At 43.5% G+C, this 72,089-nt stretch overlaps 1 protein-coding gene across 2 annotated transcripts; it reads right to left on the bottom strand.

Annotated features, from left to right (window-relative positions):
- Positions 1–15,531: 15,531 nt before the first annotated feature.
- LOC129824271 (protein-glutamine gamma-glutamyltransferase K-like) lies at positions 15,532–66,197 on the bottom strand. Of its 2 annotated transcripts, XR_008754730.1 has the most exons (15): positions 65,899–66,197; positions 52,697–52,977; positions 52,302–52,493; positions 39,123–39,374; positions 36,818–36,936; positions 36,514–36,621; positions 36,113–36,290; positions 27,778–27,916; positions 27,325–27,517; positions 26,994–27,147; positions 26,414–26,698; positions 25,959–26,119; positions 25,008–25,144; positions 20,610–23,903; positions 15,532–20,525 (listed from the first exon to the last, which is right to left on the bottom strand). XR_008754730.1 is itself a non-coding variant. In XM_055883798.1 (14 exons), the coding sequence occupies exons 2-14, from the start codon at positions 52,962–52,964 to the stop codon at positions 23,759–23,761; spliced, it is 2,331 nt and encodes a 776-aa protein (XP_055739773.1). In that variant the 5' UTR covers positions 52,965–52,977; positions 65,899–66,197; the 3' UTR covers positions 15,532–23,758. The 2 variants fall into 2 exon arrangements, 1 of the variants encoding a protein (XP_055739773.1); XM_055883798.1 differs by having other exon boundaries at positions 15,532–23,903.
- Between the last annotated feature and the right edge of the window lie 5,892 nt (positions 66,198–72,089).

Here is a 72,089-nt window from a genome sequence, read left to right as displayed (position 1 = left end):
GGTTAGAGCCAGTTTGAGCTGTTCTGTGAAGGGAGTAGTACACAGCGTTGTACGAGATCTTCCGTTTCTTGGCAATTTCTCGCATGGAATAGCCTTAATTTCTCAGAACAAGAATAGACGGATGAGTTTAAGAAGAAGGTACTTCATTTCTAGCCATTTTGAGCCTGGAATTGAACAGACAAATGCTGATGCTCCAGATACTTAACGGAGTCTAAAGAAGGCCAGTTTATTGCTTCTTTAAATCAGAACAACAATTTTCAGCTGTGCTAACATAATAGCAAAAGGGTTTTCTAATGATCAATTAGCCTTTAAAAATGATAAACTTGGATTAGCTATAACAACGTGCCACAGGAGTGGTTTCTGATAATGGGCCTCTGTACGCCTATGTAGATATTCCATTCAAAAATCAGCCGTTTCCAGCTACAATAGTCATTTACAACATTAACAATGTCTACACTGTATTTCTGATCAATTTGTTATTTTAATGGAGAAAAAATGTGCTTTTCTTTCAAAAACAAGGACATTTCTAAGTGACCCCAAACTTTTGAACGGTAGTGTATCAACAACTGTCGTTTTATGTGACACAAAGATATGTGCCTGCTGGGACATACAAGTGTATCTGTAGGCCTACACATAATTTGCACCTACCAACACACACAGATCAGCTCAACAGTATGAGCACCACTAGGCTATTAAAGATTCTTACAGGCTTCATAACTTGAACTAGATTGCTGTCGAATTTGTGACACTATGCAATGAGTGTAAGCAAGGCACAACGTCTCCAAGTGGGAAATATTTTGTGTGTGGGAGAGTTTTACACACACACTATAGCAAAAGAACAGGGAGTGGGCGAAAAAGTAGGCTGTGGTGTTTTATAGTATTCACATCACTTTTACAGTAGCCTATCACTCAACAACTGTGTAATGCAAATGAGTGATTATAGAGTGAATGTTTGCCTACTTCTTTTAGTAGGCTACCCACGGTATTGGTCCTACTACTGCGACATACAAAATGTAGGCCTATCTGAAATACAGCCATATACACAACTGTCATTTTGCACAAACAATGTTGAAGAGAAGCATCGCGAAGACTAGTAGCCTAAGATCCGCTCATTAAGCACACACCGTAACCATCGATTCAGGAGCATGGACAGAAGGTCACCGCCAGTCAACGCGATGAAAGGTTAATGTTAGAGGCCCAATTTCAGCACCACTGGAGGGGATAGCCAGGTGCACTGTGCCAAGCTCACTTTAGAGCACCACCAACTAGGCTACATTGGTAATTATCCCTATACCCATCAAATAATGCAAAGCTGAATATCTATCAATAGCAGTTAAACCTGTAAAAGCAAGCAATGAATCACTGATAAATCAAAAAGATGCATTGAAGTAAATAGCAAAGGCCTAAACTATACATTACATGCAAACAACCAGTAGGCTTACATGAGGGCAAACCAATGAATAAATCATTCTGGCACGGTGGCCAGGGCCAAAAAGGTTGTAGCTTACAATTTAGAAGAGTTGCAGCCTCCTTGACGCAGCCTCATGTGAAGTTTCTGATTCCATTCTCCTTCCTGGCGAAATGTACTTGTCAGGTCCCTCTCAAAATGTCAGCTGGACAAGCTGGGCTTTTCATTGATGTAACAGGCTCTGTGTTCCGAGTCTGTACTCACTGAATACGTTCCCCAGGGTAGATAAATGTTTTGCACATTGCTGTACATTCCACAAAAATGTTCATCATGTTTCAGTGCCAACAGCACAGTGGACAAGCGGCCCGCCGGCGTATCTTTAACACCACTGAGTGGGATCCATCTGTTGTTGCTGACTGTGGTTGCGATTTCACTTTCCAAGAATGTGCGCGCCACAATAAACTCTGCTTCCACTGGTTCAGTTTTGGTTAGATTCAACAGGTTGTCAGGTGCTAGTGGCTGGGTGAACAGAGGTTCAGGTGCTTGTTGTGATGTTACCTTCGTGCTATTGGTGCTACCGTAGGCCCTGGCTCTTCTCGAGCTTGTTGGTCAGCAGGCGGCTGACCGGGGGAATGGAGGAGTGGGCAGGTATTACAATCAAGGGTTGGGCCTGCATGCTGGTCGGAGCTTGGCATCGCTCTCGACATGGTGGTCCTCTAGTTTCTTTGCTTTTCACAGTCCCCAGCCATTTTTGCATATCCATGCTGGTCAAAGTTTAGCCAGCTAGCATTAAGTATTCAGTGTGTTGCTACCAAAACGTAATAAAGCTAGTAGCTATGAGCTATCCTATTATTAGCTGTAGATGTCTGCAAAATTGTGAGAGAAAAAAAACAACATGGGATCCAATCAGCTTCCTAAACAAGGTAATGAAGGTGGTACCTTATGAAATTATATGGCTAGATGACCAATCAGAAGCATTTTATTTTAATGACTCAAGATGATATTACATTACATTCCCCTTCCCCCACCCCTCAGATCATGAGTTAACACCTGTAATATAGCCTCTGTCCTGGTATGCTCTACTGGCAGTCCCGGTAGAGCTACATTGGCAAAACCGGGCAGGGTAATTCATATACCATTGTGTTATGTTTATGGGAAAACAAAACTGTGGGGCATAAATTCTATGTGGGGGGGTCCATGCCTGGCTTTGCCACCCCGTAGAGCCAGCTCTAATTAGACCTACTTCCTGTCAACACTAGAGTGGACGCATTTAATATACACACACCCACACATGCAATGTTGGGAGCTTTACACATGCATGATCCCATATAAATATGTGTACACACACACACCCACCTCTGACATAAGGCAATTGACATAAAATAGATACCAGGTGCCCACTACACACACACACACACTAACGCACATGTATGCATGTGCACACACACTCACCTGAGCAGTAGAGGAAAGGGAGCGTGGTGGGGGGTGACAGTGGCAGATGGGTTATATTGGCGAGGCACTTGACATGGTGAGTTTAATGAGTTTATATGACCCTGTGTACCACAGAGCTCACTCTCTCTCTCCCCTCCCCTCCACACCTGGGTATGTTGTTTGTGTTCTTAAGGGTTTCCTTAACAGCACGTGAATCTCATGATCCCAGACTGCCACTGGATTAGAGAGGATCAAACAGAGGATAGAGAGAGGGAGTAATATGGAGATACAGGAAGGTCAGCAGTAGGAGGGGGGATGGAGGGAGGAAATAATAGGTTGAAGAAGTGAAACATAATCTGCAAAAGTGAGCGGTGAGAGACGGGAGATAAAGGTAGATGTGTGTGTGTGGGGGGGATGCAGGAGGGAATGGGGGAAAGGTAGAAGGGATAGAGAAAGAACAGAGGAGGTTTTCACAGAGGGTAAGATGAAAATAGGAGATGGAGGACTATCCTCTCTCTCAGTAACTGTCAATTAAACTGTTAATATAATGTTTTTATTGAGGTCAGACAGTGAAATATTGTATGTCAGATTCAGACCACTGCCTTCCCAACTAGCACATAACGTTCTGAGAGCAGGAGACAAAGGGCTGTGAGACATGGGTTTGATATGAGACACGTGGGATATATACGGAGGGTACGGGGAAACAGAAGACGAACAGCAGAGGGGCTAATGATCTTGGAGATCGGGAAAGAGACGATAAACCGGGGGAAAGTTTGCGAGGGGCAGATCGCTGGGGTCTGGTGGCGGTCCACTTGTCATAGATAGGAGGTTGTCTTCAGAAGAGCTGACCGGTCTCTCTTCCAGGTATGACAGCGGCGGACAAACATCTGGGCTGACGGTATGCCGACCTCTTGCTCTGGGAAGAGCAGGGGCTGATAACCCAGGGACCACTCAAAGGGTGAGAGATCCATGGCAGAGCAAGGAAGGATGTTGCGGGCATATTCGACCCATACTAGTTGCTGGGTCCAGGTGGTGGGGTTGGCAGAGACCAGGCAGCGAAGAGTCGTCTCCAGGTCTTGGTTGGCTCGCTCTGACTGGCCGTTGGACTGGGGGTTGAACCTGGAGGACAGGCTGACCGACGACCCAATGAGTGTGCAGAACACCTTCCAGAACCGGGACGAGAACTGAGGACCCCGGTCGGAGGCAGAGGTTGGCCAGCTGGAGCTTGCTGGGGAGTCTTGTTCTACCAGGCACGAGGTGGGAAGGATGATCTTGGGTTCTGGGGGTCTAGCCGCGGGGCTATAGCGGCGTGACAGCACATCCAGCTTGACATTCTTGGATCTCGGTCGGTATGAGAGGGAGAAGTTGAACCGGGTGAAAAGCAGGGCCCACCTAGCTTGCCTGGAGTTGAGACGCTTGGCAGTATGGAGATATTCCAGGTTTTTGTGGTCTGTCCACGCAATGAATGGATGTTCCGCCCCCTCCAGCCAGTACATCCACTCCTCTAACGCCATCTTCACCACGAGAAGCTCACGATTCCCCACATCGTAGTTCCTCTCCGTGGTGTTGAGGTGGTAGCAGAAGGCGCAGAGATGTAACTTAAGGTCCAGGGCAGAACGCTGGGTAGCAATGAAACGCTGGGACAGGACAGCCCCCACTCCAACATCCGAAGCATTGGCCTCCACTACGAACCCGCGGGATGGGTCAGGATGAACCAAGATGGGCTCTGTGGTGAAACAGTGTTTCAGATCCCGGGAATGCCTGGTCAGCAGCTGGGGACCATGTATACGGAACCTTGGGAGAGTTGAGTGCAGACGTGGGAAGCCAGGGTGCTGTAACCTTGGATAAAACGACGATAGAAGTTGGCGAATCCCAGGAAATGTTGCAGTTGCACACTCGGCATAGGCTGGGGCCAATCCACCACCGCTCTCACCTTCCCGGGATCCATCTGTACACTCCCTGCAGCACTGATGTAACCCAGGAAGGGAATGGTGGAGCAATGGAATTCGCACTTCTGCTTTCACAAAAAGCCGGTTCTCCAGGAGGCGTTGGAGAACCTGTTGGATGTGGAGCATGTGTTTTTGGACAGAGCGGGAGAAAATTAGGATGTTGTTGAGATAGACTAAGACAAACTGGTTCAATATGTTGCGGAGAACATCATTCACCAGAGCCTGGAACACAGCAGGGGCGTTGGTAAGGTCAAATGGCATGAACAGATACTCATAGTGACCGCTGGCTGTGTTAAAGGCAGTCTTCCACTTGTCCCCTTATCCGCACCAGGTGGTAGGCATTCTGTAGGTCCAGCTTGGAGAAGACAGTGGCCCCCTGGAGTGGCTCGAAGGCCGAGGATATGAGTGGTAGTGGTTTTTCACCGTGATGTTGTTGGGGCCCCGGTAGTCGATGCACTGGCGCAGGGTTTTGTCCTTCTCCACAAAGAAGAACCCACCACCGGCCGGGGAGGCAGAAGGACGGCTGAACCCTGCAGCTAGGAAGTCCTCAATGTAGGTCTCCATAGCCTTGGTTTCCGGACCCGACAGAGAGTACAGTCATCCCTGGGGCGGAGTGGTGCCTGGGAGAAGGTCGATCCTGCAGTCATAGGGTCAGTGAGGCAGAAGCGAAGTGGCCCGGGCCACCTCCCGGAGGTCCTGGTACTCCGCGGGAATGACGGAGAGGGCCGGGGCAACTTCCGAGCACCCAGCACTGACTTCAGGCAATGAGCGTGGCAGAACGAGCTCCAGCCCATGATGACACCAGCAGACCAGTCAATAAGGGGATTATGTCGCTGGAGCCAAGATAATTCCAATACCATGGGAACCTAAGGAGACTTAATTAGCAGGAATTGGATCGTCTTGCTGTGGTTCCCTGATACACGTAGGTGGATGGGGGTGGTATTGTGGGTGACCCGGCCTATAGAGTGCCCGTCCAGCGCTCTAACGTCCATGGAAATGGAGAGGGGCTGAGTGGGGATGCCCAGCTCGGACGCCAGGATAGCGTACAAAAAACTATCATCAGCCCCAGAGTCGATGAGTACCTGGAGAGATTTTGACTGGTTCCCCCACAGCAGGATGGCATGGTAAGGGGAGAGGAAAAGTTATCTGTATGGCCCACCAGAGTACTCACCCCTTCTTGGTAAGCCTGGGTTTTTAATGGGCAGGTAGCAATGAAATGTCCCGTAACTCCACAATATAGGCAGCTCTGGGTGTGGAGTTGGCGTAAGCGCTCAGCTGGAGTCAATTTAGCCCAGGTGCATAGACTCTGAAGGAGGTGAGTAGGCAGCCCTCAATGGAGAATCAATCACCTTCTGAACTTCCTCCACAATCAAGTGCTCTCCCGGATATCAACATAATGATGTACGCTATCCTCGAGTGGTTCGAGGGGAACGAAGAAGGCTGCAGCTCAAATGAGGGAGCACTGGGAGAGAAAATCCCGGCAGGTTCCAGAATCTCCAGCGTAGCGCTCCGAAGGAGGTAAGTGGGGTTCTCGGGACACTGGGGTAGGCTGGGAGATTGCGGGTGTGACCCGCTGCCCCATGGGGAATCCAAGGAATTGATCCAGCAATGTATTGAACGCCTGGTCATGGCATTCTGCCAGGGTATAGAGTCACTCCATAAGACATTGCAGTAACTCCTCGTGTCTTCCAGTGGTGTGTCTCCTTGCAGGGAGACAGCATTGTGACGCTGGTCTAAGTCTGCTGGGTCAGTCAGGGCCAGTTCGTACTATCTGAACAGTTCGTACTATCTGATAAGACCCAGATGCAGACAGCTAGAGTCACAGATATGTATTGACCCAAACATGTGGCAGCCAAGAGACAGGTCAAAGGCAGACACATGTCCGTAATCCAGGGCAGAATCAGTAAGGTACCGAACACCAGGCAGGCTAGGGGTCAGGACAGGCAGAGGTTCGTAAATGGGTCAGAGTCAGGCAGGTACAGAATGACAGGCAGGATCGGATTCAGGGCAGGCAGAATGGTCAGAACCGGGGAAACTAGTAAGCACGCTGGTAAGACCTGACAAGACGAACTGACAACAGACAAACCGAGAACACAGGTATAAATACACTGGGGAAGATGGGTGACACCTGGAAGGGGGTGGAGACAAGCACAAAGACAGGTGAAACAGATCAGGGTGTGACAGTTTTCCTATGATTATTTTGCATACAGCCTTCCCACAAATTTCGGTGAATGGTGCAGGATAGCCACTTTGCTTTGGAACATTCCCTGCACAGATATAGCCCTTGGTTCACTCCAGACCTGACTGCCCTCGACCAGCACAAAAACATCCTGTGGCGAACTGCAATAGCATCGAAGAGCCCCCGTGATATGCAACTGTTCAGGGAAGTCAGGAACCAATACACGCAGTCAGTCAGGAAAGCAAAGGCCAGCTTTTTCAAGCAGAAATTTGCATCCTGTAGCTCTAACTCCAAAAAGTTCTGGGATACTGTAAAGTCCATGGAAAACAAGAGCACCTCCTCCCAGCTGCCCACTGCACTGAGGCTAGATAACACGGTCACCACTGATAAGTCCGTGATAATCGAAAACTTCAACAAACATTTCTCAATGGCTGGCCATGCCTTCCACCTGGCGACTCCAACCTTGGCCAACAGCCCCGCCCCCCCCGCTGCTACTCGCCCAAGCCTCCCCAGCTTCTCCTTTACCCATATCCAGATAGCAGATGTTTTGAAAGAGCTGGAAAACCTGGACCCATACAAATCAGCTGGGCTTGACAATCTAGACCCCCTATTTCTGAAACTGTCCGCCGCCATTGTCGCACCCCCTATTACCAGCCTGTTCAACCTCTCCTTCGTATCATCTGAGATCCCCAAGGATTGGAAAGCTGCCGCTGTCATCTCCCTCTTCAAAGGGGGAGACACCCTGGACCCAAACTGTTACAGACCTATATCCATCCTGCCCTGCCTAGCTAAGGTCTTCGAAAGCCAAGTCAACAAACAGATCACTGACCATCTCGAATCCCACCGTACCTTCTCCGCTGTGCAATCCGGTTTCCGAGCCGGTCACGGGTGCACCTCAGCCACGCTCAAGGTACTAAACGATATCATAACCGCCATCGATAAAAGACATTACTGTGCAGCCGTCTTCATCGACCTGGCCAAGGCTTTCGACTCTGTCAATCACCATATTCTTATCGGCAGACTCAATAGCCTCGGTTTTTCTAATGACTGCCTTGCCTGGTTCACCAACTACTTTGCAGACAGAGTTCAGTGTGTCAAATCGGAGGGCATGTTGTCCGGTCCTCTGGCAGTCTCTATGGGGGTACCACAGGGTTCAATTCTCGGGCCGACTCTTTTCTCTGTATACATCAATGATGTTGCTTTTGCTGCGGGCGATTCCCTGATCCACCTCTACGCAGACGACACCATTCTGTATACTTCCGGCCCTTCCCTGGACACTGTGCTATCTAACCTCCAAACGAGCTTCAATGCCATACAACACTCCTTCCGTGGCCTCCAACTGCTCTTAAATGCTAGTAAAACCAAATGCATGCTTTTCAACCGTTCGCTGCCTGCACCCGCACGCCCGACTAGCATCACCACCCTGGACGGTTCCGACCTAGAATATGTGGACATCTATAAGTACCTAGGTGTCTGGCTAGACTGCAAACTCTCCTTCCAGACTCATATCAAACATCTCCAATCCAAAATCAAATCTAGAGTCGGCTTTCTATTCCGGAACAAAGCCTCCTTCACTCACGCCGCCAAACTTACCCTAGTAAAACTGACTATCCTACCGATCCTCGACTTCGGCGATGTCATCTACAAAATAGCTTCCAATACTCTACTACAATACTCTACCAATACTCAGCAAACTGGATGCAGTTTATCACAGTGCCATCCGTTTTGTTACTAAAGCACCTTGTACGACCCACCACTGCGACCTGTATGCCCTAGTCGGCTGGCCCTCGCTACATGTTCGTCGTCAGACCCACTGGCTCCAGGTCATCTACAAGGCTATGGTAGGTAAAGTGCCGCCTTATCTCAGTTCACTGGTCACGATGGCTACACCCACCCGTAGCACGCGCTCCAGCAGGTGTATCTCACTGATCATCCCTAAAGCCAAAACCTCATTTGGACGCCTTTCCTTCCAGTTCTCTGCTGCCTGCGACTGGAACGAATTGCAAAAATCTCTGAAGTTGGAGACTTTTATCTCCCTAAACAACTTTAAAAATCTGCTATCCGAGCAGCTAACCGATCGCTGCAGCTGTACATAGTCCATCTGTAAACTACCCACCCAATTTACCTACCTCACCCCCATACTGCTTTTATTTATTTACTTTTCTGCTCTTTTGCACACCAGTATCTCTTCTTGCACATGATCATCTGATGATTTATCACTCCAGTGTTAATCTGCTAAATTGTAATTATTCGATTTATTGCCTACCTCATGCCTTTTGCACACATTGTATATAGATTCTCTTTTTCCTACCATGTTATTGACTTGTTTATTGTTTACTCCATGTGTAACTCTGTGTTGTTGTCTGTTCACACTGCTATGCTTTATCTTGGCCAGGTCGCAGTTGCAAATGAGAACTTGTTCTCAACTAGCCTACCTGGTTAAATAAAGGTGAAATAAAAAATAAAAAATAAAAAAATTTAAGGAACTTGACAAAAAATGTTATTAATTTGGTATTACATTACTTTCACAGAACGTTTCCTAAAAGTTCAAACAAGGATCCATTTAATTTACATTTTGTTAATATTTAGGCAGTGGTGTAAAGTCCTTATTTAAAAAATAAAAAAAAGTTGTCAGCCATATCAGCTATGGTTTTTTTAAAAGGCAGTAAATGAGGCTGAATGAACTGCTGTTAGCCAGGTGTAGCAGTGGTAAGGATTCAATCCATGGTGCTGAAAAGAAAGCCCTAACAGTTTGTGGTCACTGTTTGTCACTGTTATAGTGCAATTAATGTACTGTTTAGTGTTTGTGTAGTGGCTTTGCTGGCAGGCATCTACAATTATTATTATTTTTTTTTTGAGTTTACCAAGATTTACGTGCTAAAATCACCACTGATGTTTACAAACGTCAAGTCATTGCTTGCTATACGGTTCTCGAAACATAAGTTACTTATCTTTCATATCTGGCGTGATGTTTTGATAACCATGTAAATCTCTCTCGGACAAGGTGGCTTTTATTAATATATTCGGCTGTATTCTATTTGAAAATAGAAATTAGCATAAAAGTTGACAACATGCAAAACTACAAATCCCTGCAAGCTCATGCACGTCATCTCTAGCTGGCACCTTTGCTAACAGGTATTGCATACATTTAAGCTTGCACAAGACAGTTAACAGAATTGTTAATTCAAAGACATTTTGGCAATTTATTCCTAACTACATATAGCTAACATAAAATAGTTAATCCAGAGATTCTTACCTTTGCCTCGATTCGGCAGTCTCGTCCAGATCATCATGACATTTGGAGTCATAGCTGTGGGAAATAGGGGTGCCAAGGGTGCTGCAGCACCTCCCGAAAAAAAATGCCCCAAAATATTTTTGCACAAAAGTAGTGCACTGAGCCTTTATTATTATTATTCGCGGACCTATAGTGGGTAAATACAGGCAAATATATTGATAAGTCACCTTGTCCAAAACATCACATCAGGGTAAGCCTACATGAAACACAGCCCTTATTTTATGCACACAGTTGTATGCTGGTAACAATGCCTGCTTAGACCTTTACCCTACTCTGTCTCTGTTTTGTAGTAATCATTGTGTTTGTCAAAATACAGTGTTAATGTGTTAATATGGCTGTCAGGAACATAATCTTCTCTCTCTCCCCCCATGCCAAATTTGGGGTGGGGCTGCTGGACCTCCATGTCCCTCCTGAAGAGCACAGAGGCCAAGATCCTCACCTGTAAGACCATGTTAATGGTGAGGAAAAGGGGGAGGCTTGCAAGCCGAAGAACACCATCCCAACAGTGAAGCACGGGGGTGGCAGCATCATGTTGTGGGGGTGCTTTGCTGCAGGAGGGACTGGTGCACTTCACAAAATAGATGGCATCATGAGGAAGAGAAAATATGTGGATATATTCAAGCAACATCTCAAGACATCAGTTAGGAACTTAAAGCTTGGTCGCAAATGGGTCTTCCAAATAGAAAATGACCCCAAGGATACTTCCAAAGTTGTGACAAAATGGCTTAAGGACAATAAAGTCAAGGTATTTGAGTGGCCATCACAAAGCCCTGACCTCAATCCTATAGAAAATTTGTGGGCAGAACTGAAAAAACGTGTGCGAGCAAGGAGGCCTTACAAACCTGACTCAGCTACACCAGCTCTGTCAGGAGGAATGGGCCAAAATTCACCCAACTTATTGTGGGAAGATTGTGGAAGGCTACCCGAAACGTTTGACCCAATATAAACAATCTAAAGGCAATGCTACCAAATACTAATTGAGTGTATGCAAACTTCTGACCGACTGGGTGTCACGTTCCTGACCGGTTTTCTGTTATTTTGTATGTGTTTGACGGTCAGGGCGTGAGTTTGGGTGGGTAGTCTATGTTATGTGTTTCTATGTTTGTTTAAGGGTGACCTGATATGGCTCTCAATTAGAGGCAGGTGGTTGTCATTTCCTCTGATTGAGAGTCATATTAAGGTAGGTGTTTTCACATTGTTTGTTTGTGGGTGGTTGTTTCCTGTGTCAGTGTTTGTTGCACCATACGGGACTGTATCGTGAGTTCGTTTTGTTTGTAGTCAGTACTTGTTCGTTCGTTCTTTGTTACGTGTAAGTTCGTAGTCCAGGTCTGTCTACTTCGTTTGTTGTTTTGGTGTTTGTTCAAGAGTTTTCCGTCTTTGTCTGGTTCCTTGTAATAAATAATATGTATAACTCCAACGCTGCATTTTGGTCTAATCCTTGCTACTCCTCTTCGGATGAAGAGAAAGAGGAGGCCCGTTACACTGGGAATGTGATGAAAGAAATAAAAGCTGAAATAAATCATTATCTCTACTATTATTCTGACATTTTACATTCTTATAATAAAGTTGTGATCCGAACTGACCTAAGACAGGGAATGTTTACACTGATTAAATGTCAGGAATTGTGAAAAACTGAGTTTAAATATATTTGCCTAAGGTGTATGTAAACTTCCGACTTCAACTGTAGGTAGCAGCATCTCTGTGCTAGTGATGACTATTTAACAGTCGGATGGCCTTGAGATAGAAGCTGTTTTTCAGTCTCTCGGTCCCAGCTTTGATTAGCCTGTACTGACCTCGCCTTCTGGATGAACAGGCAGTGGCTCGGGGGGTGGTTGTCATTGATTATCTTTTTGGCCTTCCTGTGACATAGGGTGCTGTAGGTGTCCTGGAGGGCAGGTCGTTTGCCCCCGGTGTTGTTGGGCTCACCCTCTGGAGAGCCCTGCGGTTGTGGCTGGTGCCGTTGCCGTACCAGGCAGTGATACAGCCCAACAGGATGCTCTCAATTGTGCATCTGTAAAATGTTGAGCCAAATTTCTTCAGCTTCCTGAGGTTGAAGTGGTGCTATTGCGCCGCCTTCACCACACTCTGTGTGTGAACCATTTCAGTTTGTCAGTGATGTGTACGCCGAGGAACTTAACATTCCACCTTCTCCATTTAGCATGTCATCATGAAGTGCTTTGAGAGACTAGTCAAGGATCATATTACCTCTACCTTACCTGACACCTTAGACCCACTTCAATTGCTTACCGCCCCAACAGATCCACAGACGATGCAACCGCCATCGCACTGCACACTGCCCTATCCCATCTGGACAACAGGAATACTTATGTAAGAATGCTGTTCATTGACTATAGCTCAGCATTCAACACCATAGTACCCTCCAAGCTCATCATTAAGCTCGACGCCCTGTGCAACTGAGTCCTGGACTTCCTGACGGGCCGCCCCCAGGTGGTGAAGGTTGGAAACAACACCTTCACTTTGCAGATCCTCAACACTGGGGCCCCACAAGGATGTGTGCTCAGTCCCCTCATGTACTTCCTGTTCACCCATGACTGTGTGGTTACGCACGCCTCCAAATCAATCATCAAGCTTGCAGATGACACAACAGTACTAGGCCTGATTACCAACAATGATGAGACAGACTACAGGGAGGTGATGAGGGTCCTAGGAGTGTGGTGCCAGCAAAATAAATAACCTCTCACACAACATCAACAAAACAAAGGAGCTGATCGTGGACTTCAGGAAACAACAGAGGGAGCACCCCCCTATCCGCATCGACGGGACCGCAGTGGAGAAGGTTGAAAGCTTCAAGTTCCTCAGTGTACACATCACTGACAAACTGAAATGGTCCACCCACACAGATAGCGTGGTGAAGAAGGCGTAACAACGCCTCTTCAACCTCAGGAGGCTGAAGAAATGTTGCTTGGCACCTAAAACCCTCACACACTTTTACAGAGGCACAATTGAGAGCATCCTGTCAGGCTGTTTCATCACCTGGTATGGCAACTGCACCACCCGCAACCGCAGGGCTCTCCAGAGGGTGGTGCGGTCAGCCAAACGCATCATCGGGGGCAAACTACCTGCCCTCCAGGACACCTACAGCACCCGAAATCACAGGAAGGTCACAAACATCAAATACCACCTGAGCCACTGCCTGTTCACCCCGCTATCATCCAGAAGGCAAGGTCAGTACAGGTGCATTAAAGCTGGGACCGAGAGACTGAAAAACAGCTTCTATCTCAAGGCCCGTCAGACTGTAAAATAGCCATCACTAGCACATTAGAGGCTGCTGCCATATACATAGACTTGAAATCACTGGCCACTTTAATAACTGGATCACTAGTTACTTTAATAATGTTTACATATTTTGCATTACTCATCTCATATGTGTATATACTGTATTCTGTCCTATTCTACTTGATCTTAGTCTGTGCCGCTCTGACATTGCTCGTCCAAATATTTATGTATTCTTAATGTCATTCCTTTTCTTTAGATTGTGTGTATTGTTAGATATTACTTGTTAGATATTACTGCACTGTTGGAGCTAAAAACACAAGCATTTCGCTACACCCACAATAACATCTGCTAAACACATGTGACAAATAAAAATGTATTTGATTAGATTTGCTGTCAATCCAGCATGACTTATGTCGCGTTTATAAACAACTGGAAACTTGGAATCGGGAAATCTCAGACTTCAGTGAGTTCAAGACAACTGGGAACTAGCTGTTGTTTATAACTGGGAACTAGCTCCGACTGGGAAAATAAGTTATGAATCCAACTCAGAATTCCAAGCCGGGAACAAGGGCCTCTTTCTAGAGCTCCGACCTGAATATCACTGACGTCACGATTCAACCTTAGTTCAACCTTAGTTTTGTTTTTTCAAGTTCCCAGTTGTCTTGAAAGCCCCATAAATCCAGAGAATGTCATAAGTTTGATGACAACATTTGCCCACAAGAAGGACCGCCGCGCCACCTTCCTGCTCAAGTGAGCACAGCACAGAAAGAGTCCAGAAATGCCTTGTATGCTGCTGCATAAATTATGTAACATGCCAGGGAGATATGTATACTGTACCTAAGAAAGTAATACTAAGTGTATGTAGTGTAGTACGCTGTTAGGAGCCCATGTGCCTCACCTTAATAATTTGGTCCCTTTTCCCCTCATAACTTAGCCTACTGTTCTGACTTGGTGGTGCACTTGTAGCCTATAGCCTGTTTTAGAGAAATGTTATCATCAGATATTCGAAGAGCTTTCATTGTCTGATTATATGCCCCTGACACTGACTTGGTGTACAGGGAGAATACTGTAAGAACGGCTCATGTTCTGAATTCTGTCACTGTACATTTCAAAAGTGCTGAACAAATAGTTATGTTGACTACGTACGTCCTAGCTCGCCCATTAATGTCTTAATCAAAATTACGGACAGCCTCTTATCCACTCGTCGTCCCCTTATGCCATAGTTTGTACAACTCAATTGTCAGTAGAAACCAGATTTGTTTAAGCAAGTCAGCCATGTTTTTTATAAGGCAGTAAATGATGCTGAATGAACGGTTTTGCTGCCAGACAACGATCCGCTGATAGCCAGGTGTAGAGGTGGTAAGGATTCATTCCATGGTGCTGAAAAGAAAACTGCTGTTGGGACAGCTATATGTAGGCCCTAACAGTTTGTGGGCACCGTTTGTCACCGTTATAGTGCAATTAATGTATTGTTTAGTGTTGTGTAGTGGCTTTGCTGGCAGGCATAAAAAAATGTTGGGGGGAGTTTGCCCCACCAAGATTTGCATGCTAATATCGCCACTGTTCACAATGTATTTCTTTGATGGCTATAGTGTTGAAATACCCTAAATAATTATTTTTCATTCCTTCTTAGTCTCCCTGTCTGGCTCCTAACCTATTTAGAGTGTTTATATGCTGTTTAATATGACATGTAGTCGATGTGCACTTCTTACACTCACCTTTTCATGTTTATTCACATACTTTCAATTCAAATCCATATGGTTTGGTTTCAATACTTCAAAAGCAAATGGTAGGTCCAGGTAGTCACAAAAGTAGATGGATGTTGGTTAAATTGTGATTTAAATGAATGGACCGAATTTAGAGCTGCAGTTCGCAGAGCGGTTTTTAGTGGAGCTGGGAGGGGTGCGCAAGCACACTCCATGAGCGATGAGCGGGATTTCCAACCTCTCAACTCCGCTCACATGGTCTGGTTGAAATGCACAGTAACTGTCACGACCGTCGTATGAATAATTGGACCAAGGCGCAGCGTGAGTAGAGTTCCACATTTTAATGATAGTGACACTTCCAAAACAACAACGATATAACGATCATGAAATACGTAGTGCACATAGGCACTCATACAAAACAACAAAAAGGACACACTAAGTATGATCCCCAATTAGAGGTAACGATATTCAGCTGCCTCTAATTGGGAACCATACACACACACCAACATAGAAATGTAATACCTAGAAAACCCCCTAGTCACGCCCTGACCTAAAACACCATAGAGAACCCCCTGAGGGCTCTCTATGGCCAGGACAGTAACACAATATACTTAACATGACCACAAGAGATCAGCAAATTGCTATTTAAGTTCCTGTTCCATGCAGTATGTTTGGGGTGTTTCCACTTAGGCCTGGGCACTACCTTTAAGGGACGTGTGGATGAGCCACACAGATCCCATTCATGCCAACTCTACTGTTGAGATCAAATTATATCACAGGAGGTTGGTGGCACCTTAATTGGGGAGGTCGGGCATGTGGTAACGACTGGAGCGGAATAGGTCGAAAGCTATCAACACCATCAAACACATGGTTTCCATGTGTTTTGATGCCATTCCATTCGCTCTGTTACAGCCATTATTATGAGCCGTCCTCCCCTCAGCAGCCTCCACTGAATTATAAGCATGAGATTTCCCATTTCCTCAGGTTAAATTGTGCAAGGCACACCTTTGCCTGAAGCTACACAATTTGAATAGATAATAACAGGTTAATGAGGAAGCCAAGGGTGTATAGAGTTATAATTCTGGATTTTAAAATAAGTGAGCCAGGGAGGGAAAGTTTGGCTACTAGAGGTATGTACTTGCTACTCTGTTACATTGAACGATGTCATCTTTCTGATCTATTCACACCTTTTTGTCCTACAGGGAGTCATCATGCAAATAACTTCACTTCAAAGTAACTTTCCAGTGTTTCCACATTTCTATGAAATATGACCTATAAATAATTACATTAAGAGTGAAATAGTTTTCTTTTCATGAAATAGTAATGAAGTTAAAAAGCAGCTTTTTGTGTTGGAAGGGTGTGGGTGCATATACAGGTCATTACAAATATTTATGCGAGTAGACCACCAGCTCATCCTCCTCAGGATGACATGAGAAAATAGTACAACTTTTTGAAACGCTTTGTTTGAGGTGAGGTTTTTAAAGTGTTTTTTTTTCTCCAATTAATGCTTTGACCACAAATACGAGTATAGGCTGAGTTGGCAACATTCTTTAGGTATGAGTAAACAGAATATGAACTTTAAAAAGGGAGATTTTCACCAGGCAATTTAACAGGGAACATTGTTGATTAACAAATACATTGACAATTTAAAAAATACATGTATATAGATGAATTAATACAATCTAAATGTACTGCGTTAAAACAGTTTCCTCTCTTGTATTTTAAAGTCCAAACTCACAAACTATGAGAGCAGACCAAGGTCAACAAGAGCCATGGATACAACTGTCAACTCTCAGGAGCTGACCGCTGTTTGGAACAGTGATTTCATAAGAGCACTTTATGGCAAGGAAGCACTATTAGCAAAATAAGATAATAATGTCTTCAATTCTTTCATATAAAAATAAGCAAACACATTGAGAAGGACTTCTTTAGGCATAAGCCTCACAAAATCAAACTGAAGCGTTTCACCTTCATATAAAACCATGTTACGCTACATACAGTATATCCAACAATGTACAATGCATACATCTTGAATAATAACATCACTGGATACTCGTATGCTTATACAGTGCATTAATCCAATATTTTGATGACAGAAACTTGACATCGTTTGTTCAGTACATTCTACTGAAAATACAGTAACATTAGATCATGTATATCTAGATAATAAAATATATCACAGGATTTTTCATAAAGCATTTCAATGGCCCTAACAATAATTCTGTTTCTTCTTCATAAGTGTGGACGACCCTAACAGTAATGGAAAGTCCATTTCAGAGCAAGGCACGCTGGTGAATCTAGTGGATATTGATCGTGATGGCGCTGCAGAGATGGATAGATGCCATCATGACCAATTCTGCTATGTGTGTTGTCTTTTTTTGTTGTTGTACATAATATTCACGCCATCATTTCCTATGACCGAAAACAGCTTCTGGATGTCAGAACAGCGATCACTAACCTCGATTCGGATGAAGATTTCTACTTCAACGAGTCGGCAGTTGTGGATGTACTGCTCTCCTCAAGAGAGGCAAACGAGTGGGCTCCCTGACAAGACGTCGCCGAGTAACTAAACCGCCTCTACCCTCCGTTCTATTGGTGAACATACGATCCCTAGAGAACAAACTGGACGAGCTCCGTTCGAGACTATCCTATCAACAGGACCTTGACCTCCCATGTTTCTCGGAGTCGTGGTTGAACAAGGATGTGAATAATATACAGTACCAGTCAAAAGCTTGGACACCTACTCATTCAAGTTCTGTCATACTTTCCAGGTTTATGCCCAAACACTTCTAATTTAAAAAATGAATCTCTCCAGAAATAAGTCTCTCACTGTTGCCGCCTGTTATAGACCCCCCAGCTCTCAGCTGTGCCCTGGACACCATATGTGAATTGATTTCCACCCATCTATCTTCAGAGTTCGTTCTGTTAGGTGACCTAAACTGGGATATGCTTAACACCCCAGCAGTCCTACAATCTAAGCTAGATACCCTCAATCTCACACAAATTATCAAGGAACCCACCAGGTACAACCCTAAATCCATAAACATGGGCACCCTCATAGATATTATCCTGACCAACTTGCCCTCCAAATACACCTCTGCTGTTTTCAATCAGGATCTCAGCGATCACTGCCTCATTGGCTGCATCCGCTATGGGTCCGCGGTCAAACGACCACCCCTCATCACTGTCAAACGCTCCCTAAAACACTTCTTCGAGCAGGCCTTTCTAATCGACCTGGCCCGGGTATCCTGGAAGGATATTGACCTCATCCCGCCAGTCGAGGATGCCTGGTCGTTCTTTAAAAGTAATTTCCTCACCATCTTAAATAAGCATGCCCCTTTCATAAAATGTAGAACTAAGAACAGATATAGCCCTTGGTTCACTCCAGACCTGACTGCCCTTGACCAGCACAAAAACATCCTGTGGCGGACTGCAATAGCATCGAATAGTCCCCACCATATGCAACTGTTCAGGGAAGTCAGGAACCAATACAGGCAGTCAGTCAGGAAAGCAAAGGCTAGCTTTTTCAAACAGAAATTTGCATCCTGTAGCTCTAACTCCAAAACGTTTTGGGACACTGTAAAGTCCATAGAGAACAAGAGCACCTCATCCCAGCTGCCAACTGCACTGAGGCTAGGTAACACGGTCACCACCGATAAATCCATGATAATCTAAAATTTCAATAAGCATTTCTCTATGGCTGGCCATGCTTTCCTCCTGGCTACCCCGACCCAGCTCCGCACCCCCCGCAGCTGCTTGCCTGAGCCTCCCCAGCTTCTCCTTCACCCAAATCCAGATAGCAGATGTTCTGAAAGAGCTGCAAAACCTGGACCCGTACAAATCAGCTGGGCTAGACAATCTGGACCCTCTCGTTCTCAAATTATCCACCGCCATTTTTGCAACTCCTATTACCAGTCTGTTCAACCTCTCTTTCATATCGTCCGAGATCCCTAAAGATTGGAAAGCTGCCGCGGTCATACCCCTCGTCAAAGGGGGTGACACTCTAGACCCAAACTTTTATAGACCTATATCCATCCTGCCCTGCCTTTCTAAAGTCTTTGAAAGCCAAGTTAATAAACAGATCACTGACCATTTTGAATCCCACCGTACCTTTTCCGCTGTGCAATCCGGTTTCCGAGCTGGTCATGGGTGCACCTCAGCCACGCTCAAGATACTAAATGATATCATAACCGCCATTAATAAAAGACTACTGTGCAGCTGTCTTCATCGACCTGGCCAAGGCTTTCAACTCTGTCAATCACCGTATTGTTATCGGCAGACTAAATAGCCTTGGTTTCTCAAATGACTGCCTCGCCTGGTTCACCAACTACTTCGCAGACAGAGTTCAGTGTGTCAAATCGGAGTGCCTGTTTTCCAGACCTCTGGCAGTCTCTATAGGGGTGCCACAGGGTTAAATTCTCGGGCCGACTCTTTCCTCTGTATATACAACGATGTCGCTCTTGCTGCGGGTGATTCCTTGATCCACCTCTACGCAGACGACACCATTCTGTATACATCTGGCCCTTCTTTGGACACTGTGTTAACTAACCTCCAAACAAGCTTCAATGCCATACAACACTCCTTCCGTGGCCTCCAACTGCTCTTAAACGCTAGCAAATCCAAATGCATGCTGTTCAACCTTTCGCTGCCCGCATCCGCCCGCCTGACTAGCATCACTACTCTGGACGGTTCTGACTTATAATATGTGGACAACTACAAATACCTAGGTGTCTGGCTAGACTGTAAACTCTCCTTCCAGACTCATATAAAACATCTCCAATCCAAAATCAAATCTAGAACCGGCTTTCTATTTCACAACAAAGCCTCCTTCACTCACGCCGCCAAACTTACCCTAGTAAAACTGACTGTCCTACCAATCCTCGACTTCGGCGATGTCATCTACAAAATAGCTTCAAATACTCTACTCAGCAAACTGGATGCAGTCTATCACAGTGCCATCCGTTTTGTTACCAAAGCCCCTTATACCACCCACCACTGCGACCTGTATGCTCTAGTCAGCTGGCCCCCGCACATATTCGTCATCAGACCCACTGGCTCCAGGTCAAGTCTATGTTAGGTAAAACTCCACCTTACCTCAGCTCACTGGTCACGATAACAACACCCACCCGTAGCACGTGCTCCAGCAGGTATATCTCACTGGTCATCCCCAAAGACAACACCTCTTCTGGTCATCCCCAAAGACAACACCTCTTCTGGTCATCCCCAAAGACAACACCTCTTCTGGTCATCCCCAAAGACAACACCTCTTCTGGTCATCCCCAAAGACAACACCTCTTCTGGTCATCCCCAAAGACAACACCTCTTCTGGTCATCCCCAAAGACAACACCCCTTCTGGTCATCCCCAAAGACAAAACCTCTTCTGGTCATCCCCAAAGACAACACCTCTTCTGGTCATCCCCAAAGACAACACCTCTTCTGGTCATCCCCAAAGACAACACCTCTTCTGGTCATCCCCAAAGACAACACCTCTTCTGGTCATCCCCAAAGACAACACCTCTTCTGGTCATCCCCAAAGACAACACCTCTTCTGGTCATCCCCAAAGACAACACCTCTTCTGGTCATCCCCAAAGACAACACCTCTTCTGGTCATCCCCAAAGACAACACCTCTTCTGGTCATCCCCAAAGACAACACCTCTTCTGGTCATCCCCAAAGACAACACCTCTTTTGACCACACCTCTTTCTTTCCTTCCAATTCTATGCTGCCAGTGACTGGAACGAATTGCAAAACAATCGCTGGAGACTTACATTTCCCTCACTAACTTAAAACATCAGCTATCTGAGCAGCTAACCGATCGCTGCAGCTACACATAGTCCATCTGTAAATAGCCCACCCAATCTACCTACCTCATCCCCATATTGTTTTTATTTACTTTTATGCTGTTTTGCACACCAGTATCACTACTTGCACATCCTCATCTGCTCATCTATCACTCCAGTGTTAATCTGCTAAATTGTAATTACTTTGCTACTATGGCCTATTTATTGCCTTACCTCCTCACGCCATTTGCACACACTGCATATAGACTTTTTTTTCTATTGTGTTATTGACTGTACGCTTGTTTATTCCATGTGTAACTCTGTGTTGTTGTTTGTGTCGCACTGCTTTACTTTATCTTGGCCAGGTCGCAGTTGTAAATGAGACTAGCTTACCTGGTTAAATAAAGGTGAAATAAAAAATAAATTTAAAAAAGGTTTTCTTCATTTTTACTATTTTCTACATTGTGGAATAATAGTGAAGACATCAAAACTATGAAATAACACGTAGTTACCAAAAAAAGTGTTAAACAAATATATTTTATATTTGAGATTCTTCAAAGTAGACACCTTTTGCCTTTGCACACTCTTGGCATTCTCTCAACCAGCTTCATGAGGTAGTCACCTGAAATACTTGAAGGAGTTCCCACATATGCTGAGCACTTGTTTGCTGTTTTTCCTTCACTCTGCGGTCCGACACATCCCAAACCATCTCAATTGGGTTGACGTTGGGGAATGTGGAGGCCAGGTCATCTGATTCAGCACTCCATCACTCCATCACTCTCCTTCTTGGTAAAATAGCCCTTAGACAGCCTGGAGGTGTGTTTTGGGTCGTTGTCCTGTTGACAAACACATGATAGTCCCACTAAGCGCAATCCAGATAGGATGGTGTATCACTGCAGAATGCTGTGGTAGCTATGCTGCTTAAGTGTACCTTGAATTCTAAATAAATCATAGATGGTGTCACCAGCATAGCACCCCCACACCATCACACTTCCTCCATGCTTCACGGTGGGAACCACACATGCGGAGATCATCCATTCACCTACTCTGCATCACACAAAGACACAGCGGTTGGAACCAAAAATCAAAAATTTGGACTTATCAGACCAAAGGACAGATTTCCACTAGTCTAATGTCCATTGCTTGCGTTTCTTGGATTATCTTCGCATGTGGTTTCCACCGTGAAGCACAGAGGAGGAAATGTGATGTGTGGTGGTGCTTTGCTGGTGACACTGTCTGCCTTGAATTCTAAATAAATTGCACACTTTACCAGCATGGCGATCACATCATTCTGCAGCGACACGCCAGTCCCACTAAGTGCAAACCATTTGTTTTTCAACAGGACAATGACCCAAAACAGACCTCCAGGCTGTGTAAGGAACAACACCGTTGTGCCCTCCACGCTCGTCACTAAGCTCAGGACCCTGGGACTGAACACCTCCCTGTGCAACTGGATCCTGGATTTCCTGATGGGCTGCTCGCAGGTGGTGAGGATAAGCAACAACACATCCGACACGGTGACCGTCAACACGGGCCCCTCGAGTGCGTGCTTAGTCCCCTCTTGTACTCCCTGTTCACCCACGACTGCGTGGCGGTGCATGACTCCAACACCATCATTAAGTTTGTTGATGACATGACGGTGGTTGGCCTGATCACCGGCCATGATGAGACAGCCTATATGGAAGTCAGTGACCTGGCAGTGTGGTGCCAGGACAACAACCTTCGACGTCAATGTCAGCAAGACAAAGAATCAGATCGTGGACTACAGGAAAAGGAGGGCCGAGCACGCCCCCATCCACATCGACAGGGCTGCAGTGGACGGAGCCTAGAGCTTCAAGTTTCTGTGTCCACATCACTAAGGAATTATTATGGTCCACACACACCAACACAGTCCTGAAGAAAGCACGACAATGCCTCTTCCCCTTCAATGGCTGAAAAGATTTGGCATGGGCCCTCAGATCCTCAAAAAGTTATACAGCGGCACCATTGAGAGCATCTTGATTGGCTGCATCACCACTTGGTTTGCCAACTGTTTGGAATTTGACCGGTGGTGCGTATGGCCCAGTACATCACTGGGGCCGAGCTTACCAGGCGGTGTCAGAGAAAGGCCAGCCAGCCTCCCAAATAATTGAATGTTTGTTCTGATACCACAGCAAGTGGTACCGTGGCACCAAGTCTGGGACCAACAGGACTCTGAACAACTTCTACCCCCAAGCCATAAGGGTAACTATTTAACTATGTGCATTGACTCTTTTTATTCATCACTTACGCTACTGCTGTTTATTATCTATCCTGTTGCCTAGTCACTTTATCCCTACCTACTGTATCTACCTCAATTACCTCGTACCCCAGCACATTGACTCGGTACCCCGTGTATATAGCCAGGTTATCGTTACTCATTGTGTATTTATTCCTCAAATTATTATTTTTCTTTTTATCCTTTTTCTCTCTCTGCGTTGTTGGGAAGGGCCCGTCAGAAAGCATTTCACTGTTAAGTCTACACCTGTTGTTTACGAAGCATGTGACAAATAAACTTGATTGATTTGAAAAATATGACGTGAGTATTAAAAACATTAACACTGGTAAAACAATTTAGTGTACAACTTCATCCAAAGATCAGGGTATTTCCTTAATTACATGTCAGCATGAAAAAAAAAAAATATTATACTCAAATCATGGTAAAACTGAATAAAAGGCTTCCCATTTTCTTTTAGGCGACTTGAATGAAACACCAGATAAGTGGACAGGAGAGAGCAGTGGAAGGCTCCCTCTCATTGGTCCTGGACAACGATGTCAGCAACCCCGTGCACCTGTGTCAGCTGTTTACAGTCCAGAGCTGCTACCAGCTTCCTGTGTCCAGCCTGGGTGGGTATGAAGTGTTCTGTCCGAGTCACCGTAGAGTGGCTCCCAACATCACTTGAGAGAGGAGAGAGACAAGAGTTATTACTTAAAGCAGGGATGAGCAACTGATGGAGCCCCACAAAAAATCTGAACTCATCATGAGGGGCCGCAGTGGCTCAAGTGTCTGGGTAACAACACCCATACCCACACATGAAGTCAGCGCTCTAAGTGAAACATTTTAGTGGCTCGCCCTCTCGACAGCGGAGAGAGAAACATTTAGAGTTCATTTCCTGCAATTCTACACATTGTCATGGAGCGTAGAGAAAATGTTGCAGTTTTAAAGTTTGTTGCAATTCTACACATTTTGCCATGAGGCGGATAGAAGATTTAGCAATTTTATAACTAATGTTATGCAATTCTAGTCATTTTGCCTTGGGACGGAGAGAAACATGTGCCGTTTTAAAGCTAATTTCCTGCAATTCTACACATTCTGCCATAGGATAGAGAGAAATGTTTTCAGTTTTTAATATATCTGAGTGAGAGTGACTAACAAAATCAATGGGGGGCCCCCAGTTGTAGTAATCTTATAGTTACCATGATTACTACAAGTTTAGATAGCTGGCGTGACAGAAAATACGTATTTACCTCATTTGTTGGATATATAACAATTATTTACTTAACAAACGGTCAGGTATTTCTGTCCTACCAATGCTGTGTTAAAGAGATGGTTTCCACTCTAGCTTCCTGCAGTTAGTCTGGACGTATGGTCAAGCAAATGGGTTTTGCTAGAGATAGCTTGAGCTGACAATGACTTGGTGATTAAAAACCTAAAAACGGGCTAATTGAGTGACTGTCAGTGACTGACATAACAAGAAACAAACTGCTGATGGACAAACACAAAATTGATTCTAACTCTCAACAGGAAGTTGAGTTCCCAAATATATATTTTTTTAATTATTGAGGGAGGGAAATTGATCTATGTGCATGCGGCTCGTGTGCCGCCCTTTGCCCATCCCTAAGAGTAACTGGGAAAGGGACGGAGAGAAACAGAGGAGTTGATATACATACGGAGAGAGATCGAAAGGAATATCATCACTGTAATTGACAGTTATAAAGTGAAAGAGAGAGGAGAGAGCAGGGTAATAAATAGCAAGCTAATAGAGGTGGTTAGTGTCTTACCCCACAACCACCTCTTTGAGCTCCTGCAGGCCCAGTCCCTCCACCCTGAGCACCACGCCCCTCAGTGTACGTGGCAGAGGGTTGGTGAACGTGATCTTGGCTGTCATCTTCTTACCTACCACCGCCTCCCCTACAGCCTGAGGAAACAAACACAATCATTATTTTCAGCGCTGCTGTTTATCTGTGTAGTGACATCTGTATGCAGTCTGTGCCATGGTCCTGAGTCAAGACATCAGTACTTAATTTCTGTGGCATTACATTTGTTTTGGGATACTATACTGAACAAAAATATAAAAGCAACATGGAAATGGAAAGTGTTGGTTCCATAATTTCATGAGCTGAAATAAAAGATCCAAGAAATGTTCCATATGCACAAAAAGCTTATTTCTCTCAATTGTTGTATTTGGCAGTACGTCCAACCGGCCTCGACTGCAGGCCACGCGTAACCACGCCAGCCCAGGACCTCCACATCCGGCTTCTTCACCTGTGGGATCATCTGAGACAAGCCATCCAGACAGCTGATGAAACTGAGGAGTATTTCTGTCTGTAATAAAGACCTTTTGTGGGGAAAAACTCTCATTCTGATTAGCTGGCCTTGCCCCCCAGTGGGTGGGCCAGTTTACCAAGCGCCCCTGCCCAGTCTAATGAATTTATTTCAATTGACTGATTTCCTTATATGAACTTGAACTCTGTAAAATCGTTGAAATTGTTGCATGTTGCATTTTATATTTTTGTTCAGTATATGTTAATAGAGACTGAGGGAAAAAATTATTCTGATAGAAATTAACATAACCAGCATATTGTATACCATTGATTTAAAAAAAAAAAAAGGTCTACACGGTTTGAAATTTAATTTTAAACAGCTTTATTGACCATCGAATTTACAAAAGATGGAAAAGGTATATCCTGAATCCCAGTAACAGATTGTGTTAATGCTAAACTGTGTCTTACCTCGATGTTGAGGTCGGGTGTGCGTAGCCTGAAGCTGGTCTGAGTGGCCAGGACCTGTTGGGTCTCACTGACCCGTCCAGACAGAGTCAGCATTAGAGCAGCCTGGTCCACCAGCTGGTCCTGGTAGCTATGGTAGGGCAGGACCCACTCCATGGTTTTCACTGAGGAGGAACAGAGAGAGATTACTACACATTCTACAGGGACCATTTGAGAGGATGGAGGATGCACGTTGGAGACTATTTTTGATATTACGGTGACTGAGCTGAAATGGTGGCAGTGGGGCTAGCTGCTGGCTTCTGTTTGCTTGAGATTAAAGTTGCCCTTAACTCCAGATCAAGGATCAGATTACCCTACCCCAATCCTAACCTTAACCATTAGGAGTATGACAAATATCTGACCCTGTAGCAGGGGTTAAGAACACCCTCCACCTCCAGCCACTCCCTTTGCTTACTAACCTTCATTGGGCTTGAGCACCACAGGAATCTTGTCCTTCTTGACGGTGCCCTTCAGCACCCCGGTGTAGTACATGACTGCCACCTGGATGTGTAGCGTGGTCTTGCGGGTCTGGGAGCTCAAATTGGTCATCACGATGGTCAGCTGGGCGTCAGCCCCCATACGAGGTCCCTCTCCCTCCATCTTCACCTCCAAGCTCACGTCCTCCGCCATGGATGTAGAGTACACATCAGGCTTGGTGCCATAACGACTGGCCGTCTCCACGGCGATACGTTCCTCTTCTGATCCTGGTGGGGGGAGAGTGGTGAGAGAGGGAAGGGGGTGAGGAGAGAGTATTCTGCTGGAAACTTTGGTGTGTAAATATCTATCCCCGATGTCTGCACAATTAATACATGTTACACAATTAATACACAATTAATACATGTATGTTTAATAGTATGTTTCCTCAGAGCCTCAGATGTGAACTCTGATATTACTGTCTTTGTACAGGTAACCATCCGAACCTTAGTGTTTTTATGTGTGTGTATGGTTGCCAAGCTACCCTCTGACAGTGTGTTGAAGTGTATGATGACATGACTGTACCTTCGGTGTGTTTGTACAGGTGTGTGATGTCATCGCGTTTGTCAGAGCCCACAGCCTTGGTGCTGATGCAGTGGCCCACGGCCTTCTTTTCACATTGGATCTGAGTGAAGATACCATCCAGGTTCCTCTGCCAGTAGATCTTATCACTGTTCACCTGACCAGACACACACAGAGACAGACAGGAGAAGTAGGGAAAGTGTGCAATCTTTGATCAAACCTAGGTAGTTATCCAAGGTCAGTATTGCCATTTCCTTTCTATTTTGAGATTTGGGATGGTTAAGCTGAAAAACTGATCCTAGATCTTCGACCATCTCCTTCCCATAGTGCTCACCTCAGCAAAGATGAATGGTGTGTCGTATTTGAGGTAGACCTGGCCGGTGCGGATGGCGGTGACAGAAGCAGGGCCACAGCGGAAGGTCCCCTGGCTGGTCTCCTGCGGGGTGGCGTCTAATGCCTGCCAGCCGCCGTTACCAGGAGGAAGGTCTGGCCTGGCCATCCAACAGTCGTTCCATACATGGAAATTCCTACAGAGAGGAGGAGGGGTTGAGATTACATAGTTAGAACCAGGAGTTTGACCATAGACATCTATTTATAGAAATAGAGCCTGGTGTTTTTCTTGATCCAGTCACATGGTCAGGAAAATGGCCTGGGCCTTTTTATAGAGTATGATTTGTGTGGCAAGGCAATGGGTATTTAAAGTGGCACACTTTAAACTTGTGGCAGATTAGATGCATTTGATGTGACCAGGAAAACCGGGCCCTACTTAAAGTGGATGATAACTCACCAAACAGAGTCAGCGTTGAGTTCGTTGAGCGGCTCCATATTCTCATCAAAATACATGTCTGTGGTGAGTGAGACGTCTGTGTCGTGGGCCGACTGGAAGTTTGTCACACTACGGCACGGTATACCCAAGCACCTGAGCACTGAGAGATGGAGAGAAAAGGAAAAGGAGGGGGAGGGAGAGCGAGGAGCAGAAATGAGGCAAGGCATGAACAACATTGACACAGATATGAAAAGCAAGCAAAAGATCGTACAGAGAGCAGGGATGTAAAGTACATATATTAACCCTTGTGCAGTCTTAACATTCTGTGTACTCCCCTTGTCCTAAGAGTCAAAAATGACCCGCCTTCACTAAACCCCTACAATAAAAGCAGCTTAATTGAATTTTAAACCCCAAGTCTATTTTGCATAAAGAAGCAACATGTCATTCATCACAAACTTTGTGAATATCTGGGTTTTCCCTCTGCACAATACAGAAAGACTGCATTTAATCAGTGGACACCACTCATTTTTATTACAACATGTGCCATAATTGTTTTCTCTACTAAAGTAGAGGTTTATTATTATTATTATTGATAAAGGTACTGCAGAGGTGTAAACACATTTTTTTTAGCTAGAGATAGCACTTGTATAGCCTAAGAAAGTTGCAGAAATGTGTAGAAAGTAGTTTTGAATGCATTTTATTGAAGGGAAACAATAACAGTCTTGAACGTTTTTGGCAACATAGTGATATATTCTTATATACTGTACAATGAGGAATTCAACTACAAAATACTAGTCTTCTCCCATTTTTTAACCATTGCCCCCCCCCCCACAAGGTGTATAAACAACAACAATATATAAGAATAAAATAAGATACTCTAATTAGCACATGTAGGATAGTATGCAAGCGTATGTGCATGGACTTTGCAGATGTATTTCTCACATGTACATCACATAGTATTTGTTTTTACAGTACTTCTTTGGGGGGCAGAATTGGCATCTCCTCCTCTTGCCTGCCCCAACTGCAGCCTCAGGTGGATCAGGACAATATTTAGCCCCCTGAACAGCTTTCACAAGCACTGCAGAGGCTGCTGTGAGGGGGAGGCGCTCCCTTCTTTGAATGTGTGGGGTTATATGTGCCTTTCCCAGCTGCTCCAGGAACACCCTCCTCTTGTTCCGCTCATCAGGCATCCAGGTAGGGTTGATTTTGTTCCATATCATGAAGGCATTGCATGAGGACACATCAATGATGTTATGGACAACCTGTCAGGTTTTGGCCAGGACTGTTCAGGTTTTGGTCACTAGATGTTCCCATTGCACCTTTTTTGTACCTTTTGTTTTTCCTTGCTCTAATTATTGTTTGCACCTGTGTGTCGTTCCCTTGTTAGTATTTAAACCCTGTGTGTTCCTCAGTTCCTTGCTCAGTGTTTGTATGTTAGCACCCAGCCCCAGCCTTGTTCTGAACATATGATTCTCTTATTGGATTTTCCAGAGGTTCTCTGGTTTAGTTCTTGTGTATTTTTGAGTAGTCTTTTGAAGGTTTGTTTTTCCCTGCTGTTTTTACCACTTTGGAGTTTCTTTGTATTTTGGAGGATATCCATTTTGTGCTTCTTGGCTTTATGTTTGGACATTGTGGATTTAGATTCTTTGCCTGAAGATTTTGTTCTTTAATTAAACCACCATCTCTAGTACTGCTGTGTCTGCCTCATCTTCTGGGTTCTGACGATTATTAGTGACTGTTTCTCGCACCGGGTCCTGACACAACCTGGACAAGATCATGTTATGGAACATGACCAGGGGCCAGCGGGCAGTCATCCTCCTGCAGCTGTAAGTTCCAATCACCTTGTCCAGGTTGTCCACGCCTCCTTTGTTGTGGTTGTAGTCCAGGATGGCTGGCTTTCTGTCCTCACGATCACTGATCTCAGCCGTTTTGTGCAGTGTGCTTAGGAGGACCACATTCTTGTTCGTCTTTGGGAGGTAAGAAACTAGATTGGTGGTTGGGGTGAAGGCAAACTTTGATAAAGGCCTCGCTCCCCCTTGTTGCGAGGAGTGCAGGGGGGAGCTCAGGCTTGTTCTTTCTAACTGTGCCTACCATGGTGATCTTCCTCTTCAGGAGCTGCTGGCTGAGTTCAATCAGTAGCACACATAATCTAAATTTCTCATTGTGTCTTTGTGTTTTTGTGGTGTGTAAATTATTTTATAACTGCCGGGTCAAAAAGGATCCTAAGACAATCTTTGTACCCTGGTGGTGTACAGCTTTCATGGAAATATGAACAAAGGCGATGTTTCACTTTTTCTAATGTTGTTAAAAAAACATAATTTAGGGGGTTTTCTCCGCTGTTAAACATTTTTTACCCTTAAGACAACATAAGGGTTAAGTAAAATACTTTAAAGTACTACTTAAGTAGATTTTTGGGTATCTGTACTTTACTTAATTTTTTTTTGCCAACTTTTACTTTTATTTCACTACATTGCTAAAGAAAATAATGTACTTTTTACTCTACACATTTTCCCTGACACCCAAAAGTATTCGTTACATTTTGAATGCTTAGCAGGACAGGAAAATTGTCAAATTCCTGCACTTATCAAGAGAACATACTAAACACAAATGCTTCATTTGTAAATATCTCTGAGTGTTGGAGCGTGCCCCTGGCTCTCCGTAAATAAATTTTAAAAAGAAAATGGTGCTGTCTGGTTTGCTTAACATAAAGAATTTGAAACTATTTATTCTTTTACTTTTGATACTTAATAAAAAATGAGCAATTACATTTACATTTGATACTTAAGTATATTTAAAACCAAATACTCAAGTATTATTTTACTGGGTGACTTTCACTTTTACTTGAGTCATTTTCTATTAAGGTATCTTTACTTTTACTCAAGTATGACAATTTGGTACTTTTTCCACCACTGCCAGAGAGTCAGCAGCAAATGTGCCTAAAAAAGTGTTAGGAATGAAAGGAATGTTGTTGGGGGTATTTTGGGTAGATATCAGTTGTGGGATCCTATCAGAGGCACTGCTATGTGCTGCTCTGGGGTCAGCTACCGAGTGAGGGCCACCCTGGCCTGCACTCAGTATGAAGGGTGTTCTGTTACAAAGAGAAACTAATTAGAAAAGCATGACAGACTAGACACATAACAGGATGTGATGGATAATGATATTGTTACTGTGTCTACCTCATTTCTACCAGCATGTCACATGTGCAACCAGAGGAAAAAGGTTGTAGACCACCTTTACTCCACACAAAAAGATGTGTACAAAGCTCTCCTTCGCCCTCCATTTGGCAAATCTGACCATAATTATAGCCTCCTGATTCCTGCTTACAAGCAAAAACTAAAGCAGGAAGTACCAGTGACTCGCTCAATACAGAAGTGGTCAGATGACAGAGATGCTAAGCTACAGGACTGTTTTGCTAGCACAGACTGGAATATGTTCCGGGATTCATCTGATGGCATTGAGGAGTATAACACATCAGTCACCGGCTTCATCAATAAGTGCATCGATGACGTTGTTCACACATTGACCGTACGTACATATCCCAACCAGAAGCCATGGATTACAGGCAACATCATCAATGAGCTAAAGGCTAGAGCTGCTGGATTAATCCAGATGCTTATAAGAAATCCCGATATTCCCTCAGACGAACCATCAAACAGGCAAAGCGTCAGTACAGGACAAAGATTGAATCTTACTAGACCAGCTCTGACACTCGTCGGGTGTGGCAAGGCTTGCAAACTATAACAGATTACAAAGGGAAACCCAGCCACAAGGTTCCCAGTGAAGCAAGCCTACCAGATGACCTAAATGCCTTTTATGCTCGTTTCGAGGCAAGCAACACTGAAGCATGCATGAGAGCACCAGCTGTTCTGGACGACTGTGTGATCACGCTCTCCGTAGGGACCAGACGGGTTACCAGGATGTATACTCAAAGCATGTGCGGACCAAATGGACAGTGTCTTCACTGACATTTTCAACCTTTCCCTGACCTTTCCCTGTCTGTAATACCTACATGTTTCAAGCAGACCACCATAGTCCCTGTGCCCAATAACTCCAAGGTAACCCGCTTAAATGACTACCTCCCCGTAGCACTCACGTCTGTAGCAATGAAGTGCTTTGAAAGGATGATCATGGCTCCCATCAACACCATCATCCCGCAAACCCTAGACTCACTCCAATTCGCATAACGCCCCAACAGATCCACAGATGACGCAATCTCAATTGCACTTCACACTACCCTTTCCCATCTGGACAAAAGGAACACACCATGTGAGAATGCTGTTTATTGACTACAGCTTAGTGTTCAACACCATAGTGCCCATAAAGCTCATCACTAAGCTAAGGACCCTGGGACTAAACACGTCTGCAACTGGATCCTGGACTTCCTGACGGGCCGCCCCCAGGTGGTAAGGGTAGGCAACAACACATCTGCCACGCTGATCCGCAACACGGGGGTCCTTCAGGGGTGCATGCTTAGTCCTCTCCCGTACTCCCTGTTCACCCAAGGTGCATGGCCAAGCGTGACTCCAACACCATCATTAAGTGTGCTGACAACACAATTGTGGTATGCCTGATCAACGACAACGAAGAGACAGCCTATAGGGAGGAAGTCAGAGACCTGGCAGTGTGGTGCCAGGACAATAACCTCTCCCTTAACATGAGCAAGACAAAGGAGCTGATCGTGGCCCACAGGAAAAGTAGGGCCGAGAATGCCCCCATTCACATCGACGGGGCTGTAGTGGAGCGGGTCGAGAGCTTCAAGTTCCTTGGTGTTCACATCACCAACAAACTATCATGGTCCGAATACACCAAGACAGTCATGAAGAGGGCATGTTAACACCTATCGTCCCTCAGGAGACTGAAAATATTTGGCATGGGTCCCTAGATCCTCAAACAATTATATAGGTGCATCATTGAGAGCATCCTGACAGGTTGCATCACCGCCTGGTATGGCAACTGCTCTGCATCCGACTGCAAGGCGCTACAGAGGGTAGTGCATACGGCCCAGTACATCACTGGAGAATACTCCAGCCACCCAAGTTATAGACTGTTCTCTGCTACCGCACGGCAAGCGGCCCAGGAGACCCAGGTCTAGGTCCTAAAGGCTCCTTAAAAGCTTCTACCCCCAAGCCATATGACATCTGAACAATTAATAAAATGGCTACCCGGACTATTTGCATTTCTTTACACTGCTGCTACTCGCTGTTTATTATCTATGCATATTCACTTTATCCCTACCTACATGTTCATATTGCCTTATTTACCTTGACTAACTTATGCCAACACACATTTACTCGGTACCAGTACCCCCTGTATATAGCCTCATTATTGTTATTCTATTGTGTTACCTTTTTTACTTTAGTTTATTTTGGGCTAGGGGCCAGCATTTTCACGTTTGGATGAAAAGCGTGCCCAGAGTAAACTGTCTGCTACTCAGTCCCAGTTGCTAATATATGCATATCATTAGTATATTTGGATAGGAAACACTCTGAAGGTTCTAAAACTGTTTGAATGATGTCTGTGAGTATAACAGAACTCATATGGCACACAAAAACCTGAGAAAAATCCAACCAGGAAGTGGGAAATCTGAGGTTTGTAGTTTTTCAACTCTTGGCCTATCAAATACAGTGCCTATGGGGTCATATTGCACTTCTCAAGGCTTCCACTAGATATCAACAGTCTTTAGAACCTTGTTTGCTGCTTCTACTGTGAAGTGGGGGTGAATGAGAGGGGATTGAGTAAGGTCCGTCCCAGAGTGCCACGAGCTGACCATGCGCGTTCACGTGATAGTTAGCTTGCGTTCCATTGCATTTCTGAAGACAAAGGAATTCTCCGGTTGGAACATTATTGAAGATTTATGTTAAAAACATCCTAAGATTGATTCTATACTTCGTTTGACATGTTTCTACGGACTGTAACGGAACTTTTTGACTTTTCGTCTGCTCCTAGTGATCGCACGTCATGAATTTGGATTACTGGGCTAAACGCGCTAACAAAAAGGAGGTATTTGGACATAAATTATTAACTTTATTGAACAAATCAAACATTTATTGTGGAACTGGGATTCCTGGGAGTGCATTCTGATGAAGATCATCAAAGGTAAGTGAATATTTATAATGCTATTTCTAACTTCTTGACTCCAACATGGTGGATAGCTGTTTGGGTTGTGTTGGTCTCTGAGCGTCGTACTCAGATTATTGCATGGTGTGCTTTTTCCGTAAAGTTTTTTTGAAAACGGACACAGCGGTGGCATTAACTTCTTATGGCTGCAGGGGCAGTATTGAGTAGCTTGGATGAAAGGTGCACAGAGGTGCCCATAGTAAACTGCTTGCTCCTCAGTCCCAGTTGCTAATATATTAATATTATTATTCGTATTGGATAGAAAACACTCGGAAGTTTCTAAAACTGTTTGAAGGATGTCTGTGAGTATAACAGAACTCATATGGCAGGCAAAAACCTGAGAAAGAATCCAAACAGGAAGTGGGAATTCTGAAGCTGGTCAATTGTCAACCAAGATCCTATTGAATTCAAAGCGAGATATGGATGAGTTTGCACTTCCTACGGCTTCCACTAGATGTCAACAGTCTGTAGAACCTTGTCTGATGCCTCTACTGTGAAGGGGGGCCGAATGAGAGGGGAATTAGTCAGGTCTGCCATGACCTGACCATGCTCTGACCATGCGCGTTCACATGAGAGGGTGCTCCGTTCCATCGCTCATCTGAAGTCAATGTAATTCTCCGGTTGGAATGTTATTCTAGATTTATGTTAAAAACATTCTAAAGATTGATTCAATAAATCGCTTGACATGTTTCTACTGACTGTTACGGAACTTTTGGACATTTCGTCTGCTTTTAGTGAACGCGCTTCCTGACATTGGATTTGTTTAAAAAAATAGCTATTTGGACATAAATGATGGACATTACCGAACAAAACAAGCATTTCTTGTGGAAGTGCACTCCCAAGTGCATTCCGACGAAGATCAGCAAAGGTAAGTGAGGATTTATAATGCTTTTTATGAGTTTTCTTGACTGCACAATTTGGCGGGTAACTGTATGGCTTGCTTTTGTGGCTGAACGCTGTTCCCAGATTATTGAATATTGTGCTTTTGGCGTAAAGCTTTTGAAATCTGACACAGCGGTTGCATTAAGAACAAGTGTATCTTTAATTCTATGTAAAACATGTATCTTTCATCAAAGTTTATGATGAGTATTTCTGTTATTTGACGTGGCTCTGCAATTTCTCCTGATATTTTGGAGTAATTTCTGAACATGGCGCCAATGTAAACTGAGGTTTTTGCATATAAATATTAACTTTATCGAACAAAACATATATGTGTTGTGTAACATGAAGTCCTATGAGTGTCATTTGATGAAGATCATCAAAGGTTAGTGATAAATTTTATCTCTATTTCTCTATTTATCTCTATTTCTTGTGACTCCTGTCTTTGGCTGGAAAAATGATTGTGTTTGTCTGTGATTTTGCGGTGACCTAACATAACCGTTTGTGTTGCTTTTGCTGAAAAGCCTATTTGAAATCGGACACTTTGGTGGGATTAACAACAAGATTACCTTCAAAATGGTATAAGATACATGTATGTTTGAGGAATTTTAATTTTGAGATTTCTGTTGTTTGAATTTGGAGCCCTGCACTTTCACTGGCTGTTGTCATATCATCCCGTTAACGGGATTGCAGCCATAAGAAGTTAAGGAGAAGTATATCTTTAATTCTGTGAATAACACTTGTATCTTTTATCAATGTTTATTATGAGTATTTCTGTAAATTGATGTGGCTCTGTGCAAATTCACGGGATGTTTTGGAGGCAAAGCCAAATGTAAACTGAGGTTTTTGGATATAAATATGAACTTGATCGAACAAAACATACATGTATTGTGTAACATGTTGGAGTGTCATCTGATGAAGATCATCAAAGGTTAGTGATTAATTTTATTTCTATTTCTGCTTTTTGTGACTCCTCTCTTTGGTTGGAAAATCGCTGTATGCTTTCTGTGACTAGTTGCTGACCTAACATAATGATATGTTCTGCTTTTGCCGAAAAGCCTTTTTGAAATCGGACACTGTGGTTGGAATAACGAGAATTGTATCTTTAAAATGGTGTCTAATACTTGTATGTTTGAGAAATTTGAATGAGATTTCTGTTGGTTGAATTTGGTGTCTGCAATTTCATTGGCTGTCCGCTAGCGGAACACCGGTCCTAGACAATAATAATAATATTATATTTTCTTAACTCTTATTTTCTTAAAACTGCATTGTTGGTTAAGGGCTTGTAAGTAAGCCTTTCACGGTAAGGTCTACACCTTATTGGCGCATGTGACATAAAATTTGATTTGATTTGACACACCTGTGGTGGTGACCCCAGAGAAGACCCAGCACTGTCCGTATTTGACAGGCAGGCCTCCATCCTTTTGGTATTTCTTCAGGATCTCCACACTGCCATTCCAGGCTGTGGGGGAAACTCCTCCTACATAGTTCCCTGACCAATTCCCTGCCAGGACCCCATTGTCATCTTGGGCGTTGATCTGGATCGCAACAAAGGGAGAGACAGTTTTGTCTTCAATAAGATAAAATACAGCAGCATGTGGTTGTTTTTATTTAACCAGGTAGGTCACTGAGTAATGGTCATGACATGAACATCAACATACCTCAACATAATTCAGATAAATAAACGGGAAAGTCTGTGGAGTATGAGAAATAGGTTGTATGTTCACTACTGGAGGTCATATAAGTTGACAGGTAACTCACCATGGCAGATATGACTCTGACCACGTTGACAGGGTCCCCTCTACCAGGCGGAGGGATCTCACTCTTCTCCAGCACATAGAGACAGGCCTCCAGCATCCCCTCAAGGAACTGAACAGAACAGAGAGTGGGAAACAGACAGACAGGGAGAGATGGAAGACATGATAGGGGTCAACCAATGAATACATGACTTGTATTCTGTGGTTAATAAATGACTTAAATGACTGTGGTTTTCAGAATGACTGGAATTCGCCGAAAGACTTCATCGCGACCAGACTTGACTTTGAATTCCCTCCCTGTCTCGTACTTGTCCGTAGTTCCATGTGCGATCTCCAATCTGTTTCTCTGTGCCGTAGTAGAGTCTTCCTGTGTCATTCAGCACATACTCCTTCTTCTCCTCCTCATCATCCATGTACACTGTGTCATCTTAGGTGGAGTGGGAAGAGGGACAAAGATTAGGTATACATTTATCAGTTATGCATTGCAAAAATTATTTCTGTTTTTCTTAACATTTCTGAAATGTAATCTGGTGTAAAGTCCACAACACAGTCATATCTGCCACAAATAACTATTTTGATAAACACCGGGGGGAATCAGACAGAGAGGCAAGGATAGGGTTCACTGTTATTTGCTGAATATCTGGACCATACAAAGCAGGGAGAGTGAGTGTGGCCAGGAGAGGGTTAATCACTACTAGCAAAATGTCTGGACTTCACAAAGCAGGGAGAAGGTTTACTAGTACTAGAGGCCAGAATAGGTTTAAATGTTGCTCACTGAGGGGCCTTGCTCATTTAGAGGAAAAGGGCTGGATTGTGTGAAACATCCTAAATGGATAATACAGGATGGAGTAAGGGCCCTATGGGAATATCTGGTTCTCTCTTTTCCATCCGTTTGTTGTCTTTACTGACCACATGGATGTGATTATCTGTGTGAGACACTGTGAAACAGGAGAAAGCTGTTGGGAGGAGGGATAAGAAGAAAGGGAGGCAGAGGAAAAAAGCTAGGGGGGGGGGCGGAGGGAGTGAGAACTAGCAGAAGGGGCAGAGTGGTTAAACGAAATGTTTGGGAGCAGTGGTCAAGATGGGATGTGGGAAGGAAGAGGTACAAAAAGGCTACACAAACTAATGGCGGGAGAGGACGCTATAAAGAGGGAGTGGTAGAATCGCAAGGAGGGAGGGAGGAAGGGCAGAGATTGTGTAGAGGTTTTATGGGAGGAGGTACAGTATAGATTTGAGCTGTTGACAGGATCTAGCAGCTGAGATTTGGCTGGTTTTACTCCTTAATAAACATCTACAGCACGTAGAGAGAGAGAGAGAGAGAGAGAGAGAGAGAGCAAGGGAGGGAGAGAGCAAGGGAGGGAGAGCAGATTGCCTCCAGCAGCTGTATTACTGTCATATACTCCTACGGCGCAAGGCAGTTTGTACAGGAATTGCGCAGAAGTTCTCTTGTTTTAACTCCAGAAACCTCAAAATACAGGGTTGATTGAAAAGGCAATATAGCAACATAAGGGAAAACAGGCCAAGCAGGCCAACATGTGAATTGGCAAAGACCAGAGCCCCAAGCAAATGTACGTGTGGTCTTGACGTGCAACCAGAGAATGAAACAAACTTTCTGGGTCACACTGGGTCAAGCTGTAACTTTATGATGGATAGCAGCACATTATTGGGCAGTGAGCTGAGTTTCCCGCCTATGTGCAAATTAGCGCTTCTCTGATAGACCAAGAGGCTAAATAGAGCACAGTCCAGGAGCCAGCCTCTGTTAGACACTGAGGGTACAAAACATTAGGAACACCTGGTCTTTCCATGACATAGAAGGTGAATCCAGGTGAAAGCTATGATCCCTTATTAATGTCACCTGTTTAATCCACTTCAATCAGTGTAGATGAAGGGGAGGAGACAGGTTATAGAAGGATTTTTAAGCCTTGAGACAATTGAGACATGGATTGTGTGTGTGGCATTCAGAGGGTGAATGGGCAAGAAAAAATATGTAAGTGCCTTTGGTATGGCAGTAGGTGCCAGGCGCACCGGTTTGTGTCCAGAACGGCAACGCATCTGGGTTTTTCACGCTCAACAGTTTCCCGTGAGTAACAAGAATGGTCCACCACCCAAAGGACATCCAGCCAACTTGACATAACCGTGGGAAGCATTAGAGTTAACATGGGCCAGTATCCCGATGGAACTCTTTCGACACCTTGCACTCCATGCCCTGACTTATTGAGGCTGTTCTCAGGGCAAAAGGGGGTGCAAGTCAATATTTGGAAGCTGTCCCTAATGTTTTGTACACTCAGTGTATAAACCCTAGCTCTTTTGAACTCTGCGTCTACTATGTGATCTGTCACTTGGTCCTGGTGTTTAGATTGGGCCATAGGTCTGTTCCTATAGCGATGGAATAACAACATTGAAACATTAGACTTATATACAGCATTGAAGCTGAACTGTGATACAATGGAATACCTTTGTTTGACCCACTGTGTCAACTTTAGGTGAGCACGGGGGTGGGGTTGGCACTTCAGTGGCAATGGTATGGTCCTTAACGTGCAGACCTTGCCCAATATTTATTTTTCTCCCCCTTCTCTCTCATGCCTTCCTCCCTCATTTCCCAACAGTCTTTACCTTCACACCAGGGGTTGAACAGCATGACGATGTCTCTCCTGGGGTCGTGTGTGGTTGCAGACTCGCCCTTTGGAGACTCCACCGTCACGGTGAGCTTGTACTGGCCAATCACAGCTTTGGCGTGCGAGTTGACGGACAGCTTGATCCTGTTGCCGTTCCGCTCCACTATCTTGGCCTCCCAGCGGTCGTCCTCCAGCTCTTCCACCAGTTGAATGATGACGTGCGTGTTCTTTGACACCATGGGGAGGGGTCCTGTCAGACACGTTAGTAAACGGTTTGTCAGGTTATCATTTATGGCCATCATAAGCTTGTGCCAAATGGCGCCCTTATATAGTGTAGTGCACTATAGGGAATTGTTAGTGGAATTAAATAATTCCTCTAATGTAGTCATTAATTAAATTCAATCTGTCTATTTATAAGAATTTGTAAGATACTTATTAACATAAAATAGACAGGATACAGTCTTATTAAAATTAGATAATAGTGTTTATTCTCGGAGCACGCTGCCATTTGATCATAAACACAGGTTTATATACAAGATATGACGTCATAGGTTACAGAATAAGTCTCATTGTCCTGACAAATAGAAAACAGGTTCAAAAGTGCATTCCAACTTCACAGCACACACACATGACACATAATATAATCAATTATCCTGAAGGCTCACTATAATTTATTACCACTTTAGCAGACAACTCAAGATAATGGAAGACCTAAAAAGTTACCCACAGCCTTATCTAAACATCTCAGGGCTAAGTTGGGTCAGTTCAACCATAGTTTAATGACCCTTTCTGCTTACTTTATAACCCACAACACAAATCTCTTTTCACCAGGCGTGCAGAGTTCAATTAGTTATAGTTTTATCTAAAGCTAGAATTTGTTTTAACTATTTATTAACAAAATTCCTAACAGGAATAGAGGAGCCATTTCAGGTAAAGCTTCAGGGAGATTGAAGAAGTGTAATATTGGTTGAATATCATTGTAATAACAGTGTAGTGGTGCCTGAAACCCATCTCAACAAACTATGCAGTGTTCAGGACCATTGTGTTACTCCAAAAGATCGCCGTAAAGATTGATTGTTCTCTTATCTCTGATGGAAACCGTACCAACCCACATCAAATTCCTACTGCACCTTTCTTGGACTTAAGCCCTCACTCTTCACACAGAAAAAGTCCACAATACACACGCAATAATTGAAACCTGCTTTCAGTAAAATACACCATACGCACACACTAGTTTATGCACACACGCACACACATGGCTAACAGCTGCACTTGACTGGCACACACATTCTATTGCAGAGGCAGGAATCACATTCACCACATAACCAGAGGGATGGAAATTCCAATACCGTCACACTCCACTTGGCAAATGCCAATGCTGACTATTTATACAGAGTGAATGTGTGTGTAATTGCATGTGTGAAACAGCAAGAGAAAGCTCTGCAAACTATACCAGTTAAACACTGTCTTGAATTGAATTGACCTTAAAAGAGTTGAAATAAAGGTAAGATAGTGGAATGACAACGAGCGGCCTTTAAAGGTAATGTGTAGTCTGCTGTGCAGGAACGTGAGAAAACCACAGTATCCACACCACTGTAACTCAGAGCCTGTTGTGCCAGAGAGTGACAGTGCCAAAACCAAATGTAAACCACAAGTGTGTCACTGTTATGCAGTTCAGTTCAGCTTAGGTAAACAGAGCTTAGTACTGTGAAAACTCCATTGAGAGCAAATACACAGAACGTCTTCACACATACAGTGGAGTCTGAAGTTATTGACACCCTTGATAAAGATGAGCCAAAATTTACCGTATCACATAAATAATTGAAATACTGAGCTATGTTGTATGCTCAAAACATATGGGAGAATATATCATTTTATACTAATACAACTGCTCAGAGAGAGATTTTGTTTATCAAGTACTCATTTTGATATTCTTCGTCTGTGGTCACCGACTGCCCTCTTCAATTCAAACCACAGGTTTTCAATGCGATTCAAGAGATGGCAATTGCAAAATGTTGATTTTGTGGTCAACTATTTCTTTGTGGATTTCGATGTGTGCTTGGTGTTATGGTCTTGCTGGAAGATCCACTTGCTGCCAAGTTTCCTGGCAGAGGCAAAGTTCACGATGCTGTTGACCTTAACAAGGGCCCCAGGACCAGTGGAAGCAAAATAGACCCATAACATCCAGGGGTGTGTATTCATGGTTGCCAAGGGAAGCCAGACTTCCCCCAAAAAATGTACCAAGAAATTAAAAAATTATTTTGTCTCTCTGTGTTTCATAATTCTCCAATTCGCAAGAGGCTGAATTTATCTCACCAGAAAAAGCATCTCAGTGAGCAAAACAGTGTCCCTCTGTATCTGTATGTGTAGCCCATCTATCTGATGCTGTCTGGTCAAAAAGAGTATGGCATTGTTGCCGCCTGTAGCATTGAATGCAAGGAAAGTCAGCGAGCATTTGGCCTCCCTTTATAAAATAAAAGCCAATCAGCGTTGAGCTAATCTGAGCTCAACTGAATGGTTCTGGCGCACCAAAAAAAGGGTCAAGGGCCCATATCTTACCAATCACATCAAAAGCCATATGTCATTGACCAAATTTGTAAAAATGATTGCAACTCGCTGTGTTGTTGTCCTTTGATGGCTAGCTAGCTAAAATTGGCCCTTTCCTAAATTAGCAATGGATGGAGATAGAGATTTGGACTTGTGGTTTTACTTAATTCTCTGTTCAGGCCAATGATTATGACTGTGATTCTGATCCAACCATAAATTCATACATTGTGTCTCTGGCTTGAGAGGATAGAAGTTCAATATGTAGCTAGATGTAGTGGACTAATGTTCATATTTGGATGTAGTCGATCACAGTGCCATCCGTTTTGTCACCAACGCCCCATATACTATCCACCACTGCGGCCTGTATGCTCTAGTTGGCTGGCCCTCACTACATATTCGTCACCAAACCCACTGGCTCCAGGTCATCTATAAGTCCTTGCTAGGTAAAGCCCCACCTTATCTCAGCTCACTGGTCACCATAGCAACACCCACCCATAGCACGTGCTCCAGCAGGTATATTTCACTGGTCATGACCAAAGCCAACACTTACTTTGGCCGCCTTTCCTTCCAGTTCTCTGCTGCCAATGACTGGAACGAATTTACCTCATCCCCATATTGTTACTTGTCCTCTTGCTATTTTGCACCCCAGTATCTCTACTTGCACATCATCATCTGCACATCTATCACTCCAGTGTTAATGCTAAATTGTAATTATTTTGCCTCTATGGCCTCTATGGCCTATTTATTGCCTCTTCTACGTTTGCACACATAGATTTTTCTATTGTGTTATTGTTTGTTTATGTGTAATTCTGTGTTGTTGTTTTTGTCACACTTTATCTTTGCCAGGTCGCAGTTGTAAATGAGAACTTGTTCAATAAATAAATAACAATTATTTATTTCTGCAATATTCAATTGGTAGTTAAGGTCTTGTTGGACTCGGGAGAGGCAAAGGTGCTGTGTGTCCTCTGAAACACAACCCAGCCAAGCTGCACTGCTTCTTGACACAATGCTCATTTAACCAGGAAGCCAGCCACACCAATGTGTCGGAGAAAACACCATACACCTGGCGACCGTGTCAGCGTGCATTGCGCCCGGCCCACCACAGGAGTGGCTAGAGCACAATGAGACAAGGACAACCCAGCCAGCCAGCCAAACCCTCCTCTAACCCAGACAATGCTGGCCAATTGTGTGCTGCCTCACAGCCAGCTGCAACACAGCCTGGGATCGAACCAGGATCGGAAGTGATGCAGTGCCTTAGACCGCTGCGCCACTCGGGAGGCCTTAGTAGGCTAATGTTAACTAGCTGGCCCATCATTGCCAATGAAAGGAAGTTAGGCTAGCGAGCAAACATGAACTTGATTGACCATGCTTTGGGTCATGTAACTGTTTGTTAAATGCAATATGCTTTGTGGACTCCACCGGACAGATGTTGCTCTCCGGTTTTGTGATGAAAAAGGTGTGGTTGAATTTATTCTGCAGCTGTGTCTTCTTATTGTCTCGGCCTTAGGCTTATATATCACGGTGGCAAGGCATATGAACTAACAGGTTATGGAGTGGCGCAGTGGTCTAAGACAAGAGGTGTCACTGCAGTACCTGGTACGAATCCAGGCTGCATCACATCCAGCTGTGATTGGGAGTCCCGTAGGGCGGTGCACAATTGGCCAAGTGTAGTCCGGGTTTGGTTGTTATTGTAAATTAGAATGTGTTCTTTACTGACTTGCCTCAGTTAAATAAAAAATAGGTTAAAAAAAAATTGCAAACTATGCAATTATCACAACATATAGGTTGTAATATATATATTTTTTTCCTGGCTTGGCTTCCTCAGTGATATTACCCACTCAAAGCTACTGGTAACATCAAAGATCCACCACCATATTTTACAGTAGGTATGGGGTTATTTTCTTCTTATGCATCCTGATTTCGACGTTAAACCCACCACTGGTGTGTGTGGCCAAAGAGCTCTATTTTCATGTAATCTGACCATAGCTGTCACGCCCTGACCGTAGAGAACTTTTTATGTCTCTATGTTTGGTCAGGGTGTAATTTGGGTGGGCGTTCTATGTTCATTTTCTATGTTTTGTATTTCTTTGGTTTTGGCCGGGTGTGGTTCTCAATCAGAGGCAGCTGTCTATCGTTGTCTCTGATTGAGAACCATACTTAGGTAGCTTTTCCCCACCAATGCTTTGTGGGTAGTTGTTTTCTGTTTTTTTGTCTTCACCAGACAGAACTGTTTCGTGTTGTTACATTTTGTTATTTTGTCTCAGTGTTCAGTTTTTTTATAAGTAATCATGAACACTTCCCACGCTGCACTTTGGTCCACACCTTCTTCATACGACGGACGTTACAATAGCACCCGTTTCAACCCAAGTGCCAATGCCGTATAGCAAACTCCAGGTGTTTACATTTGTTGGATGACATGAAAATAGAGCTCTTTGGCCACGCACACCAGTGTTGGGTTTGGCGTTGAAATGAGAATGCATAAGAGTCTTTCTATAAGTAAAGGGACCAATGTGTGACATCAGGGTCAACATTTCAAAATGGTTTGATATACATTTAAATATGATTTTCTTGTAGCTTCACATGTGTAGTTACAGGAATAAGAGTCTAGATTTAGGCACAATGATACCATGACTCCTAGCAACAACAAATCATCTACATGTCATTCAAAATGTCACATGAAACATATTCTTTGTCATGCCTCGTAGTCAGGGCTGTTTGTGCTTTAGTCAACTTCTCTATCAATTATAGACATGCTAAACCTATTAAAAAAAAATTATATATATATATAAAAACAACAGCATTTCTATATTTGTAATAGTTGATATAATAATTTAATACAATAATATAATACAATGGGTTCTGTCAACAAAATTATTCGACAATAATAACCAATAATGAAATCATTATAATCAGTCAACTCTTCAAGTAGTGTTTGTGTGTGAAAACTAGACATCATGCCCTTGCTTCCTCTGTCCTTGTTTCCTCCACTCCTTGCCTTTCCTTGAAAGTGCATTGGAGCCCAATGTGGTTTGAGAGGGAGGTGAGCAATGGAGGAAACAAAGGGAGAATCTCAATTGCATTTCATTCATTCCTTAAGTCCTCTCTCCTCGCCTCCTTTTCAAGACCCATCGGATAAGAAGGTGAGAGGGGCGGGACCTCTGACCTTTTCATCCAATGGGTTTTGAGAAAGAGACAAGGAGAGAGAATGCAACGAATCAAGGAAATGCAATTGAGGACAGAGGAAGCAAGTACTTGACAGCTATTACATATTTTTGGACAGGGTCAGACTGACTGACAGACTGAGCTACCATAATACCTATGGCCTGTCCAGAAACAACCCCTAACCCCTACTGCCCAGTCTAGACACTTCTGGAGATCTGAGAGGGATTGATAGGTGGTGACATGGTGAGAGCACCACCTTACCCTCTGACAGGCTTGGTGGAATTTTGGCGGTATTGCCTACACCTGTCCAATTCTCTCAGATCTCCACAAGTGTCTAGGGGTAGGGGCTAGGGGTTGTTTCTGGACAGGATCGCACAACCCTTCGGGTGTGTGGTGGACCTACATCCCAACACTTGAGGAATTGCTTGGCTGTTTAATTCCATTGTTAGACATACGAATTTGCACAGGTGTAAGCTGGACACACCCACAGCACCCTATCAGACTGATCAGACAGGTCTGGGTGTCTGGAGACCTGCTGTAAACAGTGAACGGATATACAGTACCAGTCAAACGTTTGGACACACCTACACATTCAAGGGTTTTTCTTTATTTTTTACTATTTTCTACATTGTAAAAATAATAGTGAAGACATCAAGATGATGAAATAACACATATGGAATCATGTAGTAACCAAGAAAGTGTTAAACAAATCCAAATATTTTTTATATTTGAGATTCTTCAAGGTAGCCACCCTTTGCCTTGATGACAGCTTAGCACACTGTTGGCATGCTCTCAACCAGCTTCATGAGGTAGTCACCTGGAAGATATTTCAATTAACAGGTGTGCCTGTTTTGGTAAAAGCTGAGGGATGGGGCTAGAGAAATGTAACCACTCTCAGATGAATACACAGAGCAAGGACTGACCATCCATGATTTCAACATTATTGTTTTAACCATGCTATGAAGCAGTGTTATTTACGTTTACAAAGTCTAAAAACATAGGAGAAAAACAAGCTTATATTTTGGGTTCTCAAGGAGTGATAGTTGAACTAAACTCATGAGGCATTTATAAGTTATATTCTTCAAGAATCAATGGATATATATTATTCCAAGTCCAAAAATGGATGTAGCAACTACATTTAAGTCATGCATGTGTCCATTAGGCATAAGGATTTTCTTTTTTTTATCAGCATGATTTAGATTGAGCAATAAAAGCCACACTTTATTCTATAGGCTGGGATTCGCACTATGCAGCTGTTGCAAGAGTGCATTTTTCACTGGCTGTCCACTGGTTTCAAAAACAATGATTGATAGGCAGCTTAAACTTGTTGAATTCAACCATTATTGACTTCAAATACACATTTAGATTTGTGAACAGCCATCCACAACAACCACAATCCGTAAAGCGCAAATAGCTAAATGAGAGAGCAGCAGTGTGATTCACATCAATGCCCTATGTAAATATCATTAATAAGTGAAATCCGTATCGCCATAGTCTACACCACTGCTGTCATCCTTACCTCCAAGCGTTTATTCAACAGCAGTCGCACCTTTGGAAGACATGGCTTGGACTGTAGCCTACAAAAGCCTATTCCTGCTCTTTCAAACGCGATCCATCGAACCCATTTGGTGTGTCATCATAGCGTGACTTGTGGTCAGACTCCCTTTTTTCAATGCTGATTTGTAATGTTATTGAGAAAACAGAGAAATGCCAAAGATTTTTTTCCGCAATCATCTTTTCTGAATATAAAAGTGATTTTCTAAGTAATCATCTAGTTTTTCGAAAGTATCTGTTAACTCATAAAAAATATTTTTGCTGGTAATTTAACGAATTACAGTTACCGTTTTTTTTAGTAATCCCCAACCATGGCCCTAGCTATAGTTAGTCAGTGGTTAGTCACATCTAACTAGTCAGTGGTTGCACATCTAACTAGCTGGAATGAAGAAAAGGTGTGACATGCAAATACAGTACCAGTCAAAAGTTTGGACACACCTACTCATTCAAGGGTTTTTCTTTATTTTCACTATTTTCTGCTTTGTAGAAGGCCTAGGAAATAACACATATGGAATCATGTAGTAACCAAAAAAGTTAAGGTTAACGTTTTTCGTCATGAATTTGGAGACAGCTCTGCAGAGTGGTCACTAGCTGGCACTGCCACAAAGTCATAAAATATGATTTTAAACATAACCCTGACCTTAACCCTAACTTTAACCACACTGCTAACCTTAATGCCTAACCTTAACCTTAAAAGGGATAATCCACCCCCAGAAAAAATAACAATTTCCCCCATAATTAAGTGGTCTGTCTGGAAATCTTGTAGGAATGCATCATAGCTACATGGTTCTCATCACTGTGGATAACACACTATCACATTTCATAACGCTTTTTAAATAATTACCTGCACTCCAGATCGCCAAATAAGCCCATTTCAGTGGTGGTCGGTGCCATTTGAAATGAGGGAGGACGATTTTGTTTTTCATGAGCATGGCCTTCTATTATGACTGTCATTCATATTATATTCACCCAGTTCAATGTACATTGAGAGGTTTAGGCTACTACATGATACTCATTTTCCCTATACCCATAATGAGGTTGCTACAACCTAACATATAAATGACGGTTTACAACGTAGATGCACACAGGTCGAGAGAAAAATGTGAGGTGACACATTCAATACCGCCTTGCACACTCTTGCCTGCATCTAGCTGATCTAGGGTGTAATTATAACTCCAACAGTTACAAACAAGAGTTTCTATTGGACAAATTCCAGTATGTTTATCACCGTTCCATTTGCTTCCATTTAATAAATGTTTTTCAACAGAATCACATATAAACGCAGTACAGTTTCATAGCAGCCACGTTGTATTCCTTCTCGCATCTACAGGCGCTCCTCCTCTCACCTTTTCCCTTCCCTTGTGTACTTCAATGCACAACACATAAGCTGTGTGTGACCAACCAAGCTAAAAAAACTTCCCAAGCCAAACCATATCATAACAATCATGCAGTACAGTATACAGTCAGTAAGCAGTTTAGCAGTTACACCGGCAGGCACTGGTGGCAGTATATTTATAAAACATTTTCCACACCTGGTAGTTTGGTGGATGGGACCAACAGCTCTCTTTAACCTAGAGGGAAACCAGTGGTTCCATCTCCTTTATACCATGTTTATTGTAGGATGACAATGTCTGTATTTTCAATTTCTTTGATGAAGTCTGGGTTCCTGCTCTTTAGGCCAAAGGAGGACCTCAGACCTTGTATATTCCAGGATGAGATTGTAAAAGCTTTGTGTTCCATAGTGTCCAGTGTTGATTTTGTGAGGTTAAGGTCCAGACCATTACAGTAGGTGTGAGCAGAGCATGTTGAGCATGTGATACATACCTCTTAGGTCGCAGAATGGGGCTTGGGCAGGTGTAATATTGGGGGTTGGGCCTGTTGCTCTGCTCACGGCCTGGACATATGTCCTGCTGTCATGTTGAGATCCCTGCCGCAGGGGTGGGGGGCATGGGTTGGGCAGAAGGAGTGTAACCGATGTGAAATGGCTAGCTAGTTAGCGGTGGTGCGCGCTAATAGCATTTCAATCGGTGACGTCAATCGCTTTGAGACCTTGAAGCCGGGTCACGGCACCAATGTAACAGTTTAACTTTAGTCCGTCCCCTCGCCCCGACCTGGGCGCGAACCAGGGACCCTCTGCACACATCAACAACAGTCACCCACAAAGCATCGTTACCCATCGCTCCACAAAATCCACGGCCCTTGCAGAGCAAGGGGAATCACTACTTCAAGGTCTCAGAGCAAGTGACATCACCGATTGAAAGGCTATTAGCGCGCACCATCGCTAACTAGCTAGCCATTTCACATCCGTTACAGGAGCATAGGTCTGATATGGGGGGGGCTATATAGAGTGTGGCCAGGGTTTGCTTGTGGTGGTCTTAGCTGGTTGGGGTATGGCTGGTGATGCAGTGGTCTGGGTGTAGGTCCTCTTGACGTGGGTTCTCTCAGTGCAGGTCCTTTAGGAGGGGGTCTTGCAAGTCTGGGAGGGTGTCTCGCTGGTCTGGGCGGGGTGTCCGTTGCTCTCTTGTTCCTGTGAGGTGCTGGGGCTATGGTTGAGGTTGACGTCCTTCAGGGTCCTGGTAAAAGTTGGGATTGCTGCCTTGTAAAGGCGAACCTGGTCGTAAAGGCTGTTCAAGTCCAGGGTGGAGTGGTGGGCCAGGTAGACATTAGGTTTTGAGGCAAAGTCTTGCTGGTCTGTTTTGTGGGTTTGTTCTGTCTGTATTGTGTGGACTAGCTCTCTCACCTATTTGAGCAGCTAACCAATCGCTGCAGCTGTACATAGCCCATCTGTAAATAGCCCATCCAATCTATCTACCTCATCCCCATATTGTTTTTTTATTTACTTTTCTGCTCTTTTGCACACCAGTATTTCTACTTGCACATCATCATCTGCACATCTATCCCTCCAGTGTTAACTTGCTAAATTGTAATTACTTCGCTACTATGGCCTATTTATTGCCTTACCTTCTCACGCCATTTGCACACACTGTATATAGACTATAGACTATTTATATATATGTTTTTTTAAATTGGCGCAGCCATATCCTGCACCATTACTGTCCCAGACTTGCAGACGTTGACAGAGGTTGTTTGAATTTCCTCAAAGTCTAGTATTCTAAGTTTCCACCCTGGGCCAATACCCTCTCTCTTGACATAGGTGTAGTGTGCTCTTATAGCACTTTGCCATGACAGGGGATGGTCTGTGTGGAAAATGAAGTTGCTAAAGGTTCCCCTCTTCGTAGCAGTCAGTAGCTAGTGTCTCTGGATTGTCTTTGAAAAGCTTTTTTTTGTACTTATTCTGTCCGCGTATTGTTATTTTCAATATCCATGGGGGTACCTTATTGTAATAACTACTGGACAGGGATATGCCATGGGGGCTTCAAAGTCCTCTACATTTGGTTGGGGGGAGGGGGGGGGGGCTGTGGAACTCTCCTGCCATTGTTAGGTTCAATAGTTTTCACACCTCTCACTTCACACTTCAGTGCTAATTGATCAGGTCAGTTTCTTTCAAAGCAGCTTGGTAGCTTTGTTTTATTTTTTTTTATTTTTTTATTTCACCTTTATTTAACCAGGCAGGCTAGTTGAGAACAAAATCTAATTTCAACTGCGACCTGGCCAAGATAAAGCAAAGCAGTTCGACACATACAACAACACAGAGTTACACATGGAATTGTAACGGTAGTCCTCCTCCTCTTCAACCGAAGAGGAGGAGTAGTGATTGAACCAAGGCGCAGCGGGTTGTGAACACATAATTTATTTAAAGAAAAGACGAAAACACAAACTTCACTATAAACTAACAAAACAACAAACGGAGTAGACAGACCTGGACGACGAACTTACATTTAACACGAAGAACGCACAAACAGGGAAAATAGACTACACAAAATGACGATGTACAAAACAAACCGAACAGTCCCGTATGGTGCGACAAACACTGACACAGGAGACAACCACCCACAACAAACACTGTGAAACAACCTACCTAAATATGACTCTCAATTAGAGGAACGCCAAACACCTGCCTCTAAGAGCCATACCAGGCAACCCTTAAACCAACATAGAAACAGAAAACATAGAATGCCCACCCAAACTCACGTCCTGACCAACTAACACATACAACAAACTAACAGAAATAGGTCAGGAACGTGACAGGAATAAACAAACATACATTCAATAATACAGTAGAAAAAAAGTCTATATTCATTGTGTGCAAATGAGGTAAGACAAGGGAGGTACTGCAATAAATAGGCCATGGTGGCGAAGTAATTACAGTAAAGCAATTAAACACTGGAATGGTAGATGTACAGAAGATGAATGTGCAAGTAGAGATACTGGGGTGCAAAGGAGCAATAAATAGGATACATAAATAAATAAATAAATACAGTATTGGGATGAGGTAGTTGGATGGCCTTTTTACAGATGGGCTATGAACAGGTGCAGTGATTTGCTTTGGGGGGAAGTTGGCTTTGGGGTGAGATATACCTGCTGGAGCGCGTGCTACGGGTGGGTGCTGCTATGGTGACCAGTGAGCTGAGATAAGGCGCGGCTTTACCTAGCAAAGACTTGTAGATGACCTGGAGCCAGTGGGTTTGGCGACGAGCATGAAGCGAGAGCGTACAGGTCGCAGTGGTGGGTAGTATCTGGGGCTTTGGTGACAAAACGGATGGCACTGTGATAGACTGCATCCAATTTGTTGAGTAGAGTGTTGGAGGTTACTTTGTAAATGACATCGCCGAAGTCGAGGATCAGTAGGATGGTCAGTTTTACGCGGGTATGTTTGGCAGCATGAGTGAAGGATGCTTTGTTGTGAAATAGGAAGCCGATTCTAGATTACATTTTGGATTAAAGATGTTTAATGTGAGTCTGGAAGGAGAGTTTACAGTCTAACCAGACACCTAGGTATTTATAGTTGTCCACATATTCTAAGTCAGAACCGTCCAGAGTAGTGATGCTGGACGGGTGGGCAGGTGCGGGGCAGCGATTGGTTGAAGAGCATGCATTTAGTTTTACTTGCATTTAAGAGCAGTTGGAGGCCACGGAAGGAGAGTTGTATGGCTTTGAAGCTCGCCTGGAGGTTAGTTAACACAGTTGCAAAAGAAGGGCCAGAAGTAATAAACAGTAGCCTTATTTATTAAGCTTTATATAACAAAATTACCTAGAGAATATTGTATTTTACTTTTTGGCTTCAGAAGTAGCTTCAGACTGAATATTACTCACTCAGTTTTGTGTTGGATGGTTTTTCCACAGTCTGCTGTGTTTCTGCAGCAGGTTTTGGTTTGTTAGAAGTTTCTTCTTGATATTCCTTGGTAGTAATAGTCCATTCAGGTAATTTTGTCCAAAATCAAGGTTTTAGGTATGGAATTGTGATTTGGATTGAAGGTTTTGATGTTGAGGTTAGTATCCTGCATAAGTCCTAGTGAAAAAAAATCACGTTTATCTACATTTATCCAACTCTAATTCTATATTTTTGCAGAAGAACTCAGGAGCCCATGTTCTCTAGTGTCTCTGTTAGTGTCCTCTTGTCTGGACCTCATTACTACAGAGGTTTAGAATGTGAAGACCACAGTCACAGCCTCTCACTAATCAAACACAGCACTGAACACATTTCCATCAACTGTGTGTCTTGGGTGAGGGGTTGTGCATGTTGGGTGGGCGCTTTGTGTATGTGCATGTGTGCGTGCCCGTGTGTGCGTGCGTGTTTGCGCCTCTGTGTGTAAGCAATGTGAATAATGTGAACAATTCTCATGTGTCACAGCTGCTTCAGCCTGTGTTCCCTCCCTGTTTCCGGGGAGCCTGGGAAACTGCTGGACACGTATGTCCTACTACTCCACACTGTACGATATGATGCAAAAAACATACTGTACCAAGGAATATAACACAATAGCCTTTTTGTGACAGACATCAAGGTCAGACTTACCTGTCTTGAGGTCCAGGTGGAGTTTGTCTGTGTTGGAGTTGAAAGGTCGCGACAGGTCCAGTTCTATCTGGAAGGTCTGGCCACGTCGGATGATGAGCGCGTTGCCATGGTAACGGTCGGTGTGATGCTCCATGCGGTTCTGACCCGTTTTAGAGCTCAGTAGATCCACCGAGTGCACTGACAACATCAACTCTGAGAGAGAGAGAGAGAGAGAGAGAGAGAGAGAGAGAGAGAGAGAGAGAGAGAGAGAGAGAGAGAGAGAGAGAGAGAGAATATGAGAGAATGAGAAATTGAAAAAGTTAATGCAATGGTCATTGCTTATAGGTAGGGCCAGGATTTTTTCCCATCTACATGGGCTTAGCATTATGAACTAATTAACTTGACTGAGACTTTACCTTCCAGCTCATTGTCTCCAGTGTGGGGCTGAGGGGGCTCAGGAAGCGGGGCCGGTTTCACCACTTCGTCCTTGACAACTGTATCTGTGATGTCGTACAAGCTGCTCTGGCGTGGCCAGCAGCAGCATATCTTCTGAAAACCCTGGAGACAGCCCCCCTGCTCCTTAGACTCCACCTCCTCCTGGTTGGTTGCCTCTACTATGGTCAGGGCATTGCCATGGAAACGGCCCCGATCAGAACCGCTCGCTGTCAATCGTTCTCCTGGCATTCTGAAAGGGATGCTACAAAAGATAAAGTTAGAGATGAGATAGTAAGATTGAGATTGTAAGAAACCGTAAGATTGGTCATGCAAACAGTCATAAATAAATAATAATGATGCATAACGAGGAGTGCCCAGTTCAATCTATGAAATAACATCAAATGAAGATGCAAAAGCATGTCAACAATTCAATGTGAGAGAGGTTAAGTGCACACATATCAGCCGGACAACACAGCGCACAATTGTCTACTGAGAAAGACTGTTAACATTACTACTCCTTTAGTTCAGCCTGCATTTCCCCAATGTAAACCTCTCTTCTGCATGTTCTCTCTGCTTACATATCTTCTCCACCTCTTTTCCTCCCTCCATTCCTGAAACCAGCTTGTTTTCTTCTTAAACTTTTCCAACAATTACACCATTCTTGACTCACACTCTTTACAGCAGCCTGCTGTTCCCAAATTCCCCAAACACCCCAACATTCCTCTTGACTGATACCTGACCCTATAGCCCCACCCAGCCACAGATGTGTGTGTAATCTCCAGATATGATGGGGACCATTTATCATATTGTCATGACAATGCAAAATGCTTCATTAGTCAGTTAGTCTAGTTCATCTGTTTATACCACCATTCATCGAACTGCAAGGTTAAAAGAACCATGAGACTATGAAACTCTGGATCCAGGCTACAAATCTAAACATAATGGGGGTTCAAAGGTCAAATGTCAAAGGTCAGGAGAGGTAAAAACAACAGCATGAGGCATGTTTACAAGAAGACCAAGATAAGTTTCCAACCGTGGTCTCCATCTGTACTGTTTATTCCGTCTGTGTCTAAACAAAAAAGCCACTTTGGCTCAGGCCTGGGTTATCTCCCAGGACCCAAACAATGAAGTCTCTGTGGAGCCAGTTTGGTCTAATGAATCCCTTTTATAAAACACTCACTGCCCTAATGAGCCATAAGCCCTGCACATAGTTAGGAGAAATTAAAGCGGAGTTGTAAACAATTATGTTTACTTTTATGATTTGCATTGGTAAGACAGAACAGCTGCCTCCGGTAAGACAAGTGGTGGCAGTCTGTGTCTATTTGTCAATAACAGCTGGTGCGCAAAATCAAATATTAGTCTTGAGGTTTTGCTCACCTGAGGTAGAGTATCTCATGATAGCCTGTAGACCACACTATTTACCAAGAGAGTTTTCTTCTAAGACCGCACTCAACAAGCTGTTTAAAGCCATAAGCATACAAGAAAATGCTCATCCAGAGGCGGTGCTCCTAGTGGCCGGGGACTTTAATGCAGGGAAACTTAAATCCGTTTTACCTCATTTCCACCATCATGTCACATGTGCAACCAGAGGGGGAAAAAAACTCTAGACCACCTTTACTCCACACACAGACACGCATACAAAGCCCTCCCTCGCCCTCCATTTGGCAAATCTGACCATAATTATATCCTCCTGATTCCTGCTTACAAGGAACAACTAAAGCAGGAAGTACCAGTGACTCACTCAATATGGAAGTGGTCAGATGACGCAGATGCTAAGCTACAGGACTGTTTGGCTAGCACATACTGGAATATGTTCTGGGAGTCATTCGATGGCATTGAGGAGTACACCACATCAGTCACCGGCTTCATTAATAAGTGCATCGATGACGTTGTCCCCCACAGTGACCGTACGTACATACCCAAACCAGAAGCCATGTGTAGGGGCCGTTTTGGCCTGTTTATGTGATGTAACGTTTGGAAAGTTGTTATGGACAGCTCTCTCCTGTGCCAGTGGCTTTTCGTAGGGAATCGCCACCACCATGGATTACAGGCAACATCCACACTGAGCTAAAGGCTAGAGCTGATGCTTTCAGGGCGCGGGAATCTAACCCGGATGCTTATAAGAAATCCCGCTAGGCCCTCAGACGAACCATCAAACCAAATACTGGACTAAGATTGAATCCTACTGCACCGGCTCTGACGCTCGTCGGATGTTGCAGAGCTTGCAAACTATTACGGACTATAAAGGGGAGCCCAGCCGCGAGCTGCCCAGTGAAGCAAGCCTACCAGACGAGCTAAATGACTTCTATGCGCGCTTTGAGACAAGCAACACTGAAGCATGGATGACCGCACCAGCTGTTCCGAATGACTGTGTGATCATGCCACCGTAGCTGATGTGAGTAAGACCTTTAACCAGGCCAACCTTCACAAGGCCACAGGGCCAGACGGATTACCAGGATGTGTACTTTGAGCATGCGCTGACCAACTGGCAAGTGTCTTCAATGACATTTTCAACATGTCCCTGGCCAAGTCTGTAATATCTACATGTTTCAAGCAGACCAACATAGTCCCTGTGCCCAAGAACACCAAGGTAACCTGCCTAAATGGGGCTACCGAGTGGCGCAATGGTCAAAGGCACTGCATCTCAGTGCCAGAGGCGTCACTACAGACACACTGGTTCGAATCCAGGCTGTATCACAACCGGCCATGATTGGGAGATCCATAGGGCGGTGCACTGGCCATTGACGACATTGGCCCACCGTCGTCCGGGTTTGGCCGGTGTAGACTGTCATTGTAAATAAGAATTTGTTCTTAAGTGACTTGCCAAGTTAAATAAAGGTTAAATTCACATCTGTAGCCATGAAGTGCTCACATGAACACTATCATCACAGACCCACTCCACAGACCCACTCCAATTTGCATACCGCCCCAACAGATCCACAGATGACGGAGTCTCTATTACACTCAACACTGCCCTTTCCCACTTTGACAAAAGGAACCTAAGTGAGAATGCTGGTCATTGACTACAGCTCAGCGTTCAACACCATAGGGCCCACAAGGCTCATCACTAAGCTAAGGACCATTGGACTAAACACCTGCACCTGGATCCTGGACTGCCTGATGGGCCGCCCCCAGGTGGTAAGGGTAGGCAACAACACATCTGCCACGCTGATCCTCAACACAGGGCCCCCTCAGGGGTGCATGCTTAGTCCCCTCCTGTAATCCCTGTTCACCCATGACTGCATTGCCAAGCACGACTCCAACACCATCAATCCGTTTTCCGATGACATAACGGTGGTAGGCCTGATCACCGACGACCTCCTATAGGGAGGAGGTCAGAGACGTTGTAGTGTGGTGCTAGGACCTCAACCTCTACCTCAACATGATCAAAACAAAGGAGATGATTGTGGACTACAGAAAAAGGAGGACCGAGCATGCCCCCATTCTCATTGATGGGGCTGTAGTGGAGCAGGTTGAGAGCTTCTCAACAAACTATCATGGTCCAAAAACACCAAGACAGTTGTGAAGACGGCAACGCCTATTCCCCCTAAGGAGACTGAAAAGATTTGGCATGTGTCCTCAGATCCTCAAAAAGTTCTACAGCTGCACCATCGAGAGCATCCTGACTGGTTGCATCATCACCTGGTATAGCAACAGCTCGGCCTCTGACCACAAGGCACTACAGAGGGTAGTGAGTACGGCCCAGTACATCACTGGGGCCAAGCTCCCTGCCATTCAGGGCCTATATACCAGGCGGTGTCAGACGAAGACTCCAGCCACCCTAGTCATAGACTACTCTCTCTGCTAACGCATGGCAAGAATGCCAAGTCTAGGTCCAGAGACTTCTTAATCTCCCCCCAAGCCATAAGACTACTGAACAGCTAATCAATTGGCTACCCGGACTATTTGCATTGACCCCCACTTTTTTTACACGGCTGCTACTCGCTGTTTTTTATCTATGCATAGTCACTTTACCCCTACATACATGTACAGTACCAGTCAAAAGTTTGAACACACCTACTAATTGTTCTTTATTTTTACTATTTTCTACATTGTAGAATGATAGTGAAGACATGACAACTATGAAATAACACATATTGAATCATATAGTAACCAAAAAAGTGGTAAACAAGTCTAAACATATTTTACATTTGAGATTCTTCAAAGTAGTCACCCTTTGACTTGATGACAGCTTTGCACACTCTTGGCATTCTCTCGACTAACCTGTACCCCCACACATCAACTCGTTACTGGTACCCCCTGTATATAGTCTCGTTATTCTTATTATATTGTTGCTCTTTTATTTTCTACTTTAGTTTATTTAGTAAATATTTTTCTTAACTGCATTGTTGGTTAAGGGCTTGTAAGTAAACATTTCAGGGCAAGGTCTACTCCTGTTGTATTCGGCACATGAAACAAATAACATTTGATTTGACGATTTTATTGGCATATTTACAACCAAGCTGTTCAATCTAATTTCAGCTAAGTCATGCCTTCTATGAATTCCTTCTGCTTTTAACTTCTTATGGCTGCAGGGGCAGTATTGAGTAGCTTGGATGAAAGGTGCACAGAGGTGCCCAGAGTAAACGGCCTGCACCTCAGTCATAGTTGCTAATATATGCATATTATTATTAGTATTGGATAGGAAACACTCTGAAGTTTCTAAAACCGTTTGAATTATATCTGTGAGTATAACAGAACTCATATGGCAGGCAAAAACCTGAGAAAAAATCCAAACAGGAAGTGGAAATTCTGAGGCTGGTCGATTTTCAGCCAAGATCCTATTGAAATCACAGCGAGATATGGATGAGTTTGCACTTCCTACGGCTTCCACTAGATGTCAACAGTCTGTAGAACCTTGTCTGATGCCTCTACTGTGAAGGGGGGCCGAATGAGAGGGGAATTAGTCAGGTCTGCCATGACCTGACCATGCTTTCACCATGCGCGTTCACATGAGAGGGAGCTCTGTTCCATCGCTCATCTGAAGTCAATGTAATTCTCCGGTTGGAACGTTATTCAAGATTTATGTTAAAAACATTCTAAAGATTGATTCAATACATTGTTTGACATGTTTCTACGGACTGTTACGGAACTTTAGGACATTTCGTCAGCTTTTAGTAAACGCGCTTCCTGACGTTGGATTTGTTTACCAAACACGCTAACGAAAATAGCTATTTGGACATAAATGATGGACATTACCGAACCAAACAAACATTTCTTGTGGAAGTGGAAGTCCTGGGAGTGCATTCCGACGAAGATCAGCAAAGATAAGTGAAGATTTATAATGCTTTTTATGAGTTTTGTTGACTGCACAATTTGACGGGTAACTGTATGGCTTGCTTTTGTGGCTGAACGCTGTTTTCAGATGATTGAATATTGTGTTTTGCCGTAAAGCTTTTTGAAATCTGACACAGCGGTTGCATTAAGAACAAGTGTATCTTTAATTCTATGTAAAACATGTATCTTTCATCAAAGTTTATGATGAGTATTTCTGTTATTTGACGTGGCTCTCTGTAATTTCTCCGGATATTTTGGAGGCATTTCTGAACATGGCGTCAATGTAAACTGAGGTTTTTGGATATAAATATGAACTTAATCGAACAAGACATATATGTATTGTGTAACATGAAGTCCTATGAGTGTCATCTGATGAAGATCATCAAAGATTAGTGATTAATTTTATCTCTATTTGTGCTTTTTGTGACTCCTCTCTTTGGCTGGAAAAATGGCAGAATTTTTCTGTGAGTTGGTGGTGACCTAACATAATCGTTTGTGGTGCTTTCCCTGAAAAGCCTCTTTGAAATCGGACACTTTGGTGGGATTAACAACAAGATTACCTTTAACCTCTTGACGCTAGGGGTCAGATTTTTAAATTTTTCTTTTTAAATAACGTTCCCAAGGTAAACGGACTATTTCTCAGGTCCAGATCGTAGAATATGCATATAATTTACAGATTAGGATAGAAAACACTCCAAGGTTTCCAAAACTGTCCAAATATTGTCTGTGAGTATAACAAAACTGATTCTGCAGGCGAAAATCTGAGAAAATCTAACCCGGAAGTGATTTTTTTTTTTTATCTGTGTTTCCTGACCTGTCTTTCTTCCATTTAAAGGGGTATCAACCAGATTCCTTTTCCAATTGCTTCCTCAGGCTGTGACCAGGCTTTAGACATAGTTTCATAGTTTCATAGTTTCATGAGTGAGATTTTTCAAAAGTAGTCAGGTGTCCTCTGAATAGTTCCTGTGCGCGAGAGGGTAGCTCTCCATTTTCTTTTTTTTTTATTATCGATTATGTTTGTTAAAAACAACTTGAGGATTGATTATAAAAAACATTTGACATGTTTCTACGACCATTACGGATACCTTTTGGAATTTTCGTCGAACGGAACGAGGCTTTGGTTTTCTGAACATAACGCGCAACCCAAATGGCGTTTTTTTGTTATAAAAGTAATATTTATCGAACAAAAATAACATTTGTTGTGTAACTTTGAGTCTCGTGAGTGCAAACATCCGAAGATTATCAAAGGTAAGCAATTCATTTGATTGCTTTTCTGACTTTCGTGACCAAGCTAACCAAGCTAATATAAGGCTAACTGTTCTAGCATTGATTGATACACTCACAAAAGCTTCGATTGCTTTCGTTGCAAAGCATATTTTCAAAATCTGACACGATAGGTGGATTAACAACAAGCTAAGCTGTGTTTTGGTATATTTCACTTGTGATTGCATGACTATAAATATTTTTTGTAATATTTTGCGCCCTGCAATTCAGCGGTTGTTTAGGAAAATGATCCCGTAAAAGGGATCCGTAGCACAGAGAAGTTAAAATGGTATAAGATACATGTATGTTTGAGGAATTTTAATTATGAGATTTCTGTTGTTTGAATTTGGCGCCCTGCAATTTCACTGGCTGTTGTCACATCATCCCGTTAGCGGGATTGCAGCCATATGACCAGGTCTTTCACACAATTAAACAAAAAAGAGGATTCTACTTGAGGCTATTGAGATGCATCATCTCTATCACGCTAACCCGGATGCTTATAAGAGTAGATTTATGTAAAGGCCAGGGTTGGGCTCAATTCTCTATCACTCTAACCCTGATGCTTATAAGAGTAGATTTATGTAAAGGCCAGGGTCGGGCTCAATTCTCTATCACTCTAACCCTGATGCTTATAAGAGTAGATGTATGTAAAGGCCAGGGTCGGGCTCAATTCTCTATCACTCTAACCCTGATGCTTATAAGAGTAGATATATGTAGAGGCCAGGGTTGGGCTCAATTCTCTATCACTCTAACCCTGATGCTTATAAGAGTAGATGTATGTAGAGGCCAGGGTTGGGCTCAATTCTCTATCACTCTAACCCTATTGCTTATGTAACAGTATAACTTTACGTCGTCCCCTCGCCCCGACACGGGCGCGAACCAGGGAACCTCTGCACACATCAACAATGGTTGCCCACGAAGCATCGTTACCCATCGCTCCACAAAGGCCGCGGCTCTTGCAGAGCAAGGGGCAACCCTACTTAATGTCTCAGAGCAAGTGACGTAACTGATTGAAATGCTACTAGCGCGCACCCGCTAACTAGCTAGCCATTTCACATCCGTTACACTCACCCCCCTTTCAACCTCCTCCTTTTCCGCAGCAACCAGTGATCCGGGTCACGGCACCAATGTAACAGTATAACTTTACGTCGTCCCCTCGCCCCGACACGGGCGCGAACCAGGGAACCTCTGCACACATCAACAACGGTTGCCCACGAAGCATCGTTACCCATCGCTCCACAAAGGCCGCGGCTCTTGCAGAGCAAGGGGCAACCCTACTTAATGTCTCAGAGCAAGTGACGTAACTGATTGAAATGCTACTAGCGCGCACCCGCTAACTAGCTAGCCATTTCACATCCGTTACACTTATAAGAGTAGATGTATGTAGAGGCCAGGGTTGGGCTCAATTTGAATAAAACAAAAATGACAATTCAATAATTAAAAAAGGGCATTTATTTTCAATGACTTCTCAATAAACTGAAAAGTAAAATCTATTTATTTCAAAAGTTTTACCATTTCTGAATGTTAAGTTCAAATCACTTCCTGAATATATTGACTTCACTTCGAATTGAGCCCAAGTCTGGTAGAGGCTAGTTAAAAGGTTTCACAAACCTTTTGATAATAACAACTGGTAAGATAGTTCTGTGACAGCTCAGAGGGAGGAAAGAGAACAGCTGGGTGAAGAAGAGGGGTGTTTTGTACATGGTGGGTTTAGCAACTACAGCACTGTGTGTGTGTGTGTGCGTGCATGCGTGCGTGCATGCGTGCGTGCGTGCGTGTGATTTAGAAACTTGTCAGTCCATATGCTGGTCCAATGATGATAAACCTGTGTGCCTCTCCTGGTTTCTCTCCTGCCAAGTCAATTTGTTTTGGCAGGTAGCACCATGCAAGCACCGTTGGAATGCACATGGGCTACTGAGATAAGAGCCTTTAATTCAATGCAGTTTCCCAACAACAACACCCACACTTTAAATGCAATAGGTTGAAGGCTGCTTCACCAACACACATATAAAAAGGCACTCAAATTGATGCCAGATGTAGAAAACACCCACTATCAGCATTTGTTTGCAAATTAAATGGCATACAACATGCAACATATAGTACGGCTGGGCAATATATCAAATAAATTAGATTCATTTGGATTCATGTTTTTGCGCGATATTCAAAATGCCTGTATCACAAGAATCAACGTTTTGTTATTTTTCGTTTTTATGAGCGTTTATGTCCGCTTGTTCTCGTTGTATTTTTGGTCTCGTCTCCTTCGCTCCTCTGTGCTATGTGCACCTTTCCATTTACACCAGAGATCTGTCTCCGTCCTAATAATGGGAGTCGTTGTCCCAAAGGCAGGAAGGCAGGCGACAAGCTTAGGCCCAAAATATTCCCATTGAAACGCATTGGCCTTTTTTTGGACAGATTTGAGCAAGAGTGAAACCTCTCACCATGCCTCTTTCTATGTGGTTTACACACAAACCAAGCCCTTTCCTGTCAACAAAGTTGAGAGATCACATCTTCCTCTCTGACAAGCGGTTTGAACTCGTCAAACAGAATTGGCCATATGGACACCAAAACACATTGAGACATTATTTTACTGTCATTTTTATGTCTCAACTACTCAAATTGAGCACAGTGCAGACACTTGTAAAACAAGAGTATCAATGAACATCGATTCTGGAAAATCAATGCTCAGTTTGTTGTGCGCGACATTGTGATATCACGTTCCGCTAGCAGTATTTCAGCATAAAGACTGTAATACTAGCTGTCTAGTCTTTTTTTAGTTGTGTTTTATAAATGTGCAATAAGCATAAAACACAATTATATAAGGAGTTGGCAACTCGTTCTCATTCTGAGAAATAAGGTAGGCCACTTGATTTCAAGAAGTGGACAGGCTAACATGCTTTCAAACAGTTGGAGGCAGACTGAAGGGTGTGTTCATTGCAATTCCACTGTTAAACCTTGTTAGCTAGCACATAGATCCAAGTTGGCTAAACTTAAAATATAAAGATTAGCTTGGCTAATCACTACCACGTGGGCTTGAGAGATTGTTGAGACCTGTGTTCATTTTCTATAGCCTAATACCTGCTCCAAGAAGTTTGTCATTATTAGTGAATGTGCATTATGCAAGGTTCTAGTTAAATTTGTTTAAAAAAAGGGAATTTTCATAGACAGACTTGAAGGTCAGATCAGTGATTATTGCACAAAAAAAGCAGGTTAAACTATTTTGATAAACTCATTCAATTAGTAGTGGATCGTATGGTTGTGGAAGGCTTATATTTAGCCTAGGTATAACTTCACAAGCCCTGAGTTCATTAGATTATTGCTGACTGTTTGATTGTGGAAGGCTTATATTTAGCCTAGGTATAACTTCACAAGCCCTAAATACATTAGATTAGTATTTTACCTTTAATTATACAAAAATCGAGATATATATTGTGAATCGCCCAGAATATTGAAAAAAATCGAGATAGGGCTGGGTGATATGGCCTAAAAAAGTAGCTTATCCCCTCTTATTTGATAGAAAAGGTCCTTAGACCACATTACCTTTATTTAACTAGGCAAGTCAGTTAAGAACAAATTCTTATTTACAATGACGGCCTACCAAAAGGCAAAAGGCCTCCTGCGGGGACGGGGATTAAAAAGAAAAAAGAAATACAATATAAATATAGGACAAAACACACATCACAACAAGAGAAACAACACAACACTACATAAAGAGAGACCTAAGACAACAACACAGCATGGTAGCAACACAACATCACAACAACATGGTAGCAACGCAACATGGTAGCAGCACAAAACATGGTACAAACATTATTGGGCACAGACAACAGCACAAAGTGCAAGAAGTTAGAGACAACAATACATCACACAAAGCAACCACAACTGTCAGTAAGAGTGTCCATGATTGAGTCTTTGAATTAAGAGATTGAGACGAAACTGTCCAGTTTGAGTGTTTGTTGCAGCTCGTTCCAGTTGCTAGCTGCAGCGAACTGAAAAGAGGAGCAACCCAGGGATGTGTGTGCTTTGGGGGTACAAATGTGTGTGTCATAGGTGAAAGGGTACAACATTAAATATATAACTTGCCTATTCATTTATTTTTTGGTGCTAATTTTGATCTTGCCCTTTATTCAACTATTCAACTCACCTACAAGTCTCTGAATGGAGTTAGGTGTGTGGGAGTGAGGGTGGGGGTGTGTGCCTCTTTGGGTCTCCGGGACCAGGATTGAGAAGCACTGCCTTTGAACAATGTACACTGAAATTGTAAATAATGAAATGTCTAATAATAACTTGAAAAATGAATTATGTGGAGGCCAGGTCATCTGATGCAGCACTCCATCACTCTCCTTCTTGGTCAAATAGCCCTTACACAGCCTGGAGGTGTGTTGGGTCATTGTCCTGTTGAAAAACAAACGATAGTCCCACTAAGCGCTAACCAGATGGGATGGTGTATCGCTGCAGAATGCTGTGGTAGCCATGATCGTTAAGTGGTCTTGAACTCTACATAAATCATTCAATCAAATGTATTTATAAAGTCCTTTTTACATCAGCCGATGTCACAAAGTGCTACACAGAAACCCAGCCTAAAACCCCAAACAGGAAGCAATGCAGATGTCGAAGCACGGTGGCTAGGAAAAACTCCCTAGAAAGGCAGGAACCTGGGAAGAAACATAGAGAGGAACCAGCCTGAGGGGTGGCCAGTCCTCTTCTGGCTGTGCCTGGGTGGAGATTATAACAGTACATGGTCAAGATGTTCAAACGTTCATAGATGACCAGCAGGGTCAAATAATAATAATCACAGTAGTTGTCAAGGGTGCAACAGGTCAGCACCTCAGGATTAAATGTCAGTTGGCTTTTCATAGCCGAGCATTCAGAGTTAGAGACAGCAGGTGCGGTAGAGAGAGAGAGTCGAAAACAGCAGGTCCGGGACAAGGTAGCACGTCCGGTGAACAGGTCAGGGTTCCATAGCCGCAGGCAGAACAGTTGAAACTGAATCAGGCCTCCAGTTTCACCAGTAAAGCGCCATCACACCTCCTCCTCCATGCTTCATGGTGGGAAACACATATGCGGAGATCATCTGTTCACCTACTTCGCATCTCACAAAAACACGGCGGTTGGAACCAATAATTTCAAATTTGGACTCATCAGACCAAAGGACAGATTTCCACCGGTCTAATGTCCATTGCTCATGTTTCTTGGCCCAAGCAAGTATCTTCTTCTTATTGGTGTCCTTTAGTATTGGTTTCTTTGCAGCAATTTGACCACGAAGGCCTAATTCACACAGTCTCCTCTGAACAGTTGATGTTGATGTGTCTGTTACTTGAACTCTGTGAAGCATTTATTTGGGCTGAAATTTTGGAGGTGTAGTTAACTCTAAGGAGCTAATCCTCTGCAGCAGAGGTAACTCTGGGTCTTCCTTTCCTGTGGTGGTCCTCATGAGAGCCATTTTCATTGATGGTTTTTGCAACCGCACTTGAAAAACTTTTAAAGTACTTGAAATTTTCCGGATTGACTGACCTTCATGTCTTAAGGTAATGAGACATGTTTCTCTTTGCTTATTTGACTTTTCTTGCCAGAATATGGACTTCGTCTCTTACCAAATAGGGCTATCTTCTGTGTACCACTCCTACCTTGTCACAACACAGCTGATTGCCTCAAACGCATTATGAAGGAAAGAAATTATACAAATTAACTTTTAACAAGGCACACCTGTTAATTGAAATGCATTCCAGGTGACTACCTCATGAAGCTGGTTGAGAGAAAGCCAAGAATGGGCAAAGCTGTCACCAAGGCAAAGGGTGGCTACTTTGAAGAATCTCAAATATAAAATAAATGTTTTGATTTGTTTAACACTTTTTTGGTTACTACATGATTCCATATGTGTTATTTCATAGTTTTGATGTCTTCACTATTATTCTACAATGTAGAAAATAGTTTAAAAAATAAAGAGAAACCCTTGAATGAGTAGGTGTCTCCAAACATTTGACTGGTACTGTATGTGTGTATATGTAAGAAAGGCAAAAAATGCCTCATATTTCCATTGGTTGTCGCACAACATTATGTGAGGGAACAGGAAAACCTTTCTGGAGGGAGAGAAAATGTGTTCCATGTTTTTATCAGCATGGTGTCTAAAATATTTATGTGGAAAGGTGTTTGCAATTGAGAATCTCTCACTTTATGAGCAGAGCCTGGTACCACTGGAGCCAATAACACCCATCACCCTGTGTGTGTGTGTGTGTGTGTGTGTGTGTGTGTGTGTGTGTGTGTGCGTGTGCGTGTGCGTGTGCGTGTGCGTGTGCGTGTGTGTGTGTGTGAAAGAGAGAGAGAGAGAGAGAGAGAGAGAGAGAGAGCAATTCAGTGTTCAGTAATTCAATGGCCGAATGAAACGTTATATTGCTCAGTCAGCTGAGCTAATAACTATCTACCATTTAAAAGTGCCTGGTATTTTGATTTATCCATTGGCTACATAAGCACTTTCCTCTGCCTGCCTCTCATGCCAAGTTTATAAGCTACATGTGGTGGATGCAGGCTTCTAGTTGCAAGCTTTCAGCCTATAGGCTACCCACTTGCGAAAGTTCTTTACTTGAGTAGCCTACCACAGTGTAACTAATTGTCAAGAGTTGTAAGAATGAAATGAACAATTTCTTACTTTGTGTTGAGTGATGGCTTCTTTATTCAACAAAAAAGTTTGAGTGACTTTTTAAAGTTTCTAATATATATCCGTTCGTGTATTATCAGCTTTAAAAGTTTCAGCTCATGCCAGTTCTTCTCTCTAACAGACGCTTCTTGGATAAGGTTTAGCCTATGCTCCTCTTGAGGAACGCAAACGGGACTTGACTTGACACACCCTCTGCCTCAGACAGTTCCACCCTGCCCCTCTCACCATTATGGTATCAAATAAACCATAGCCCCCTATCAAGGACATCCTGTGTGGAGCGTCAAGGCACTGCAGCAGACAGCATACATAGCAAACCCGCAGGTTACGCAATAACAGGCGCGTTCGTTTCTGATACAGAAAGGCAGTGGAAACCAAGCAGGCACATTTTTTGGTGGCAACCCTCTTGATGGCAGAGAGAAACGTGTACATTTTAAAGTTAATTTGCAATTTTAGAAATTTTGCCATGCAGCAGAGAGAAAATGTAGCAATTTTATAACAATTTTCATGCAATTCTACTAATTTTACCATGGGGTGGAGAGAAATTAAAGGGCAATTCCGCCACTTTTCAGCTTCATATTCATCATCTTCAGCACCAAACCAAGGTCTACATAGGTGAAAACAGTGCGTTTCTCTATCTGTGGTTAAACAATTAAGGTCCTAAAAAAAATGCTTCTCTGTGACATCACATGGATCCATGTTTTTTTTCTTGGCAAACATTTCAGTGGTCATACCTTCCTGTGTGCTGTCCCGTATACAAAATCAAATCAATCTAATTTCATTTATCACATGCGACGAGTACAGCTGGTCTAGACTTTACAGTGAAATGCTTGCTTAAGAACCTTTCCCAACGATGCAAAGTTGAAAAAAGAATGATACAAATGTTAAAGTAACTAACACGAGGAATAAAATACACAAGAATGGAGCTATATACAGGGAGTACCAGTACAATGTGCAGAGGTACGATACATCAGTATCAAGCCTGTCTGTACATCTGGACTTCATCACATCATCTTGCAAGTCTCCATGCGCTGGCTCCATATATTTCTGTGAAAACATACACAGTCACTGTTCTATAGGATCGTTTTCAATAACAATTCACAATATATTTGATTTGGCTGCTGGGGGGCAAGGAGACCCCTAGTTCCAATAAAACCATTGCCATCTACAGTGCCTTCAGAAAGTATGCGTTTTTACACATTTAGTTGTGTTACAGCCTGCATTTTAAAAGGATTACATTGAGATTTTGATTCACTGGCCTACACACAATACCCCATAATGTGAAAATGGAATTATGTTTTTAGACATTTTCACAAATTAATAAAAAATGGAAAGATGAAATGTCTTGAGTCAATACGTATTCAACCCATTTGTTATCGTAAGCCTAAATAAGCTCAGGAGTAACATTTTGCTTAAAAACTTCTTAGAGCTAGTGTCTATTTTCCTGAATTTCCGCCTGACTGACGTGCCCAAAGTAAACTGCCTGTTACTCAGGCCCAGAAGCCAGATTATGCATATAATTGGTAATGTTGGATAGAACACACTTTGAAGTTTCTAGAAATGTTCAAACAATGTCTGAGACTATAACACAATTGATATAGCAGGCAAAATTCCAAAGAAAAACCAACCAGAATTGTTTTTCTTCTGAGCTCCCGGGCTATTACGGTTGAAGTCGGAAGTTTACATACACTCCGTTATTCACAATTCCTGACATTTCATCTCAGTAAAAATTCCCTGTCTTAGGTCAGTTAGGATTACCACTTTATTTTAAGAATGTGAAATGTCAGAATAATAGTAGAGAAAATGATTTATTTCAGCTATTATTTCTTTCATCACATTCCCAGTGTGTCAGAAGTTTACATAAACTCAATTAGTATATGGTAGCATTGCCTTTAAATTTGAACTTGGGTCAAACCTTTCGAGTAGACTTTGACAAGCTTCCCACAAAAAGTTGGGTGAATTTTGGCCCATTCCTTCTGACAGAGCTGGTGTAACTAAGTCAGGTTTGTAGGCCTCCTTGCTCGCACATGCTTTTTCAGTTCTGCCCACAAATTCTCTATAGGATTAAGGTCAGAGCTTTGTGATGACCACTCCAATAACTTGACTTTGTTGTCCTTAAGCCATTTTGCAACAACTTTGGAAGTATGCTTGGGGTCCCAAGGATGACTCAATAGCCTTGGTTTTTCAAATGACTGCCTCACCTGGTTCACCAACTACTTTGCAGACAGAGTTCAGTGTGTCAAATTGGAGGGCCTGTTGCCCGGACCTCTGGCAGTCTCTATGGGGTACCACAAGGTTCAATTCTTGGGCAGACTCTTTTCTCTGTATATATGAACGATGTCACTCTTGCTGCAGGTGATTCTCTGATCCACCTCTACGCAGACGACACCATTCTGTATACATCTGGCCCTTCTTTGGACACTGTGTTAACTAACCTCCAAACAAGCTTCGATACCATACAACTCTCCTTCCGTGGCCTCCAACTGCTCTTAAACGCTAGCAAAACCAAATGCATGCTTTTCTTTTTTTTAATTTTTTTAATTTTAATTTTTATCCCATTTTCTCCCCAATTTTCGTGGTATCCAATCGCTAGTAATTACTACCTTGTCTCTTCGCTACAACTCCCGTACGGGCTCGGGAGAGACGAAGGTCGAAAGCCATGCGTCCTCCGACGCACAACCCAACCAGCCGTACTGCTTCTTAACACAGCGCGCCTCCAACCCGGAAGCCAGCCGCACCAAATGTGTCGGAGGAAACACCGTGTACCTGGCCCCCTTGGTTGGCGCGCACTGCGCCCGGCCCGCCACAGGAGTCGCTGGAGCGCGATGAGACAAGGATATCCCTACCGGCCAAACCCTCCCTACCCCGGACGACGCTATGCCAATTGTGCGTCGCCCCACGGACCTCCCGGTCGCGGCCGGCTGCGACAGAGCCTGGGCGCGAACCCAGAGACTCTGGTGGCGCAGTTAGCACTGCGATGCGGTGCCCTAGACCACTGCGCCACCCGGGAGGCCCAATGCATGCTTTTCAACCATTCGCTGCCCCGCACCCGCCCGCCCGACTAGCATCACTACTCTGGACGGTTCTGACCTAGAATATGTGGACAACTACAAATACCTAGGTGTCTGGCTAGACTGTAAACTCTCCTTCCAGACTCATAATAAACATCTCCAATCCAAAAGGAAATCTAGATTCGGCTTCCTATTTCGCAACAAAGCCTAATTCACTCACGCCGCCAAACTTACCCTAGTAAAAGGGACTATCCTACTGATCCTCGACTTCGGCGATGTCATCTACAAAATAGCTTCCAATACTCTACTCAGCAAACTGGATGCAGTCTATCACAGTGCCATCCGTTTTGTTACCAAAGCCCCTTATACCACCCACCACTGCGACCTGTATGCTCTAGTGGGCTGGCCCTCACTACATATTCGTCGCCAGACCCACTGGCTCCAGGTCATCTATAAGTCTATGCTAGGTAAAGCTCCGCCCAATCTCAGCTCACTGGTCACGATAACAACACCAACCCGTAGCACGCGCTCAAGCAGGTATATCTCACTGGTCATCCCCAAAGCCATTACCACCTTTGGCTTTCTTTTTTTCTATTGTGTTATTGACTGTACGCTTGTTTATTCCATGTGTAACTCTGTGTTGTTGTTTCTGTCGCACTGCTTTGCTTTATCTTGGCCAGGTCGCAGTTGTAAATGAGAACTTGTTCTCAACTAGCTTACCTGGTTAAATAAAGGTTAATTAAAAAATTTAATAAAAAACCCTTTGGTTCCAGGTAGAACTACAATAATATAAGTTTGTAAAGCAAACCCCTTGCGTCCTGATTCAACAGACACCTCCCTTGGTGAGTCATGTAAAGTTTCTCCCATTTCTCTCTTGCTTATTCTCCCTGTCGCTCACTCTAACTCACATGTGCACAATTACAAAGAAGAGGAAGTGTAACAGTCCTGACCTATTTATGTTAGTTTTTATGTGTTTTTGGTCAGGGCATGTGTTTTGGGTGGGCAGTCTATGTTATCTGTTTCTATGTTGGTTTCGGTTTGCCTGGTATGGCTCTTGATTAGAGGCAGGTGGTTTGCATTTTCCTCTAATCAAGAGTCATATTTAGGTAGGGCATTTCTCACTGTTTGTTTGTGGGTGATTGTCTCCTGTGTCTGTGTCAATGTTTGCACCATACGGGACTGTTTACGGTTTGTTCATTTCATGTAGTCTGTTCCTGTTCATTTCGTTCTTCACGTTGTATGTAAGTTCGTCGTTCAGGTCTGTCTACTTTCGTTTTGTTATTTTGTATCATTTTCAAGTATAGTTCGTTTTGTCTTGTTAAATAAATTCATCATGTCATTTCAACGCGCTGCACCTTGGTTCAATCCCTGCTCCTCCTCTTCTGATGAAGAGGAGGAGGATTATCGTAACAGGAAGAGATTAGCCAGTTACACCCATTTCTAATAATGTTTGTTGCAGGACTGACATGACAGATAATGATATGACAGATTGAAGTGTCATGAAAAGCCAGAAACTCCGGATGTTGGTTTGTTGCTGGCCCTCTGGAAAGTCCTATAATATTTCCCTGACCACCGTGGGGGAGGACACAAAGTGTGCATATGAGTAAGGTGCTCCTTACTGAAGACATCTCTAACCTATAACTGCCACAGAATTCTTCATGTAGTACCATGGAAATACCTTTAGCCAGCTAAGTCCACAAAGTTTCTTCAAGAATGTCCTTTTCTAGTTTGCGTATATATCTAAAATTGATCAGTCGGAATGCGCTGATTCTCTTCAATGCAGATCTGACCAATCACACAACTCTTCAAGAGGGCCACTACGCTCCAGATCGCCTTCTGTGCTCAGAGGTCCTTGATGAGGATCTATGCCATCACACCACTCTTATTAATCATTCATCAAATACAACAATGGGCCTTTATATACTCCCAGTATTTCTATGCATGTAATGTCTGTGGGTGAATTATGAAACAGTTACTGTGTGCAGATGTGCTACAATGTTTAATGTAGATTTGTTTTGGCCATTGCTTGATCTATTTTAAATGTAAGAATATGTTGTAGATTTAAACTTTAATTGGTGACTATGGAAACAAATAGAAATGTAATGAATTATGTTTTCAATATCCAACTCTATCCTCTGCAATACTTTTTACAGTACACTTTTAGAAAAAAAGGTGGTATCTAGAACCTAAAAGCGTTATTTGGGTGTCCCCATAGGAGAACCCTTTGAAGAACCCTTTTTGGTACCAGGTATAACCCTTTTGGGTTCTATGTAGGACCCTTTCCACAGAATATTGTAGTTCTACATGGAACCAAAAAGGCTTCTCCCTGGAACCAAAAAGGGTTGTCCTATGGGGACAGCCGAAGTGTCCTTTGGAATCGCTTTTTCTAAGAGTGTGGGTAATAAGCTGTAGTCAGGTGGTCATTACCAGGTTATGATGAGGTCTTAACCATGACCAGTAGGCGACATAATATAGCACATAAGGTAGTGGTCAGAATTATGACTAGCTGGTCAGATAGAGGTCACAATTATGATCAACTGGTCATATGGTCGTCAGAAAAAGACGTTAAAAAAAATATACTTTTCAACCAGTTGGCGACCAGAATAAGACGTTATAAAAATACGTCATACTAACCACGTTTCCATCCACAGTTTTTATGCAAGTTAAGTCATACCATATAAAACAAAATCATGACAGTGGTGATGGAAACAGGACGTTTCACTACAATTGTATTAATGACGACACAACATTTAATCGTTCGCCATGAGGGATTTTTTTGTGTCCCTCATGGCATCTTCATGCTTGTGACACTTTTGAATGTGGGTCAAAAGGGAAATAAAAGTATTATATTCGTTATTTTGCCCCAGCCTCCCGGAGTCCTCCTTGCTAGCTAGCTACACCAGTAAGCAGTGTCCAGCTCTGCAGTTCAGCTCTGCTCTACATTATGCAAATGGAATGCGGTCACCACTCCTGTTAACCAATCAGGTGAGGAGCAGATGTTTGCTTGAAAATCTTCTGTTGGATTGGCCTGCTCCGGTTGTAATAAGTTTGTAGCCTACGTTGTGTGTGATTTTTAACTGTATTGTTGTTTAAAACATTTGCTAACATAAGTACACATACGACCATGGCATACAAGGATGTGCCAGTAGTCTCTTGGGACATTCACTGGGACCT

The sequence above is a fragment of the Salvelinus fontinalis genome, chromosome 26 (genome assembly GCF_029448725.1).
Source record: "Salvelinus fontinalis isolate EN_2023a chromosome 26, ASM2944872v1, whole genome shotgun sequence".
Taxonomy (NCBI): Eukaryota; Metazoa; Chordata; class Actinopteri; order Salmoniformes; family Salmonidae; genus Salvelinus; species Salvelinus fontinalis.
This window is presented reverse-complemented; position numbering and strand designations above follow the sequence as displayed.

Bases quoted from the DNA above. Each gene is read 5' to 3' on its own strand.
- LOC129824271 (XM_055883798.1), bottom strand. From the start codon at position 52,964: ATGCCAGGAGAACGATTGACAGCGAGCGGTTCTGATCGGGGCCGTTTC. The intron at 36,622-36,817 runs GTACGAGACAGG...TGTTCTGTTCAG, and splicing joins GCACATGGAACTACGGACAA to TTCCTTGAGGGGATGCTGGA. The intron at 26,120-26,413 runs GTTAGTAAGCAA...GTTCCTCCTCAG, and splicing joins GGTGCTCAAGCCCAATGAAG to TGAAAACCATGGAGTGGGTC.